The 63,502-nt window shown below is 35.3% G+C and overlaps 1 protein-coding gene and 2 pseudogenes across 9 annotated transcripts; 2 read left to right on the top strand and 1 right to left on the bottom strand.

The window, feature by feature from the left end:
• Positions 1 to 10,416: 10,416 nt before the first annotated feature.
• Positions 10,417 to 12,298, top strand: LOC148779016 (rust resistance kinase Lr10-like; annotated as a pseudogene).
• Positions 12,299 to 21,285: 8,987 nt separating this feature from the next.
• Positions 21,286 to 23,232, bottom strand: LOC105420406 (rust resistance kinase Lr10 pseudogene; annotated as a pseudogene).
• Positions 23,233 to 29,607: 6,375 nt separating this feature from the next.
• Positions 29,608 to 49,606, top strand: LOC148779015 (rust resistance kinase Lr10-like). 9 transcript variants are annotated; one of them, XM_088855582.1, is made up of 4 exons: positions 37,745 to 37,836; positions 46,589 to 46,791; positions 47,534 to 47,572; positions 48,243 to 49,606. In XM_088855582.1, the coding sequence occupies exon 4, from the start codon at positions 48,263 to 48,265 to the stop codon at positions 49,316 to 49,318; it is 1,056 nt and encodes a 351-aa protein (XP_088711708.1). In that variant the 5' UTR covers positions 37,745 to 37,836; positions 46,589 to 46,791; positions 47,534 to 47,572; positions 48,243 to 48,262; the 3' UTR covers positions 49,319 to 49,606. The 9 variants fall into 9 exon arrangements, with proteins under 9 accessions (XP_088711703.1, XP_088711711.1, XP_088711704.1 ...); XM_088855583.1 differs by lacking the exon at positions 37,745 to 37,836 and adding an exon at positions 39,374 to 39,594 and having other exon boundaries at positions 46,682 to 46,791; XM_088855581.1 differs by lacking the exon at positions 37,745 to 37,836 and adding an exon at positions 39,374 to 39,594.
• The last annotated feature ends 13,896 nt before the right edge of the window (positions 49,607 to 63,502 follow it).

The following is a 63,502-nucleotide window of genomic DNA, read 5'->3' as shown; positions in this document are numbered from 1 at the left end:
TGGCCTGGCTTGACTTGGTCAGCCCGGCTTTAAAAATTAGGGCCTGGCCCACAAAATGTGGTCTAATGGCCAGGCTTGGGTTAGGCCAAGACAGGCCAAGCCCGGTCCAGCCTTATTTTTTCATCTTTTTGTTTTGTTTTCTTTTAATTTTACCCAGCCTGGCCCAACCCTGCCCTGAAGCCTGGCCCAGGCCCGAGCCATTGCCATGCTCTGATGCAGCATGCTTTCCAGCTGGGCTTCGGCAGGAGAATGGCTTCTTGACCATGTATTGGCATACTTGGGGCTCAGATTAACCCCGATCCAGCTCTGACATGGCCCATTATCACCTGATCTTCGACTTAGATGAACATTTCGGCCCTCGCAAAAATTAATTTCAAATCTGAACAGCAAATGATTGCAAGAAGAAATTTGATTTTGACAACAAACATCAAACAAATGGCCATAGAATAGAACATAGGATCCTTTCGGAGTTTAAATGGACATAAACAATGCAACGTTAATGAAGACGGGTTACTAAGTTTCTTGCATTTTGGTGGCCAAAGAATTGCAAAAACAGACCATATAATCAAAAGTTTCTCTCCCTCTTTCTCACATTGATCCACAGTGATGTCAATGTATGTATCAATGGCCGGTTTTCTTGCCGGAATTTTCCTCCTTATCTCTGGCCTCAAATCATACACTTCAAGACCAGTCTTTTGAATCCTGTCCTCCATTCCACTGTGGAAACTTTTCCAGCATAAACTTTCCATTTTATAGAAATGATGGTTGGAAAGACTGTGGCCTCCCAGCGTTGGGCCTCACCTGTGACACAGACCAAGCTTCACTATATTCTGGAGGCATTGTCTATGAAATTGACAATATCTCAACCGTTAACCGTGAAATCCGGCTTAAAAACATTAAATTTGTGAATAATCTTGTTTCCGGCAACTATCTTCCAACACAAAATACGATACTAGTTTTCATCCTCTTTCGCCCAATATCGATCTATACATCTTTGAACGCTGGTGAGTTTCACGGTTGTACCGGTTCCTATCTTTACTTTGACCATTATGTCCTATCCTCAGAAAGATGGTGAGAATAATTTCCAGTCCGTGGTGCTTTTTGTTCAAAAATCCAGTTATGAAAGGCACAGGGATGACCTCCCTTCAGTTTTTTGTATTTTGTATTTTAGAAAAAAATTTTGCATATATATATATATATATATATAGAAAAAAAGGAAAAAAGAATCCTTTGATATTTGGACAATATAATGGAGATTGGGGCCTTTTTGTTAGGCAAATAAATAATTATTTCTTGGAATACTTAGCTTGCATCATGGAAATTCCTAATGAAACAAAGGCATTTTTGTAGAAATTCTATTTTTTTTATGAGTAATGATCCTATGAGACCATCCCACACCTATGTGTATAGGACCCCAAAGGATCAATATTAAATTTGACATAGATCTCTAAAAAAAGTTAAGTTCCATATCCATATGATAACTTTTTTAGAGATTTGTGTCAAATTTAATAGTGATCCTTTAAGATCCTATACACATGGATATGGGAGGGTCTCATAGTATCATTATTCATTATTTATTTGTCCCAAAAACTTATAGTTCAGAGTCTCTAGACCTGCCAAACATAGAGCAAAACATGAAAAGAAATTGTTATATGAATCATCTGCATTGATCAAATCTTACGAAGCATCTGCATTGATCAATCTTTGGATTTTCAACCTCATGTTTATATTTAGAATAATGACTTAAAACACCCGTCTTATTTGTAGGTGTCCGAAAAGACTAAACGCTTCAACATAAACGCAATTTTGTTTTGATATTATCCCTAATTTTTTATTCCATTAATGGTTCGTTTTGCTCCCTAATTAAACAACCCAAGTTTTGAATCGTAACTTTATTATGCCAACCTTCGTTATGTTGAAACTTGAAACATGATTGTTTGGATAGCTATGAATTGTACCTGGATTATGCCAATCGCATCTTTGGATCGTCTGATTGCATAACCTCGATTACAATTTATTGAATAAATTATTATATATTACTTTTAATAATAATAATAATAATAATAATAATAATTATTTTTATTATTATTACTATTATTATTATTATTATTATTATTATTATTATTATTATTATTATTATTATTATTATTATTATTATTATTATTATTATTATTATTATTATTATTATTATCACAAAAATAGCAATAACACAATAATACAACAGCAATATTATTATTGTGATGTTATTGTTATGATGTTGTCAATAATATTACTATATAATATTGTGATATTGTTAAATGAAAAACAATAATAAATTTATTATAATAACAAGCATTGTAATAATATGATAATATTATTAAGTCACTTCATGGAGACTATGTTGACTATCACAATAATAATAAATGATGATGATGATGATAATGATAATGATAATAATAATCATGATGATAATGAGTATGATTTTTATTGTTGTTGTTATTTTTATTATTATTATTGTTATTATTATTATTATTATTATTATTATTATTATTATTATTATTATTATTATTATTATTATTATTATTATTATTATTATTATTATTATTATTGTTGTTGTTGTTGTTATTATTATTATTATTATTATTATTATTATTATTATTATTGTTGTTGTTGTTGTTATTATTATTATTGTTATTATTATTATTATTATATATTAATATTATGCATGTTATTATATTATTATTGTCAATAATGTAATTATTGCTTTTATAATAACTTACATTATTACTAATAACATTATATTGCTAATATTAATTATTAGAAAAAGTATGCAAAAAGACTATTTATTTTTAGTAGAAAGAGATCATAACCATTCATGTCCATCAAATGGTTTTAAGTGTACTTGTAACTAAACTCAAAGCCCAACGTATCCCAAGCCATCTAATTGGACATCTAATGGCTAGGATTAATTGTGACTTCTTTGTACTAATGATAAATAGTCTCATAGAATACAATCTCTAATTATTAATATAAAAGATTGTACACAAAGATCATTTATTTTTATTACAAGGAAGTTATAATCATTTCAACTCAGTAGTTGTCAAATTGGATGACTTGGGCAAGTCATAAAGCCCTAGAAATTTTTTTATTTTTAACTTTTAGTCTTTTCAATGACACTCTTAAAACCATTCAATTTGAAAATCCAAGGGACAAGAAGGATTGTGACCTCCTTGTACAAAAAGTAAATGCTTCTTTTGTATATTTTTCCTTAATATAATATGATAATACTAATATTTCGTAATAATAAATTAGTAGTACTACTATTCATATTATTATGATTCTCACTATTAATATATGCTACTATTATTTTTATAATAGTATTATAATACAATTATAAATACTATAATAATATAATAGTATTTATTTCAATGTTAATATTATTGATTTTTGATTGTTATGTATTACATTAATTTATCATTGGTAACTTAAAATGTTGTCTTTCATCATTTGTTGGATTGATTGGTTGTGTGTGTGTGATTGAAGGTATTCTCATCATTGTTATTCTGTATTATATGAAGTAATATACATTGCACATGTTGATTTGTCTTGTATTCCAAGATAAGTCTCGGTTAGGTTTTTTTATTTTGTTGGGATGTGAATCCTAAATTTTAGGAAACAAATATTTTTTGGATATCTCTAAATCTCTTTATATTTCTTTTTTATTTGAGTAGAGCCGATTGTTTATTATCTAAGTCTATAGATAAGTCTTACTTAGATTAAGATGAGGTTTTGAGTCCACATAATAGAAATAAAATTTATTTTTGATAAAACTAGTGAAGTTGAGATTTGATACTTGTCTTTGGGGCTTTATTCTTTCTATATAAAGATGCTTTTCTAGACAGAGAAAGTATGTGTAGAAAAAGTAGGTCATACGTGGGTGCACTTTTGGGTTTGTCTTCTCTTATTGAGATATATTGTAGAGAAAAAATGCATAGAGAGAAAAATAGAGGGAAACTTTGGGGGGTTTTACAAAGAGAGAAAATTATAGAGTAGAAGATTTTGTGGGAGATTAAGTCTCTCTTTCTCTCAAGTAAGTTGCCTTGTAATTTTGTTTCTTTGATTTAGTGAAAAACTTCGATCGTCTTCGCCCGTAGATGTAGGCACATCTGTGAAGAATCACGTAAATCTTAGTGTTTATTTTATGTTATTTATTTCCTGCTTTATTTTTGTTGTTTGTTGCTTGTTTTGTCAATTATTTTTCTCGTACTTTATTTTCCAAAAATCAACTCATCGGGTTTAGAGCTTTTGCATACAACAAGTGGTATCAGAGCCCGGTTTGGAGTTGTCAATATGGCGATAAAAGTTTCGAATGCAAAATTTGATGTCAAAAATAATTTTAGAGTTTAGCAAATTAATATTTGGGATTTGCTAGTGTAACAAGGTTTACATAAAGCTCTGAAAAGAAAGTCGAAGAACCATAATCTATGTTTGATAAAGAATGTGAAGACTTAGATCTGAGAGCTATGAGCACTATTCGATTGTGCTTATCGAGTAAAGTGCGATTTAATATCGTCAATGAGGATTGAGCATCAAGTCTTTGGTCGAAGTTTGAGAGTTTGTATATGACGAAGTCCCTTACAAATTGATTATTTTTTAAGCAAAAATTGTACACCCTGCGGATAAATGAAGGTACAAATATCCATGAACACTTGAATTACTTTAATAAAATTATCTGTGAATTATTGAATATTGGTGTTAAAATGGATAATGAGGATAATGCTATAATTTTGTTATCCTCACTCCCTCATTCGTATGAGCATCTAGTCACAACATTACTTTATAGTAAAGCTACCATAGAGATGGAGGATATGACTTCAACTCTAATCTTTAATGATTTGAGGAAGAGACAGGATAATGCTCAGCTACATGCATATGGTTTAATAGCTAGAGGGAGATATGTTGAGAGAAGTGAAAAGAGACATGAAAAACATGGCTGGTCTAGATGAAAATCCAAATCAAAGAAAAATAATATTTATTGCAGTTACTGCAAGAAAAAATGACATGTTAAGAGTGATTATTGGAAACTCAAAGAGAAAGAAAGACGAGCTTCTGAAGTAGTCAATTTAGTTGAAGGAAGCTAGGTAAGTGGAACAGATAATGTGTTGTCGGTCTCGATAAATTGTGAAAACTCTAAAGACTCGTGGATTCTTGATTCTGGATGGTCCTATCATATGTGCCCTCATCGGGATTGGTTCACCACATATAAGAGCATTGATGGTAGATCAATTCTGATGGGCTACGATGCAGCTTGCAAGACCATTGGTGTTGGGACAATTGCTATCAAGATGTATGATGGAGTTGTCAGAACCTTGACTGGTGTTAAGCACGTTCCAGATTTGAAGAAAAGTATTATTTCTCTGGGTACCTTAAACTCCAATGGCTATAAATTTGTTGGAGAATGTGGAGTTCTGAAGATTCTTATGGGTGCTCTGGTTGTGATGAAAGGCAAGAATATCAAACTGAATTTATACATGCGGCTTGGGAATACTATCACCGATAGAGCAGCAATTTCCATATCTGATGATGGTGATTCTGACTTGACTCAGTTGTGGCATATGTGATTCGGACACATAGGTGAGAGAGATTTGGCGGAAGTTAACAAATGCAAAATGATCAATGGCCCGAAAAAGTGCAAGTTGGACTTCTGTGAGCATTATGTTTATGGTAAGCAGTGTAGGGTGCAGTTTTGCATGTCAGAAGATACCACAAAAGATATTCTTGACTATATTCATTCAGATGTTTGGGGCCCTGTATCGGTTATCTCAAAAGGCAGATCTCTATACTTTGTTTCCTTTATAGATGATTTCTGAAAGAATGTATGAATTTGCATATTGAAGAAAAAGGCAGATGTATTTAACACATTCAAACGGTGGAAAGCAATAGTCGAAAGATAGACTGGAAATAAGGTCAAGTGCTTGAAGACTGATAATGGTGGAGAGTACACTTCAGTAGAGTTTGTGAATTTTTGCAAGGGAGAAGGAATTGTTCGTCACTTCACCACTCCAAAAACGCCGCAACAGATTGGAGTTGCTAAGCATATGAACATGACACTTCTAGATAAGACCCACGACATGTCGAGTAATACTGATTTGCCAAAGGATTTTGGGCTGAGGTGCACAATACGGCATGTTACCTCGTCAACAAGTAATCGTCTACAATAATAGATTGCAAAACACCAGAAGAAGTATGGTTCGGTAGCCTGCTACCTATTCTCATTTAAGAATTTTTGGTCTTCCTACTTATGTTCATGTGAAGGATGATATGTTGAGTCTAAGGTTAAAAAAGTGTATTTTTCTTGGTTACGCGAATGAGGTTAAGGGATATAGAATGTGGTGCCCAGATCCTTAAGTATATAAGTTTATGCCCAGATCCTTAATCATCTAAGTTTATTGTCAATTATGATGTTAAGTTTGATGAATCAGCCATGTTAAAGCACATTCAAAAGGGAGCAGTTTGAAATCAAGACTGCATTTCTTCATGGAGAGTAGATGAACAGATTTATATGACTCAGCCATAAGGGTTTGTTGTTAAAGGAAAGGAGGACCATGTCTGCAAGTTGAAGAAGTCATTGTACGGCCTAAAGCAGTCTCCTAGGCAGTGGTACAAAAGTTTTGATACATTCATGATTGGACACAGGTATGTCAAAAGTAAGTATGGCAATTGTGTCTATTTTAAGAACTTTATTGATGATTCGTTTATCTATTTATTACTTTATGTGGATGATATGCTTATTGCAGCAAAGAATTATTTAAAAATCAGTAAATTGAAGATTCATCTTGCTAGAGGATTTGAAATGAAAGATTTAGGTTCAGCAAAGAAAATTTTGGGCATGGAGATACGTAGAGATCGAAAGTTGGATAAATTGTGGCTATCTTTGAATGAGTACATTGAGAAGGTCTTCGCTAGATTCGGGATAGAAAATTCAAAGCCTGTAGGTACTCCTCTTGCTACACATTTCAGATTATCGACAATATTATCTCCAGTTCAGATGCTGAAAAAGAATACATGTCACGTGTTCCCTATGTAAGTGCAGCTGGAAGCGTCATGTATGCAATGGTTTGCACTTGACCAGATATTTCTCATGTCGTTAATATTGTTAGCAAGTATATGGCTAATCCAGGAAATGAGCATTGACATGCGGTAAAATATATTCTACCTTACCTGAGGGGTACATAAGATAAGGGTCTGATGTTTGATAGAGCTAACAAGTTTGGTGACAAGTTTATTAGTTATGTTGATGATGACTTTGCAAGTGATTTGGACTATAAGAGATCTACTACAGGTTATGTGTTTACACTTGCTGGAGCACCAATTAGTTGGAGGTCGATGCTACAAACCACTATTACCTTATCTACGACTGAAGCAGAATCCATGACTGTTACTTAGGTAGTGAAAGAAACCATTTGGCTGAGAGGGGTTGTAAACGATTTGGGCTTAGAATATGATGTGACTGTTTTTTATTGTGACAGTTAGAGTGCAATACATTTGGCGAAGAACCAAGTATATCATGCATGAACAAAGCATGTTGATGTCAAATACCATTTTATTCATGAGATCATAGCTGAAGGTGATATCTTGTTACTGAAGATTGACACCAAGAAGAATGTTGCAAATATGTTGATAAAGCCGGTTCCATTACAGAAGTTCAAGCTCTGCTTGGACTTGACTAATGTGTTCCCAAGATAAGCGCCTATGAGGGCGCGTGTAGAAAAGACGGTCGATGAAATTTTTTTGGAATTCAAGGAAAAATTGTATAACTTTTTTGGAATTCAAGCTAAGGTGGAGATTTGTCGATTTGCGTTGTATTCCAAGATAAGTCTCGGTTAAGTTTCTATATTTTGTTGGGATATGAATACTAAATGTTAGGAAACGAATATTTTTTGGATATCTCCAAATTGGTAAGAGATAGGGGCATAAAGTTTTTTTACCTTACCTGATCTCTCTAGGTTTCCTATTTATTTGCGTAGAGTCTATTGTTTATTATCTAACTAGGTTTCCTATTTATTTGGGTAGAGTCTATTGTTTATTATCTAAGATTATAGATAAGTCTTAATTAGATTAGGGTGAGGCTTTGAGTCCACATGGAAAGGGATAAAGTTAGGAAAGTTGCGATTGGTTTGACAGTCTTTGAGGCTTAATTCTCTCTATATAAAGATCCTTTTCTAGAGAGAGAACGCATGTGTGGAAAAAGTAGGCCATACATGGGTGCACTTTAGGTTTTGTCACCTCTTATTGAGATATATTGTAGAGAGAGAAAGTACATAGAGAAAAAAATTAGAGGGAAACTTTGAGCGGTTTTGCAGAGAGAAATTTGTAGAGAAGAAGGCTTTGTGGGAGATTGAGTCTTTTGTTCTCTCAAGTAAGTTATCTTGTAATTTTTTTTGTTTGATTTAATAAAAAACATCGATCGTCTTTACCCGTGGATGTAGTCAGATGTGACAAACCACTTAAATCCTGATGTTCTTTTTCTATTATTTATTTCCTGCTTTATTTTTGTTGCTTATTGCTTGTTTTTATCGATTCTTTTTCTTGTACTGTATTTGCAAAAAATCAATTCATCGGATCTAGTCAAAACTAGTCCAATCACTAAGGGAACCGGTTAAATTGAATTTTAGAAAGAAAAAAAACGTATATATAATAGTTCAACATTGTAAATTTTATTAAAAATATTTACCTAATTTCATCTAGATGGTTGAATCAGTTAAAACTAACTGATCCGACCGGCTAAAAAAATGTCAAATATTGGTTTTGACTGGTTTTCGACCTCAATTTTTAATTTAGACCAGACCAATCAAGGTAAAAAATAAACATATGAAATCTTTCAGCATTAATAGAGCATACTATATACGAGATTATCTAATGGTCTAATATTAACTCAAAAATGATAATAAATCGGAGTGTGGTGAAGCTTATGTCAAGGAGAAAAGTTTGGAACATATGTTAACTTATTAAGATTAAGGCTTTTAAAAAACTTTCTAGCAAGATTATTGGAAGATTTATGCCCAAGAATAAGTATTTCATCGACAAAGAGAAGTTGGAGGTGATTATTAAAGAGATGGTGGACCGGTATCAGCCATAGACGTATGATCACTCCTTTAACTAGGTTAGGAGATGAGGGCAGAGGATGAGATGAGCTTAGTTTCAAGCACAGGTACTGGGAACATAAAGGTATTGGGAGAGGGATGGAGTTGGTTGTTGTGAATTTGTGATACAAGAAAACAACCTCATGAAATATTATATCCTAATAAACAAAAATAATTTTTCAAATTAACTCAAGCACTTGATATCCTTTTGGCCAAAAGAAGATCCAATAAAAATGCCTGGATGAGCCCGGGTGTCAAATTTGTGTTTAACGATGGGAGGGGAGGGGATGAGATGAAATTAGTTAGTGGGAACACAAAGGTATTGGGAGAGGAATGGAGTTGACTGTTGTGATATGAAAAAATAATCAAGCACTTGACTTCCCTTTTGACCAAAATGAGATCCAATAAAAATGCCTGGATTAGCCCGGGTGTCAAATTTGTATTTAATGGTGGGATTGTGGGCATAGAAGTTACAAGAGATAGAAATTACAATAAATGTTAAAGGACAATATGAAATTTAACAAAGTCAAACTTGCTAAAAATTCAAGAAATTCACAAGAAAAAAAAAAATGTACTGCCAAAAAGAAAAACAACATGAAAGATGAAACATGTTTGGCTGTGATATTTGTTAAAGCAAATATAAAAGTTTAGGTTGAGCACCGAGCCCAGGTATGAGAAAGCTAGTAAATATAAAAGTTTAGGATGAGCACCAAGCTCAGGTATGAGAAAGGATGTATCATGATGTTGGTGATCATAGATCTCGGATCTTCTTTAAGGAACCTTTTAGGGAGAGAAAAGCATCTTTCTGAAAGCACAGGTGGCTATAAATTTTTCACGATGTTTAAGCACATATTCTAGATATCAAGGATGAGCTTATCCGCATCTCATGTGACGGTTTGAAAACCCTTCAAAAAATAATTATTTGTTTACATCTTATATTAGGTAAAACTTTTAATAAATGATAAACAAACTATATAATTCCATGAGATTCTTCCCACGAAAATAGGATGGCCATGTGAGGCCCCATAACCACACATACCAACATTACGTAATTTGAGGATGTTAAAATTTGAGGATGTTAAAGCTATATTATTCTCATTATATATGCTAATAATTTCAACATGAAGTTCACCCTCTTTAACTCTCTTTTCAAATATTCACAACTTACTTGCAACTGTAATTGTTGGAATGATGGCGGCGACATTTACAGTATTGATCTTCATTCTCAAAACTTCCTGATGCAAAACCTGTATCTTCTTTTGCATGAACGAATTTCAGAATGACAAATATGTGGAAGAGTTCCTAAAGAATTATGGGATCCAAACGCCTCAAAGGTATTCATATGTTGAACTAAAAAGAATGTCTAATTTGTTTAAAGAAAAGCTTGGACACGGTGGATATGGCAGTGTTTATAAAGGAAAACTCTCAAATGCAAGCCTTGTAGCAATCAAAATCTTAGGGGATTCATCAAGTAGCAGAGAAGAATTCATCAATGAAGTAGCGACTATAGGAAGAACAAGCCATGTGAATGTTGTTCGACTCCTTGGGTTTTGCTCCAACAGAAACAAGAGGGGTCTAGTCTATGAATTCATGCCCAATGGTTCTCTTGAGAAGTTCATATTGTCTGATAAACCGAAAGGAGAAAGATTCAGTTCTCAGATGCTTTATGATATTGCGATTGGTATTGAGTATTTGCACAATGGATGCAACCCACACATTTTACATTTTGATATAAAGCCAGACAACATCCTCTCAGATTACAACTTTCATCCAAAGATATCGGATTTCGGGTTAGCAAGGCCATAATTCTCATGAAACCAGCAAAATGATTACACTAGGAGTGAGGGGAACCTTCGGATACATGGCCCCAGAAGTTCGTTCGAGAAATTACTCTCACATAAGTGTGATATTTCCAGTTATGGAATGTTATTGTTAGAGATGGCAGGGCAAAGGAAGAACAGTGATTCAAGAATGGGGAATCCAAGCCGAATATACTTTCCAGCTTGGGTTTAGAATGGGGAATCCAAGCCGAATATACTTTCCAGCTTGGGTTTATAAACAACTTGTTGGAAGTGGAGATTTGAAGCTTGGGAACATGAATGAAGAAGAGGAAATGTTGATTAAGAAGATGGTAATTGTGGGCCTTTACAAGTGACTTGGATAAAACATTTAAAGGATCATATGGATTATTGGATGGTTTTTTGAAGCATTTAGCAATAAATGGAAACACCGGGATGCCATGGCAGAACAAAGGATCTATGGATTATTGGATGGTCTCATATCATCACTACAATATGGATGTCCAGAAACAAATGTCCATTTGATGAAGGCCGGCCAATGTCTCAACTTCAATGGTCAAAGAAATGGATTATGGAGTACATCTCTTCAATAACTTCTAATTGGAGAGAATTCAAAACAAAGTTTGTGAGTGATTTATCACTCATAAGAAGGCTTCATAAAATCCAGGGAATGATCCGTTCATCTTGGAGGTCGTATGGCTTCCGCCTATGTCTGGATGCTCCAAACTCAATATAGATGGATGCTCTAAGGGGAACCCAGGACGGTCGGGTTTTGGAGGTATATTAAGATATTCTTCATGACTCGTGCTTGGTTCTTTTTCAGGACCTATTCCTATATGAACAAACTATCTCGCGGAGCTTAATGCATTTATTTGTGTCAAATATGTCATTAGAAAATGTTTCACAGATGTTTGGATTGAATGTGATTTTTTTGGTATTATATTGGCCACAAGATCCAGTTTGGTACTTTGGTGTATTCAAATCAGATGGAAAAATGCAATTGCTTCCTTAAACAAAATCTCACGGAAAATTTCACATGTGTATAGGGAAGCAAATGCCACAACAGACAAATTGGCGAACATTGGTTGCCATATGTATGCATATCAAGAGTGGGATACATACCCAAATTCTGTTGGATATCATACCTCATGGGATGCAGCTGGAAGACCGAGATATAGATTTAAGTAATGGATTATGTGATGGAGAATCAGGTTTATAAATATGTCTTGGAGATTGATCATGGGAGTGTGAGTTCGGTGTTTTTGTCATGACTTCAGTCCTCATCGCTACTGGTTATGCCGTAGGCGATAATATCGAGAATTTTGTTCTCCAATACTCAATTGCAATGTAAACCACCCTCTGTATATTTTATATTCTTTTTTAATGAAAATTACTTACTTCTAGAAAATATATATATATATATATATATATATATATATATATATATATATATATATATATATATAATGTAATATATTTTATGTATGTAATAGATATTTATAATACACTAGATATTATATATTGTTTAATCTCTAATATAACGATAATATTAAATATTATGTAATATTTAAATAAACATGACTTTATATTTCAACGTGTTGTCAAACAAAGGTAAAACATATACATTTAGAACTTTTTTAAATAACTTCTTTCTTTTCAGCAAAGAAGAACTTCCAATTTCCAAAGTACATTTGCCTTGCAGTTATCAAACACACCCAAAGGCTAAGAAGTGGATAGAGATTGTCTTCACTATACACTTTGCTAGTAGTTAACCTTTTTAGTGCTCCAGGCCTAGTGAAAATTACAAAAATAATTACGAATAACCATATGGTAAAGAAAAATCAGTGGTCACGAACAATTTCCGAGAAAAATTGAGGTGCCAGGGTTATAGTTTATTCAAAGGATTCTATATTGGAATGTAGGCCTATTAATAAATCTATTTCTAAAAAATTGCGGTGCTCGCATACATTGAAATGCAAGCCTATTAATAAATCTATTTTTGAGATAGATTTTTAGACTTAATAGAAATGTAATCTCTACCATGGAGATCATGAATGTGAAAAAATAAGTAAAATTTAAAACTATAAATAATAATTCTAGTAAGAAAACATTTGGACCGTTAGTTTCCATTGTTTTTAGATGAAACACCTACTTGCATCCATCTTTAAGACGGATGCTTTACACTTTTTGGACCGCATACGTAGTTATGGGGTCCAGCCCACATGAAACAATTTTCTTTCTATATTATGGGACCATTTACATTTATTTTAAGGATATCACAATCGCTATTAAATGTCAAATTAAATGGCTTGGGGTATATCAAGAATTTGAGAAAATTTTTTGTTTTAAAATTTTGAGTCCAGTCAATGAACTCAATTTAATATTGATAGATAAGAATGATTGTGATCTCCTTGTATTAAAATAAGAAAAAAGTTTATATGGAGCCAAGCCTCTAAACAATCAAACTAGAGTCCACCTCGAAAAGTTCACTAGAATATATTGTTTTGATGCCCAAATAAGCTCAAATTGATATCTCAACATCAAGATGTACAGATATGAGAAAACAAATGGATTTCAAATTTTAAAAATAGTGCATCCTGTAACATATTTTTTACCATCAATTTTCAGATTTTTAAGTTTTCATATATCTGCTCGATCTATACTATTTGTAAAGATTTAAATTTATAATTAAAGATGAAAGTATATTTCAAAGCTATCACAAAAATTTCTAGTATTGAAACCATATATCTCGACACTATTTCAAGGTGGGCTTTATTTGTTTAGAGCCTCAGCTCTATACAAACCGCACCCTTAAAATAAATAGTCTTTCTTATAATTTTCCTTATTTGTCACACTTCTACGCTTACGTCCAACTAAAGGAATTGAAATTCGGAAACAAAGGACAAATAATTCAGTCATGGCAGTGCTCAAAACAACTACGTTACCATTCCTGGTCGTGGGACAAATAAGCCTTCTTGACTCCACTAAATCACTTTGTTGTCCTAGGTAGCCTTAAGAACCACTAAACTCTTACTTTGTTTAAAACATACTTGACCACTTACTTAATGATGCAACTAATCCATCTTTCATAACCCAACCAGCACGTCCATTGCATTGTTTGATTATACATGTATTATTCCTTCGAGATGAGTCAGTCAAGTAGTTAATATTTTGAACCAAAAGTCTATTGCAGCCCCCGTGGTCAACCAGAGTTTGGTAAGATGTTACATCATTTGATATATCTACAACAAGAAAGAGAGAAGAAAAACTAGGTTAGGACTAGTGTTGGAAAAATCGAGCGGTTCATATCGAAACCGCGTTAGATCGAAATTGGTTGGTTCCAGTTTGGGCCAATTTTGGTGAATTAACGGGGTATTTTAGAAAAAAGGAAAATTATTTATATATTCGTTATAGTTTCTGTTATTATCAAAATACCAAATAGTTTATGTTATTATTGGAATATCCGTTTTTTCACTTCATAACGAAAATTTAAAAAAAAAATAGAAGTTTTTTACCTTTTTTCGGCTTTTGAACAATCGAAATGGCTGGATTTTCGGTTTTACAAAAATCGAAAATATGCTAATTTCAGTTGTTGAACAACCGAAAATAGCGGGGCTCAATTAAGTTTTTGGAATACACAATCCTATTTTCTGTTGTTCAACAACAAAAAATATAACATTTTCAGTTGTTGAACAATCGAAAGTAAGAATGCAAATTCTAAGCTTCTGTTTTATTTTCGGTTATTCAACAACCGAAAATAGGGCATTTCCAGATGTTGAACCATCGAAAATAGGACATTTTCAGATGTTGAACAATAAAAATGTTCAACAAGACATTTTCGGATGTTCAACAAGACATTTTCAAATGTTGAACAACCGAAAATGTTCAACAATACGCAATCTTGTTTTCGGTTGTTCAACAACAACAAAAAATAGCATTTTTGGATGTTGAATAAATGAAAATAGTACTGCATATTCCAAAAAGCTTCTGCCGATTTTTTGTTGTTCAAAAACCAAAAAAAAGGTAGAAAAGTAGTTTTTTTTTAATTTTCGTTATGAAATGAAAAAAACAGACATTCCAGTAATAACATAAACTATTTGGTATTTTGATAATAATGAAAACTATAACAGATATATACGTAATTTCCCTTTTAAAAAAATATAAAATTTTTTTATAAAATCCCAAAAAAATAAAAGATTTTGTTTTTAACGTATTTTTTAATGTTTTTCATCATTTTGACAAAGATTGGAAATTGTTTTGACCATTAATACTTATTTTTACATTTTTCTATATTTGTTTTGAAAAATTTCAAAAATACTCCTGGCTACAAATCCATTCCTTAAAATCTATTTTTTTCATTAATTTTCAACTTCATTTAGATGTACTTTGTTTAATCATGGTTTAAACATATTTTTTATATTTTATTTTTTAATTTTCTGAACACTTTTTTTGACCACAGACCTGCCCGGTTAACCATTCGGATTAGATTTTTGCTCCATTGGTTAGGATCCAGAAGAGAGAGATTCTCAACGCTATTTGTATTCCTGTGCGTGAAAGGTAGATACTCTGTCGTGGTGAAAAGATTTCGTGCTTCTGGGACTATATTGTTCATTTGCACGCATGGGCAAAACTCACGCTGATATTTTTTGGTATCCCATGAACAATTGTTAACTTTTTCCCTTTTAAAAGGTAGTTATTTCTACTTCACATTCAGGATTTTGCAGCTCTAAAATTATTGCATATATGTTAGTACATGAATAAAAAAAATAAAGTCCATAAACAAAGTCTAAAACAGTCTATTTAAGTTTCAAAATGCTTTTTTGGATTCATGATTGTGGCGGTAAAGATTATCGACATGTAAAGTATTAGTTTTTTAGTTTAGCTCTATACTGGATTTTTGAAATGAGATTCTAATCACAATGATCAATAGACCGGGAACTGAACCGGTGAGGAGTCTGATGCAGTAAAAATCGGCCCGATAGACGGTCAGACAAATTTGACCAGTCTTTATAAATATTAATAAAAATATGAATAATAACTTAGAAATATATAATATTTTATAAAAAAGAAGTTGCCCATTTTGTTTAGCTGGTCGAACGATCGAAATTGACTTATTGGACACGTTAAAACCGGTCAAACTGGTTTTGAAAAGTTTTTGACAAAATCCAAAGTTTAGTTTGAACCAAACATACTAAGATAACACTGATCGGCGGTCTGACCAATTGGACTACCAGTTCAATTTGGTCATGAAATCTATGCTTATAGCTTCATTTTTAATAAATTAAATCAGTCTTTTCCCACCTGGTGTCCATGGAAAATATGACTATTACATAACGGTGATGGGCCTATCTAATACGATCCGATATAAATGTATTCTCGAATTGAATTTATCATTCAAATTGGGGAAAATGCCTAGAAAATGCAGGATCACCTTGAAAACAATTAAGACAGACGAATTCGTCTCTAGTTTGGTTTTTGAAGCAGTGTCAAAGGTTGTCAAAGTTATTTTGAGGGAAATTTATCAAAAGTATTCGAAAATGTATTTTGCACATTTGCAACTATTCGAACTCAATACTCCGCATTTTCATATAGTTATTTTGAAATAAAATCAAAAAATATGAATGAAGTGTTAAATTATCCATCTCTTATGAGTAGGCTGATAAATTTCTCTTATTTTAATTGAGATGATGAATCCATTTCAAGACCTATAAACATTGAATTTAGTAAAAATTTCCTAAGATTTCAAAAAAAAATTCTGATCTATTTTCCTAAGACATGGACCACATTATTTTAGAGAGAAAGAAGCTCATAGGGGTATGGGTGAGGAACCTGTGTTTCATCTTGGTCTTTGAGTCAAAAACATGTGGTCTGGATTGGGGTTTAATTTATCCCCAATTGTCTTTCAAACTGACTCAACAAATTTCACATCTATTGGTCATCTTGGCATTTAAGGGGTTTTTAGTCCTCGGTCAAGGTTGAGCCCAACTGTTTCTATGGGGCATCACCTTCATGCATGCTCCAAATCAAAACTTGGGTGTTTGTCTCGAATTTTTATGTCTATCAAGCAGGTTCATGGATTTGCGAGAATTCTTTTATTTATGATAGATAACCATGCAAAAAATTGCATTAAGAAAAATAAATAAACAAATTTGACGAATTCGAAAAAAGGTTTTTTGATGTTGGACAAACTACTAATTGATCATCTCAATATCGAGAAGTATAAAGAGGAGAAAACAATAGAGTTAAGTCCTAAAATTAGTACACCTTGTAATACATTATCTAAATTATCTATTTTCAAGATTTTCATGCATTTATATATCTGCTTGATTTGAAGTATTTTTGGAATTCAAAATTTTATGATGAGAAACAAAAATAGATTTTCACATCATCCTAAGAGTTTTCGACACCAAAATTATGTCTCATGACAAAGTGTAGGGAGCATCTTTACTTGGTTGTTTAAGGTTGCAATGTTATGCAAACCACACACTTTTAAGTTAAGGGCAAGCTTTATATGTTTCTTCTACAATATAAAACTTATATACTTCCCTTTATCCAACCGTCCAGTCAGAATGGAGGGCTAAGATTGCCCCAATCACAATGTCACATCTTTACACTATTTTATTTTTAATGTTTTTTTTATAAACTATTTTGATACCAAATTTTTGATGTCCAATCCTCTATTAAACTTGCAATAGTAAAAAATATAAAAAAAATATTTTCAATAAAATAAAATGATCAAAATACCCTTAAAATTTTCAAGGGGTATTTTGTTCATTATACTTTATCAAAAAATTATTTTTAATATTTTTTTATAAGTGCAACCAAATGAGAAGATGATATGTACCAAATTTCATATTCATACAATTTGTAAAAAAAAATTAAAAATAAAATATTTTAATACGTCGGATCTAAGATCAAACGATGAGTGGTTCTCTTGATCAAAATTGGATGGCTGGATGCTAAGGGAAGCTTAGATCTTCTATGCTGTAGAGGAAGTATAGAAACATTTCCCTTAAGTTAATAGGTACTATTATTAATATCCATTATAGAAGTTGGAAATAGTGAGAAAGTATATAGGGATTATGACATCATTGAAGGTATGGCCCTTATTAAAGCAGAATAATGGGCCATGAGTTATGTAGCTTACCTTAATTATTTAGGAGAAAAGCTTTAACACTGATACCGATGATCATTCAAGACTCAAATTCTTTTCAAAAATAAAAGAGATCGTCGCCCTAACGACTTGATATTTTATTTTACCAATATTTTCCTAATAAATTTATTCGTATCTTGTTTTTTAGATACCATTGGATGGGTACTTCATATCTCATTTTTTATGTTTCGCGTTGATATAATTTAGGGGTCCTCTGGGTACATCCCCAAAACGTGAAACTTACCTTATGTGGTGTCGTTTCATCAAGCCTAAATTTTTGCTATCACGAAAAGGGAGATTTTGTTTTTATATAAATGAATTCACAATTGCCATTCAAATCATAAATAAATTGGTATGCAGTTTCTATAAGGCTTAGTAACAAAAAATAAAAAATCCTAAAGCCTCACCTCTAAATTTCATTCGAAAAGACTTTGGACATGGGAAATTTTTATGATGCTCGAAAATCCATTTCTACCATCGATTATGACATATGTAGCTCAAAAAATAATACAAATCTTGTGGATTTGTGAATACCTTGAAATGGGATCTAGATAATGTGTGATAATATATGTTATTTTTAAGATTTGAAATTCTAAAATGTTTACAACCATAGTAGTGAAAGTCAAAATTTGAAAGTTTTTCTCAACAAAAATAGCAATTTTCGATGAGTTTTGAAGGGAGGCTTTTTTATTTTGATACAGTTCCAGCCCTAAAAATTATATTTCATAAATTATTTCATAACTTCACAATATTGGCACAAATGCCAATGTTCATCGGTTTTTGCCCCAAAAACTTAACCAAGAGTTACCACAAAGTGGAGGGCACATGGTGAAATGCATATGCCTATAAAAACTAAAAATGGCAACACTGACTATTCATGGCTACTTTTCAAAATTAATCCATTTACTTGGAGAAAAAGATTTTTAATGATGATGACTATTCAAAACTATAAAATCCATCAAAATCTAACTTCTCCTCTCTTCTTCGGCTTCCGTACCCCTCTTTCTTCCTTATTCCTCTTCATTAATTAGGTAAGGTTTGCCTTTATATTTTCATTTCTTTTTATTCCATTTTTTGTCTTTGTTAGATTTCTCGTCTTTGCATTCTCATTCTACCCTTTCTAATCCTCATTGACTTGGCCACATATGTTTTTTAATTAACCCTCTATTTCTTTTTACGAGAAATTTAAATACTGATTATGTTGGGTCGAGTACAACATGAAAACACGTTTATGTCAAATTATAGGCCGTACCTCTTTTTTTGTTCTTTTTTTTATTTTTTTTGCATTTTATTTTTTTTATTTTTATTTTTTATTTTTTATAGCTAAGCCTGTCCAGTAAACCGAATACTAGGGGGTTTTTAATTTGAATGAAAAACAACTACCTTCTAAATACCGGGCAGCCATCTCTCTATTCTTTTTACCTTGCTAATACGTATTCTTGGTCCCTAAAATCTATCTCTAAAACCATTCCAAATCTATTGTCTGCCCCCGCTTTCTCTCTCTAGCTCTCTTCCTCTTTTGTCTCCTCTGCTCTCTCTCTCTATCTGTACCTCTGCATAAACAAAGGAAGATCATCACCCACTCTGACACCATTATCCTGACATAAAATCTTTCGTTCATTAACAATCCAAAGGAATGAGAATTTTCCATTTTAAAAAGGAGAACCACAAGAATCACATGATATAAAAATACTTCCCCAAGAACCCTCATACATATTCCAACAATGGCCACTGTTGATTGTGATGTCCAAGGCCACTCCATTCGAGAATTACGTAATTCGGCATTTTTGGCTGTCAATTTTAGAAGGGATTTCAAAGATTACAAGTATTGCGAAAATTGCAGTTGCCCATTATTTAGCAGAGGAGTCATTTGCTGTAAATCAAGCGATCTTGGAATATAAAACCAACTGCGCCCTTTGTTACAAAAAAACCTTTACTGCAACAAACCCCATCATTCTCTTTCTCTCAAACAATCAACAAATCTTCAATGTTTTCAGAGACATAAACCCGGTTTCATCATTCTCAAAGAAAATCCACAACCCGGGAGCCATGGGAACCAAAACATGAAGCAACAAAAAAACCCATGGACCTTACACTCATTGCTTCTTTGTCGCCTCCATTCTCTCAAGGAAAGTTGCATTCTCCGCTTCCAGCCTCATCTTCAGATTCTGGTAATCACAACATAAAAACAACCGCCTTTGCCAACAGCTGAGGACCAAATTTCTTTTAATGAACCGAGCAGCCATTTTGGTTGCTCTGGTTGTAGAGAGAGAAGAAGGAGAGAGTGTCGTATAGAAGAGAAATGAGGGAAACAAATGGTGAAGTTGGTTTTAGGATTCAGAGAGCTGGTAGGTAATTGCATTATCGAACGCTTGTTTTCGTTCAAACTAAAAAAACTCATTTCAATGTTCGGTTTACAGGAGGGGATAACTTAAAAAAAAAAAAGAAACTTCTCGGAAGAGAGACAGCCGCCCGTAACTTTGGATAAAAGTGTTCCCATATTTTAATTAACGCTGCCAATATGACCTTTACATAAATTTTTCTTTTTTTTATTATTACTATTATAGAGTAAGTAAGTGGGGAGAAGGACGCTACCTATTTTTCATTAATAAAAATTAAGATGGGACAACTTCATTATTTTACACATAGCCTTCACTTTCATGTCAAAAACTTAATAACATTAAAAATACTTGCAAAAATCCATTTTGTCATATTCTACCTTGGCAAATTCCCAATTTCCTCAACATCTCAAGGTAATTTGATCTCTATATAAGTGCAAACTAACCACCAAGGTTGCAAGAAACAAGAGGGACCATAATGGCTTCTTCCCAGTGGCGTCTACATTCGATGGCCTTCATTATTTCCCTGGCTTTGCTTTCTTAAACTTGCAAGAACATGCCATGGTCAATATCGTAAAATCTCAAATTCAAGAACAATTTTTAGCTTTTGTTTAAATTTTTAACTCGATTTTGTTTGGTTTTGATCAACAGTTTGAATGAAAGGATTGATGATGAAACTGGAGCCACACAAGACGTGGGGATTATTAAAATGAGGCATATTTTAGAGGCACTAAGAGAACCGGTGGCGAGTCCACCGCCTCCCAGATTAAATCCGCAGAGTCCGTGGTCCAAAGCTCAGGATGGTAAAAACTAATCGCAATGTCAGTTATATATATTATCATCATATATGAGACTACATATGGATTGTGTTATTCCTAGAATTATATATAAAAAATGATATTATTTGGAGAAATCTCTAATTGGATGGAACAATTATCGCTCTTGATTTCCTCTTTCTACTGAATTTACGTGTGCTCCTGCATTATTCTTAAACGTAGAATATTTATTGAAAAATATTGTATTTTAATGCTTTTTAATGGTACATTTGTTTCGCTCTTGGGTTGTTGCACAAAGTTTGAGATATTTTTGTTTTTTTTGTCTTTAACTTTGAGTTTATTTAATGAAACACTCTCAACCATCGGATTTGAAATATGACAGACAAGAATGATTGTGATCTACATGTATTAAAAGTAATTGGTCTCTTTATATACTTTTCCCGAAAATAAATATTGCCAATGGAAAGCAAATGATGTATTGATCATTTCCTAATTAAAGGATAAACAATATTAGTTGCTTTGAAGTCCAAAGAAGCTCACCACCATGCTCAATTGTAAACAAACGATCAGGAAAACTCCAGGAACTAATATTTAACCAACAGGTCGCTTTAATTAGGGAAAGCATCGTTAAAGGTTGGGGTAGAAGGGGAGGGAGAGGGGCTGTTGGCCCATAATATTATTGCTCACCAGTGAAATCCGTGGTCAATTACAAGTTTCATCTTAAAATCATGACAAGATTTTATGTACTTCAAAATTTCAAATCTCTCTCTCCTAGAAAAAAGGTTTATACCTCCGAGGGTTATTATGCCCTTATGACAATGTGGGCAATTCTATATGGCGAGAATCTTCGAATAGAGACTCAAGGGAAGATCTCCTCTTTGGAGAGGAGAATGATGGCTTAGGAGGTAAAACTAAAGTTTGCGAGTTACCATCCAGCATTTCAACCACCTTCATCATACTTAGACGGTCAGCAGGGTTGGTCTATATGCACCAGAAACCAACCACAATCATCCTTTTTTCCATTTTCTTTTCCTTTCTTTTGATATCTACCAATTCAAGATCTCCTCCACATTCAAGGTGAGAATATACCCAATCTGGAAAGTATGCCTCGCTAGAATTAGTCGCTTGTTGATCAAAATTTTTTCTCCCACCAACCAATTCCAAAAGCAACATTCCAAAGCTATATACATCTGATTTATGTGAAACAACCCCAAATAATCTTGAATATACTTCAGGAGCCATGTAACCAATCATTCTTGGCACGCCAGTTAGTATTACACTTAAATTGTTGGAGTATAGCTTTGCGAGACCAAAATAAAAAATCTTGGGGCAAAAATCTTCATCCAACAAAATGTTATGAGGCTTGATGTCGAGATGGAGTGTGCGATTTTCGCAACCATGGTGCAAATACTCAGCCCACGACTTGTACCAAGTGCTACTTTGTACAGTGTTTCCCAATGGAGGCTGTGGCTTCACGGTTTGTCAACGAAAATGAATCTTTCAAGCGATCCATTGGGCATGAAGTCATATATAAGTGCTCTTTTCCAACACTGCGCAAAAACCAAGAAGGCGAACCACATTTATGTGGTGTATACAGCCAATGGTTGCCATTTCATTAGTAAATTCTGCATCACTACCCTTTGGTTTTACTAGCACCTTTACAGCAATGAGGCACCCGTCAATGAGTTTACCTTTGTAAACACTTTCAAAGCCTCCCTGACCTAACTTTTCTCTTAGGTTGTTGGTCATTTTCTTGATGTCCTTATATGAGTATCTTGTGGGCATTTAATTCCATAATTCTTAAGGAACTCCTCAACATTCTGACCCTTAACTCCTTTGGACATTCTTAATGTTCCTTTGGACGTCTTGACAGCTGCTATTGTTACAATTAGTATTGCTCCCATTGCAATTGAAACACATGTAAGAAGAGATAAAACATTTATGAGCAACAATGGCATAGTGGCAAGATGTCTAGCAAGAGTGAGATCCGTGAGATATGGGTAGGAATCAAAAGTTTGTAAGGATAATATCGGAGGATGATAAATAAATTTTTCAAACTCCAACATGGAAGGTCATGCTAGTCCCAAGCCCAAATAAAAGAGGAGGATATTGTTAGTAGGCAGTCAGCATAATCTACATATTTTCTTGAATCCTAAACTGGTGGAACAAGATTCGTGTAACCAACCTCAAATAGTTGAGGTAAGGATCGGATGACGATGATTATTATTATTATTAAACTTGGTTATTGATTTGGATTATTCATTCTAAATAAGTGCAATTTGCACTAAACATCAAAAATATATCCATCCAATTAGATAGTCATTGGAGAAGTCAGAATAGCTGGAATAATACGGATGATAGACAGAGAGAGAGAGAGAAAGAAGGTCATTGATTTGGATTATTCATTCAAAATAAGAGAAATTTGCCCCTAACATCAAAGATTCGTCCATCAATTAGACAGTCGAAGGTAAAGTCCGAATAATAGGCATACTTTGGAGAGAGAGAGAGAGAGAGAGAGAGAGAGAGAGAGAGAGAGAGAGAGAGAGAGAGAGATTTTTGCTGCCTCTGTCATTACCTGCAAATTAGCAATCCAGATAAACAACATTAGAGAGAGGAGAATAAAATGAGTAACTGATAAAAAAATTTTAAAAAAAATAATTACTACATATTTCTATGTCAAACCATGATGACATATGCCGTTTCGTCAAAATTCTCTTACCTCCAAATGCATATGCCACAACTGAGTCAAGTCAGAATCACCATCATCAAATACGAAAACTATTGCTTTATCTGTGATAACATTCCCAAGCAACACATAAATTTGGTCTGATGTTCTTGCCTTTCATTACAACCGGAGCACCCTTAAGAATCTTCAAAACTCCACCTTCTTCAAAAAATTTACAGCCATTGGAGTTTAAGGTGCCCAAAGAAATAATATTTTTCTTCAAATCTGAAACGTGTCTAGCATCAATAAATGTTCTGACAACTCCATCATACATTTTGATAGTAATTGTCATAGCACCAATGGTCTTGCAAGCTGCATCATTCTCCATCAAAATCGATCCACCATTAATGCTCTTGTATGTGGTAAACCAAACCCGATGATGGCACATATGATAGGAACATCCTGAATCAAGAACCCACGAGTTTTTAGAGTTGTCAAGACCGACAACATATTATCTGTTCCACTTACTCAAGCTTCTATCAACTATATTGGCTGTATCAAAAGCTCGTCTTTCTTTCTCTTTGAGTTCCAATAATCTTTTTTAATATGTCCTTTTTTTTTGCGGTAATTGCAATAAATATTATATTTTCTTGATTTGGATTTGGATCTGGACCAACCATGTTTTCCATGTCTCTTTCTAGTTCTCTCAACATGTCTCCCTCAAGCCATTAAACCATCTGCATGTGGCAAAACATTATCCTGTCTCGTCCTCAATCATTAAAGAAAAAAGTCGTAGTCATATCTTCCATTTCTATGGTATCTTTTTCATAGAGCAATATTGTGACTAGATGCTCATATGAATGAAGGAGTGATGATAACAAAATTATAGCCTTATCCTCGTCATCCATTTTAATACCAATATACAAATAATTTTATTAAGATAATTCTGGTATTCATGGATATATAGATACCTTCATTCATCCGCAGGGTATACACTTTTTGCTTAAAAAATAATTTATTTGTTAGAGACTTCGTCATATATAAACTCTCAAGCTTCAATTAAAAACTTGATGTTGAATCCTCATTGACGATAGTAAATACCACTACACTCGAAAAGAACAATCGAATAGTGCTTATAGCCCTCAAATCTAAGTCTTCCCAATCCTCATCAGATATAGATTTCGTTTTCTGGACTTTCCTTTAAGAGCTTTATGTAAATCTTGTTGCACTAACAAATCCCAAACATTCATTTGCCAAATTCCAAAATTATTTTTGCCATCAAATTTCTCCACCTCAAACTTTGCATTTGAAACATTTATTGCTATTCCAAAAAACCAAAACCAGGCTCTGATACCATTTGTTGTGCGTGAAAGCTCCAAACCTCATAGGGTGATTTTTGACAAATAAAATATGAAAAAAATAGAACCGACGAAAACAAAAACAAGCAACAAAAAAATAAAGTAAGAAAGAAATAACATAAAAAAAAAGAATACCAGATTTTACGTGGTTCGTTACGTACACGATTACATTCAGATGAAGACGGTCGATGTTTTTCACTAAATCAAATAAATAAAGTTACAAGGCAACTTACTTGAGAGAACTAGAGATTCAATCTCCCATAAATCATTCTTCTATACAATTTTCTCTCTCTACAAAAACCTTCAAAAGTTTCGCTCTATTTTTCTGGATATTTTGTTCTTTCTAATTAAACCAATATATAGAAAAAGTAAACCACCCAAAAGAGGCATACATGATGGCCTCCCTTTTTTTCCTAACTTTATCTACTTGTAGACCCAAGGCCCCATCCTAATCCAAGTAGGACTTATCCATAAACTTAGATCCCAAATAATATGCTCTATTTAAAAAATAGTAGACCAAAATTAAAAAGAATCCAATCCCATAAAAGAGGGATCAAGAATTTAAGACAATTATCAACAATATCATAGATGTTGTTGAGACGATTGATCAAATGAGTGTGCCGAGCTTGTCAAAAATCAGAAAGATGACTTTGGAGATTTTTAGAAAGGCAATTGTATGAGAGAACATGTGGGAAAGAAATAAAAGAACTTCTATTGATGGAATTTCCTTGGATGACGATAGCATTAAAATAAATCTTGCAAATGCTATGGTGTTGGTTTGGTATAAATAAGGTGGGAGAAGGTGTTTCAATAGCGGATCTCGAAGAATTTTATTAATCAATTCCCTACAAAGCGAGTCCTAAAGGGAGATAGATACCACCATTGTTGAGGTGCATTAAGCTTAATTTTGATGGGACTTCTTTAGGGAACCCGTTGGTATTGGTTCTAGTGGCGATATCATTTTTACTATGCGAAAGGGCGGAACTTTGTGCTCTCTTACAAGGTTTGAGGTTAATTAAGGAAGGTAAATTAATAATTACTATTTAATAGACTATCTTAATGTTTATAGATATTGGAGTCAGTACTCGGTGCATATTCTAACTTCTGGATCTTATCATTTAGTTTACTAAAATGAACTTGCAATTTAATTGAAAGGCTGCAAAGAAATTTTCTATGGCCAAGTGTGGCAGAAAAAAGGGTGTTCATCTTGTTAAATGGAGCGCAATATAGTCGATTTTAATAGTGCATGAATGATGAAGTTGGTATAGAGAATCTTGGTAAGCCCCTTATCTCTATTAGCTCGATTTTTCAAGAATATTTCTATATGGGAGGTCAAGGCGAAACCGTATTATTCCCATGCTTGGAAGGGCATTCTATTGGGTTTATCTCATCTGAAAGATAATGTTCAATGGATTATTGGAGATGGTCTGCTCGTGAATTTTTGGGCTGATCCCTGGTTATCAAGACAGTTCATATGAGATTCCTATGGTGGCAGTGTACGTGTGTATCTAGGGGATTTCGTTGGTCGGAAAGTTTCTGATTACATCGACGGATCTCCTCAGTCGTGGGTTCTTCCTTGACCCACATCAGATTCCCTGGTCAGATTATGGGGCGAGGTTGAGAACTACACTATATCTGTACAACTTAAAAATGATTTCTTAGTATGGATAAACTCTGCGAGTGATATGTTTCGATTAAAGAAGCTTGGTATTTTATTCGAAATAAAGGACCATCGCAACCTATTTTTTTGTGCTCTTTGTTCATCCAAATGTTATCCTAGGGCCAAACGGTTTTTTTGGCTGGCCCTACACCACTGCTTACCCATTGCATTTTTTTTAAAACAACATGGTATGGATCTAGATTCTGTATGCCCTTTCAGTAGGAACCATGATTATAGCCTTTGTCATCTCCTGTTTCACTATGCATTCTCACAGGGTGTATGGAGATTAGTTGCATGAGGGTATAGTAGGGGATTCACCCTTGGCATTTCTACTCCTGGTATGTTGGGAAGTTGGTTAGTATTCAAATTTCAATATGATGGTCTGCTTAAATTCACTTTTATTTTCTTCACAACAATTTGGTTTTTTTGGGATGAGTGAAATAGGAGAATTTTTCAGTCAACATCTACAAGAAGGGAACATTTTGTTAAGTGAATTTCGACGCATATTAAGGAGTTGGCAAATGCAAAAAAGTGGGTTTTTCCATTTGTCAGAGAGAACAGTCATTGATCATTTTCGTATCACATGGTGCCACCAGAAGCCTAGATCCTTTATTCCAGTGGCCTCCTTACTTGTGAATGTCATCCATGACTGTTGTTGTGCCCCATGGAAGTTACAAACGGTTACAATTAATTGTCAGAGCACACTTTTACCACATTTATGCTCAATATCTCATATTTTTCATGAGGCTAATATGGTAGTCGGTGCTCTTGTTAAGAAGATTTCTTTTAATTCTGGAGCTACTATTTGACGCTTTCAACCGTCAGACTTTATTTCTCTGTTTTTACTTTATGATTTGGTATAACTGCTCTATTATAGGGTTGTAAAATAATGAACTATTTTTTTTTTTTTATTATTATTGAAAAATGGATAAGGGTCTACTCCCCCACTCACTTACATAAAAAAAAAGCAAAATAAAATAAAATAATACAAAACACTATCTTAATGTCATCAATTGGTGCAAGAAGCCCTCAAATCACCGTAGATGATGAGGAGGATTTAGCTTGAAGGATGGACATATGTGGTAATTAGAGGTTTTCTAAATTATACAACGGATTGTCTTTGAAAAGAGAGGATTACGTCTTGATGTGGCACGAGTTCGGGGTGTATGAGCTATATTAGGCCCTTTTTGTTTTATATTAATAAATACCGGATAGGGCCTTTTACCTTGCTGAGTTTATATATATATATATATATATATATATATATATATATATATATATATATATATATATATATATATTTAAAAAGAAAAATCTGTTTCAGATGACCTCTCTTATTATAATGGGAGGTCTAGGTCTTATTTCAACCTTTTCCTTTGTCTACGATAAATTTCTCAAAATTTTGAATATGCTTTCCGTTGTTCCCCCAAGGAGAGAGAAAGATCGAGAGGAGAGAGAGCTTGGTGTTCATCCTCTCTCGCTCTCTCCAACACGGCAGGTGAGAGAGCATGAGGGTTTCACACGATTATAATTATATTGTGGAACTCTGTTTATTTGGAAAAGCGAATATCATTTTCAACGCGGAGCTGCACAAGTCTTGCAATCCGGAAGTTTTTTTTTTTCTTTTTTAATATATGTGTGTGAGACTTTATAAATACAAATTTTCATTGAAGAGTGAGTTTTGTAAACAAAAATTTTATTCCCCGTCTGCCATGGTTTTGACCTTTGAAGTTTGAGGCCAGAGCTACTGTACCACTGTTGACCCTTGTTTGGAAGTCGTATAATCAATCACAGTTATATTAGAATTTTCCTAACATGTTGCTTGTGATCAGATGGAGATAATCTCACATTACATTTTGCTGCTCTGGTTTATCTTCATATCTATTTAAATTCAACCCAATGCTTTCACGCTGCTTCATGCTGCTCCTCTTACTCCTTGTCACTTTTAATGGCGAATTTGCTTCTGCATTTCTCAACACTATTTGAAAGCAGGCTCTAATTTGATTGTTTAGAGCCTAGGCCCTATACAAACCGCACCCATAGATAAATAGGCTAAAGAGGGACTCCTCTTCTAACAAGGTCAAGCCCTTATATTGGAAAATGTACTAAACATGGACTCTTCTTTTACCAAGATCTAGGTGAACCCGCTCCGAATACCTTGTTATTTTAAAATATTATATAATATTTTTATGTATAAATTTATAAAAGTTAATATAATAATATATACATACTCTTTGATCTTCCTTTGGCACTCTTTATTTTTATATATATATATATATATATATATATATATATATATATATATATATATATATATATATATATATATCAACCATTTTTATGTTATATATAAAATATAAAGGTTATATATATTAATATAGATTATTTTATACATGCTTTTCATTTTTTTTACAAATCTTCTTATTAAAAAGTTGATAAATTATTGCCCAAGTGTTTTTGGTAATTTTTAGTAATTTTTGGTACACATTATTAAGTAATTTTTAAATTTTTAGCTATTTTTCTGCTATTATGTATAATCCGAGAGGTCTTCTAAATAATTTCTGGGTCTGGGGCCCGAGATCTAGACCCGACCGGGTCTAGTATCTCATGTATGAATTTCGGGTCGGGTCGGGTCTTGATCCAGCTCCAGGCATACCCAGACCCAACTCCCACCCCTATTAGGTGGGCTGTTGTTGCTTATATTTTTAAAAGAACCCAAATATTCTCACTTTATAGGCAATAAACCCAACCTGGTCAAACTATGGCGGCTCGACGTACTTTTCCTGTCCATTAATGCAATTCAAACCTGCTCCATCACTCGCCAATCTCCTCCAATAACCGAGCACCTTCCTCTCACTCCTGTTTGAAACGCAACAAACACATCTTCATACGAATGCGCGTTTCAAAGTAAAAACCCATTAATTAATGAATGAGGAAGAGATCGTCAGGTTGCATCCATCGAGCTTTCTCTCTCTTCTCTCTGCTTCTTCAGGTTGCATCCATCGAGCATTCTCTCTGCTTCTTCCTGCTCTTGCCACCATGCTTGGGTTTCTCTCTCTAAACACCCACTTGATGCTTGGGTTTCTCTCTCTAAACACCCACTTGCTTCGTTCAAGACCACCTGTTGCTCTACTTGTTTTCCTTCCTCTCTTTTGGGTTCCTGTTTTCTCTGCGGATTCCCAGTATGAGGCCTGTGGCGCTTACGATTGTGGTCCCATTAGTATCCGCTACCCTTTCGCGGTCGATGACCAACGGCCGGAATTCTGCACTTCTAGTGGCTTCAATCTCAATTGCACCAACAACACCCCCCTCCTAAACTTGAACAATCAATTATACCAAGTGAAACATATCGATTACCCGACTAGCACCATTGCCGTAGTAGCTGAAAGCATAATTAACACTATGGAATGCCCCAATCCTAGACATAATGTCACCCTCGACAATTCTCCATTCGAGTACTCCGCTGGAGTCATAACGCTTCTGGTTTACACGGACTGTCCTGCATCACTTCGTAGCTTGCCACCGGCGACTTGCCTCGGAGAAAATTCTTTTGCCATGCCTTCTGGCGCGGCTTATCCAGATGATTATCGACGTTGTCGGTTTTTGGTGGAGGTTCCAGTTTTAGAGAGCTCGGATTTGAGACTTTCTTCCGACTCTTATGCAGCAGTTGTGGAGGCGGGTTTCAATTTGTCATGGACTGCAGATGGGTGCGCACCGTGCACGGAGTCGGGTGGCCGGTGCGGATATAATCAGAGCCCGCCAGGATTCATGTGTTTCTGTGAGGACCGGCCTTATCCTGACGCATGTCCTCCACTTGATACCAGTAAGCCCATCCCTAACCCATTCTCTTCATTGCTTGCGCTGAGAAATAGGAAGCATTAGATAGAGCTCTTCCCCATAATGCTTTTACAATAACCAAAAGTAAAACCTTTCAGTAATTTAGAATCTCATCTCTGTTTTGGAAAATTAAGCTATAAGAGGATTCAGTAACATTCCCAACATACCCAAACTTTTGTTTGAAATTGCCCTGTTTTTTTGTAGTTTGTGCTTGTTATAAGTCCTATGTGACTACTGCTTTGTATTTGTTGTAAGGCTCTAGATGCCCAGGTTTTAGTTATTTCTTTTCACTCTTATTGATGAAGTGATTGACTTCCAGATAAAGTTTTTCATATTGTGATGATCTACAAAATGCAGTACAGTTGTTGCTTTCATTCCTTTGGATTGTCTCCTTTCCATCCTGGCAATCCAAATTTAAGTTCAGGTTGCTTGAATATGTGAGAGAGCAGAATGAAAAGGATGTGTTGTTCATTGTCAAGGATGAGAGAGAGAGAGAGAGAGAGAGAGAGAAGAGAGAGAACCTATTTCGTATTCATGTATACATACATATAAATCATTTACAGGTAGTGTATGTATGGTGCCTTGTCCATATGTAGGTATTTAGTCATAGACTCTCTCTTCTTTAGCTTTGGGCTATAGTCTTCATACCCAGGGATGAGGAGCATGAGTTTTAGTGATGACCCAAATCTATTCATTAAGAATTACCCAACCACTGGAAACCCCTTTTGTTAAGGTATATGAGCGTTAGCTTTACAAATAAAATGCTAAAATGCCTTACTTTTCATTAACGTTTGCACTGATTATTTCAATCCTTGGTATCACTGGTCAATTTCCTCATAGGGTCCTCACAATTGGACGTGTGGCTTTATACTCCTAAAGAGAAAGCCCAAATTCAACTGTTGTATGGTTAAAAGTAAAATGCAATTAATGAGTAAGAAAGCGATCTTTCAGTTGGGCTACCCTTTGAGCATTCTCTTTCTACGCCTGGTTTCTCTCTCTTGCCACCATGAAAGCTACCAGGCTTAGATTTATCTCGCTAAACACTCAAGTATTTGACTCAGGTCTTGTTGCCCTATGCTTCTTGTTTGCTCTCTTGGGATGTCCTGTCTTTTCAGCAGATTACCAGTATAAAGACAATTGCAGTCAATGATCACCAGCCAGTTATTTTCACTTACAATGGCTTCAATCGCACCTGCAAGGACTACATCCCCTTTCTAAACCTTGCCAAACAAATATACCAAGTAAAAGATATCAATCACCAGCCTAGCACCATTCCCATAACTGCTTAACTGCTAAAGAGAAGGTAAGGAATGCCCCAATCCTGGTCATAATGTCACCCTTGACAATTCCCCGTTCATTAAACGTCAGAAATGCCTTCTGTCCTTGGCGTCAGCAGTTTCAGTTTCTTGACTTGGAGACTCTTAAGCAACGCCTTGTGGTCTGGCTTATCCAAATGAATGTGGAGTTTGTAAGCCACTGGTGGATGTTCCAGTCTTGGAGAGGTTGGCTTCGAGACTTTTGTCTTCTGGGGGTTACACAAGGATTGTGGAGGCCGGGTTCAATCTGTCATGAACTGCAGATATGCGCAAACGGTGCATACGGTCGGTTGGCTGGTGCGGATCATATAATTGACCTGATTCCAGTGAGCCCATCCCTACCCAATTCTCTTCATTGTTTGAGCTAAGGAATAGGAAGCATCAGATGTAGCTCTTTTCCATTATGACTTTCCAACAACTAAAAGTAAATAAGATAATCTTGCTGAAACTAAATATTCCCTATATACCCCAAAGTTGTCTGCTTGTCTTGATGTTTCCCTAATTTTGTAGTGCGAGTATAACCTCTGAATGATCGTGTGGCAGTTATCTGATTCCTTTGATTTTTTTTAGTGAAATGAATCCCAACAATTTTAGATCTAATGATCCGGTTATCAAATTTGTTTCTAGTTTATTATATATTTGCTGGCTTTGGTGAAGCTCATAGTTAGTGTGAGAAACTTCCACCCAACCATCGAAATAGAGATTTGAAATCCATTTATTTTGCCAAAGTTTACACTGGAACTCCAGGGTTGCATTGATAGGACATTATTGGAGAGAAAATTTTGATTTATTCAACTTTCCGAATGAGTGGTCCATATTTCCTTTGTTCTTCTAACATGCCTCAAGAGTTAAGGCCTCTCTCCTTTTATTATATGTTTTTTAATTTTTTATTCTGCTATATAGATAAAGGGTCAAGTCTTCCTTGACTCCCAAGGGGCAGAGCTCCCATATTTTAAGTCTCTAGCCTTAAGTGGTGTGGGTGCGGAGGTTCTCATCTTGAACATCACTCAGTGCCTCACTCTTGCTCAATAATCGTCATCCCACACAGTGGTGAACTCCTCCCTCTCTCTCTCTCTTTCACACAAACTCACATGTTCACACATGGTGAATCCCCAACAGTTTAGAGCCACCGGTGCTGCTCTGATTACATGCTTTCTGTCTCTTCTTCTTTCTTGCATTCTCTGTCAGGGTGATGATCTTAATATTTACAAACCCTTTGCTCCTTTCAATTGATCGGGCATACAGTATAGAATATCCTCTCTGCTGCTCCCAGTCCAGGATTCTGTGGGTTCTCAGAACTTATTGCCCGGGGTTAAGCCAACCACCAGCTATCAAATTCATGGACAAAAACATTGATTTTAACTACGTATTGTATTATAAGCACATGATCCACATCACTATTCCTGTATTCGATTGAGTACTTTGACAATGGGAATCGTTTCGTCCCCTGACAATTCCCTTCCGTACCACATTGAGGGTTTCTACCTTCCTTGCTCCTATGTTGACATCAGCATCTCAAGTGTTCGAATTACACTGAAAACATTAACCTCACTGAAAACTTGAGGGTTGGAAAGCACCACAAGTTTTACTGCAGTTATAATCTTAAAATGTAGGAAGTTTATGTCTTCCACCTGATTCTTCTTGGACTCCACATCGTCTGTGACGATCCAGTCTTGAGGCTATGAAAGATGGCATTCAATTCTGGAGATCTGAGATGATTTGAGAGACGGGAATTTCCCTTCAATGGGAGCCATTTCCTTCAGAGTGCTTGAACCGCACGAGTTCTGGTGGTTGCTAATGCCACTGAAAGAACCACAACTGCTTGTCTCCCAAAGATGGATAACCTAGTAGGGAAGCCTGGTGAGGTATCCTTCCACAGATGACTTTCGTCATCTCATTATTCTACTGTGTTGAAGCATTTATGATTCTTTGGTAGCGAACCTCATAAATAGCTTTCAGTTTTAAGTGAATTTTATAAGACAGACTTGATTTTGCATCAGCATGATGCTTCTTTGGCATTTTTGTTATTTTTATGATCAATGCCTGTCTATTTTCAAACACGTCACGTCAATTTTCTTGTCCCTTTAGCAACTGTGGATAGATACATTGAATAGGAAACATGTAGATTGAACCCTGGATTGGTCTTCTTTCCTCATCTTACTCTGTTTCTGTGTTTGATATATTAAGCACCTCATGTTGCTGTAGAATTTCATGATAACATGCTGATAGATACATAGTCTCATGAGTTCGAAATTCGAAAATGGGTGGACCAAAAGGCTTTTACAGTAACTTGATGGTCTTGTTGAAAGAACATGCCCCATGCTCACCGTTTTTGTGGATCATGAGCCAGCCTCTGAGTTGTCCATGCTCACCTTGCTGAAAAAGTGGGTCCCTGGTTATCACCAAAATAAGTTTTATCATCAATCTAGTTGTAATGGTTTCAATCTAGACGTTGACCATGTTTTTATCATCAATCTGGCGAAGATTTGTTAAAATTTGTTTGTTCTATTTATTGGAAATTGCATTTTCCAATCCTTATGCACCACATTCACTTTTCATATACAAGGAGCCGATTGCTCTTTGCGATTTGAATAGAAACAAATGCCTTTCTGGTACAATCACTATTAGAAAATAAAAATGCTTTTGTTGTTGAAAAATGTAATAGTAATGGTTTTCAAATTGTGTGTAACACATCACAATGTTATGTAATTGCTTGTAACTTAGTATTCATGTATTTTGAACCACGTATAACCCTAGTGAGAGAGAGTTTGAAGGGTATCCTGTTGCAAAGCAAATAACTTGATAAAAAATTGCATCGTAAAATTTGCTTGATAAACTGCTGCATTATGGCACTAGTACTTGGGTTTCTTCTTTTATGTGGATATCTTCTTCCTTTACATAATGGGTTGTGTATAAATCAAGGTTGCTGCATTTCTTTGAATAACGTAGATTAATGGGCTCCTCTCTTTCTTAGGTGTTTGAAAACTTGTGAAGTTTAGTTGCTATTGCTTACTAGCTTGTTTGTTTCTATTCTTGAATTTGTTCTTCACTCAATGGTTTCATTTGTTCTCATTATTTATTGAAATTGCTTTACTTTTTTTTTTTTTTTTAGAAATTGCTTTACATGTGGTGTCCCTTTTTCCTTTTTTGTTGATAAAATGCTACAGGACTTTGTCAATGTATCTGGTGTGGGAATTTTTTTTCCATGAGTAGATAACTATGGGAATATTAGTTTTGTTTTTTTCCATGAGTAGATAATTATGGTTATCAAACATAGAAACCAAGAACTTCTTTAACTTCCTAAGTGGTTATCAAACACAGAAACCGGGAACTTCTCTAACTTCCCAGTGGTTATCAAACACAGAAACCAAGAAGTTCTTTAACTTCTTAGGAGGTTATCAAACACAGAAACCATGAACTTCTTAAAGTAACTTTTATCTTCCCAGCAAAGAGGAATTTCTAATTTGCAGTTCATGAACTTGCTTCCAGTTATCAAACAGGCCCTATATAAACCTTACCCTTAAATAAAAGAAAATTGTTTCATGCGGGCTGGATCACATTTCTACAATATGCCGTCCATAGGTAAAAAGCATCCATCTTAGAGATGGATGCAAATAGGTGGTTCATCTAAAAACAAATGTAATTAACAGTCTAAATGTTTTTTTAATATAATTATTATTTCTATTTTTCAAATTTTTTTTTAATATTCATGATCTCCATGTTAAAGATTTTATATTCACTAAAAACTAAGATAAAATTATATTTAAAAATATATTTATTGCCAAGCCGCATTTCTACAATATGCGGGCTGGCCACATAAAAACCATGTCCTTCAATAAAGGAAAATTGTTTCATGCGGGCTGGACCGCATTTCTATATATGCAGTCTAGAAATTGTGAAGCATCCATCTTTAAGATGGATGCAAGTAGGTGTTACCTCTAAAAACAATGAAAAGTAACGGTCCAAATGTTTTTTTACTAGAATTATTATTTATAGTTTTTAAAATTTATTTATTTTTTCATATTCATGATCTCTATGTTAGAGATTACATGTCCTTAAAAATTAAGTCTTAAAATCCATCTCAAAAATAGATTTACTAAGAGGCTCGCATTCCTACATATTCGGGCTTGGCCGCATAGAAACCGGGTCCTTAATAAATAAAGGAAAAAGTGTATATAAGGATGCTACCTTATAATGTAGAACTACGGATGCCCCTCAAAAATCTAGCGGAAAGGTAGTTTTAATGTTGAAAAACCCTTTGATTGATCATCTCGACATCGAGATGTATGACTATGAAAAATAAAAATATTTCAAGTCTTAGAAATAGTGCATTTTACACCATGTTATCTATACCGTCCATTTTCAAGATTTTCATTTGCAACTTGAAACAATCCAATCCGGCGCAACTTCAAATTTTGTCCTAATATGTAGTTTTTTTAAAAAACACTTCTTAGAATTATCTAAAAATCTATTTTCATGTCTAATTATAAAATTTTAAACTTCAAAAATGGTTAAAATCAGATATATAAACATATGAAAATCTTGAAAATGGACGGTGTGGATAATGTGTTGCAAGAGACACTATTTTTAGGACTCAAACTCTTCTTTTTTTCATACGCATGTTGAGATGATCAATTAGAGCGTTTTCAACATTAAAACTACTTTTTTCAATGGATTCTTTAGGTGCATCTTTATTTCTACATTTGAAGGTTGCAACCTTACGTAAACTTTTTTTTGACTCCGGGGCCAAGAGCCAACCTCTTGTTTTTTTTTTTCTTGTTTTTTTTTTTTTTTAGTAAATGGCTTAGCAGTCAAGTCTTCTTGACTCCCAAGGAGCACAACTCCAAAGTGTTCAAAATTTTAAGCTCTCTCTCTCCTGTTTACAGATATGCACATGAATTTGGCCAAGCCTATAACTCGCTTGCTCTCTCTCTAGAAGTGACTTGCGGTTGACGATCTCTCTAGGATTCTAGAGGTTATTACCAGTTGGTTTGTGTTGAATTCTGTTGAGGGCACCTCTTACACACTGATTCCTTCATCTTCTCTCGGTGTCAGCCATGGCTGCTACTCTACCTGCTTGGTTTCTCTCTCTTCTCTTTTGTTGTATTCTCTCTCGAGGTTACGATGTTAATCCTTATAAAGAATGCGCTCCTGTCAATTGCTCGGGCATCAATATTCAATTCCCATTCTCTGCTGCTTCCAGTCCAGAGCTATGTGGACTCTTCAAAATTGATTGTGGAGGGTTAAGCTCCCCAACCACTATCAAATTCCTGGACAAATCGTATGATGTTAAGAACATATCCTACCCTGAGCGCACTATCAATATCACTGCTCCCTTATCTGATTTCTTTGACAATGGGAATTGTATTTTTTTCCTTCACAAAATTTCCCTTCCAGACCACATCGAGGGTTTCCATCTTCCTTCCTCCTATGTTAATATCAGCATCTTCTACAATTGTGATAATCACTCTCTCCTCAGTAACCAAGAAACCATTTGGGCCCTTAAAGGGTGCGAGAAGAACCAGGAGATTTATTGCACTGATAAACAAGAAATAGTAAATAATTTAACTCCTCCATCTGCTTGTTCTTGGATTCAGTATCCTGTGCTAGAATCCAGTCTTAAGGCTATGAAACATGGCAATGGATCCTGGACCCTTCAGGAGCTTTCAAAGGAGGGTATTGCCCTTCAATGGGAGCAATTTCCTTCAGAGTGCTCAAATTGCACTAGTTCTGGTGGCCGCTGTGCGTTGAATGCCACTGATAGAAGGACGACTGCTTGTTACTGCAAGGATGAGGAAGCTTGTGACAGCGGTATTCTTCTATGGTTGATTTCATTCTTATCCATGTTCGGTTTCTTCCACAGTTCTTTTAAAATTTTTTTCAAGAAATTTGTCGTGACATATATAGTTCTTTGGTTACTTAGCTCTTATATTGCTCTTGGTTTTTGTGAAATTGATCATATACTGGACTTTTTATCAGCATCATTATTGGTGAACTTTATCAAACCAAACCTAAAAATCCTAATTTCAATAATTCATTCTTATAAATAAAATTAACAAAAATAAAATTAAAATTATTAGCCACTAGATTTTGATCTGCATTAATTTTTGTTGATATTTTTTATCAATTACTTGTGGCATTCATGATTCGTGAGTAGCTTACCTCATTGCTTTTGTGAAATTTATAGAGACCATATAATTGTTTTTGGATTGGCAGGATGTTTCTTTGGTTGACCGTTAACCACATAAAAAATGCTGGTTTTACGTGTCCTGATTAGTTTGAATGGGAAAGGGGATCAAGTTATTTTGCATTCTCGAAAGAGGTTTTGTGCAGGTCACCAGGTCCAAGTAAATTCTGGGTTCAGGTCCGGATCCAGGTATTTTGGACTCGACTGGGTCCAGTTCCAGGATCAAGGTATTCTAGGCTCGACCGGGTCTGGGTCCCATGTATGAATTTCAGTCTGGGTTCAGCCGTACTATGACCCTACCGGACCCGTTCCCACCCCAATAATAGTGGTGGGTATTATTGCCTATATTTTTGAAAGAAAAATATTCACACTTTATAAGACAATTAAAACCGTGGAGAAGAAACCCAACCTGGTCAAATTATTCCGGCTCCGATTCTACATAAACAACTTACTTTTTTCTCTCTATCAATTCAAACTTGCTTCATCACTCGCCAATTTGAGACGAATTGTGCCTATAAAAGTAAACGCCCATTAATTAAATAATGAGGAAGAGATCTTCAAGTTTCACCCATCGAGCTTTCTCTCTGCTTTTTTCTCCTCTTGCAACCATGCTTGGCTTTCTCTCCCTATACACCCACTTGATGCTTGGGTTTCTCTCTCTAAACACCCACTTGTTTCATTCAAGACCGCCTGTTGCTCTACTTGTTTTCCTTCCTCTCTTTTGGGTTCCTGTTTTCTCTGCGGATTCCCAGTATGAGGCCTGTGGCGCTTACGATTGTGGTGCCATTCGTGTCAGCTACCCTTTCACAGTTGATTACCGGCGGTCAGAATTCTGCACTAACAGGGGCCTCAATCTCACCTGCATCGACAACACCCCCCTCCTAAACTTGACCAATCAATTATACCAAGTGAGACATATCGATTACCAGACTAGCACCATTTCCGTAGTTGCTCAAAGCATAATTGACAGTATGGAATGCCCCTATCCTAAACATAATGTCACCCTCGACAATTATCCATTCAATTACTCCACTGGAGTCATGACGCTTCTGGCTTATATGGATTGTCCTGCATCACTTCGTAGCTGGCCAACTGCGATTCGGGTGCCTTGCCTCGGAAATTCTTTTGCCATGTTTTATGGCTTATCCATTGATTACCGACGTTGTCGGTTTTTGGTGGAGGTTCCAGTTTTAGAGAGGTTTGCTTTGAGACATTCTTTCGACTCTTTGTGGAGGCGGGTTTCAGTGTGTCATGGACTGCAGATGGGTGCGCACCGTGCATGGAGTCGGGTGGCCGGTGCGGATATAATCAGAGCCCGCTAGGATTCATGTGTTTCTGTGAGGACCGGCCTTATCCTGACGCATGTCCTCCACTTGATACCAGTAAGCCCATCCCTAACCCATTCTCTTCATTGCTTGAGCTGAGAAATAGGAAGCATTAGATAGAGCTCTTCCCCATAATGCTTTTATAATAACCGAAAGTAAAACCTTTCAGTAATTTAGATTTTCATCTCTGTTTTGGAAAATAAACAATAAGAGGATTCAGTAACATTCCCAACATACCCAAACTTGTCTGAAATTGCCCTGTTTTTTTGTAGTTTGTGCCCTGAAAATATTTTATTAAAAGCTCCGAGTGATTGTAGACAAAAAGACCCGTTATGGGCTTTTCTTGAGTTTTCAATTTCAATTACTTTAAAATTGTTAAAATAATATGGTCAATTTGGTTATTATTATGTTAAAAATATACATGAAGTGGGTTTAGGTCCTTCGCTTCGATGACAGATGAGGGAGGGGGTTAACAAAGACCCGGATGATAAATTTTGGAGTGGGAAAATTAAGGCAGTTAACAAAAATTATTTTAAGAAAAAAGTTTTTATCAAGCTCGTAATTTTACTTGTAAACGTAAAGTTGCAGTAACCTAAACCGTCGATTTTATTTAAAAGCAAAGTTGAGGCCTGTTTCCAAGGCCACCATCGAGGAGGTATAGAGTCTCAAAAAATGAGTTATGTGACGAACTGCGGCAATAAATTTCACACAGGATCCAAGTATAATACTGAAACAAAGCACATATGCATTAAGCATGATTGAGCATAATCATAACACATATTCCCACTAGCTGAATGGCAGATACTTTGACTATGCCGAGAGATTGAGAGATTTGTAATATAATCATATCAAGGTATGGGTTTTAGGAGTCCTTGATTCTATTCACGGTCATACTTATTGTTCATAGAATGAGTGTAGCAGATATGAGGATGTTTAAATGGATGAGTAGTAAGAAAAGAAGAAAAGAATTCGAAATGAATGTTGTGTTTATACGTCCTTTAAAAGCCTTATGAGAGTTTGTATGAGCATTTTATATAGTGAAACATAAGCTCAGTGGGAATGTGGTACTCTTGTGGATCATATTGGGCAAATGTGATTTGTCAATACTTTTGACTAGGCTCGACGTGCTAGGCCAGCCGAGTTTGGAAAAACCCAAGATACCTGGGCATAGGGATCTATTGAGAAAGTTTTTGTAGGTTAGCTTTTGATGATGTCGGAGTATGCCCAGATGAGAGCTGAGGGACTGTATGGCCCTTCCGTGTGATAAACAACTTTTAGAGGCATAACTAAAAACTTCATCCTTATATCATCTCACGACATGTACATAGATAACCATATTGAGACTCACCAATGAGGGTGAAACGTGTACATGTGCGAAAGATTACCCCTATTCACCATAGAGTCATGGTTGCATCATGGTTTGAAGGACCATAATTTTTTGGTCTCTAGGGGAGAACCTGAAATCCATATAATGGGATTGCGTCCCTTAGTCTATCGGCTGATTTTGGTAGTCCAATCATGAGCCCCTGCAGTGGACTGTGAGCAATGGAAATTGTTAGGTTAGTTTGAGAAAACTAGGTGAATCGTGATCCGCAGTTGAAGGTGGAGTGCTCCTGTATATTGATAAATTCCTAGATCTAACGGATCCCATTCCCATCAAAATTAATTAGCTTTAATTAATTTTATGATATATGATTTTTAGAATGTTTATTTGAATTTTTGTGAATCTTCTGATATTTTATTTTTGTCATTTGGATTTATAAGTTAAGGAAAATTAATTTTTCAATATTTTAAATAAAATATAAGATTTAAAAATTTTAAATGCAAAATAAAATATTTTCTAAAAATATATGAGACCTCCATAAATATGGGGGCTCAATTTTGAACATGTGGGATTGGGTGGGCCAACGTATGGTCACCAAAGAGTGGCACGCCCCACCCATTGTGACTAACGTCTTCACTAAGATTGGGTGACAGTTGTCCCCTTGTTTGTTGGCTTTTTCTTTTGGGTATAGCCAACTTATATGATAAGATTAAATATTTGAAATATTTAGTAAATCTTTGAGTCAAGATTGCTTGATCTAATAAATAAGAATTAGATATATTAAAATAGAAACTTTCTTTATTTGAAAGACTTGATGGGAATGGTACTAGGAAAGGGAGGAAGAGGCTCTAGCACACACCCCTTTGAATCTTGATGGTGGATCAAAGGGATGACTCACTCACATCTCTCACCTCACAAGTCTCCCTAGATCGACGGTCAAGATTTGACCATACAAATTGATGCAAACCCTAAGACATAAGAAATCTATAAAAGGATGCTCTCCTACCTCATAAAATCACTACACTTATTATCTCTTCTCTCTTTATCTCTCTCTCAAAAATTTTAATTTATATACACCATGTTTGATTGCATAATCCAACTTTCAATGAATAGATTTGGGAAAATTTAGGTGTGGTACCAATAAGATTAGATGAGAGAAAGTAAACTTACATGTGCTAGCCATGGGCGGCACAAATCCAATACAACACGTGTTAGGAGGTGCGAGCTAGTTCAAGTGGAATGCTTAAGAAAGATAAAAGATAGGCCCAAAAGGACATAGTTGCAAATAGTGAGAAAAGATATGAAGACTTTTGGCCTCATTGAGACTATGACCCATATTAAAGAATAATGACGAGCCAAAATTTGTGTAGCAGAAGCTAATTACTTAGAAAAATGCTTTGATGACGACTCATTCATTCCGTGGATGTTATATGGATCTTTTTCCATTTATACGATTGTTTTATCGTGTTATGTATTGCTCATGCACAAAGGGTTTGGACATACATTTCACATGCACAAGGACACATGATATTTTTTGTTTAAATCATCAGAAAGTGAGGTCCAACACTCACATAGCATTAATCACCTCAATTCGAGACATAGGCAGATGAAACATACGTGTGATTTGTAATTATGACATCAATGAAAGGTTGAGGCTCTATGTCAGGAACCAACATGTTTCATGTAACATACGTCTTAATAAAAAATTGTATACGAAAGCCAAATTTGAGCTATGTGGTTCATATTTCTTCAAAGTGGCAACCGGGTGGTACAGGGCCCCTAAGCTCTGTGGTTCATATTTGTCTAGAGTAAGTTGATCCAAATATTTTGAACCACATGTTGGCTGCTTTATTTTATTTTATTTTATTTCTCTTCAAGGGCCCCATATATTCATTCGATCTTAGTTTGTTTAAGAAACCTTTTTTCCTTATTACTATGTGATGAGATCTTTTTTGTTTTTTAAGAAACCTTTTTTCTTTATTACTATGTAATGAGATCTTTTTCTTTTTCTATTGTATGATTTTTCATCTCCTCATATTTTTTTGCATTATCTAGGTTTCGTTCGTCGGGTTTTGTGACATTATTCTCAACTAAGAAATGATCTTTCTTTCTTTCTTTTGCGTGTAAACCCCAATTTGGTTTTTTTTTTTTTTCAATTTCAGACCATTTTGTTGCTTGCATTTTTTTTTTTGCTGAGGTTGTTGGTGTTTTCACTTTTTTTTTTTTTGTTCTTCTGATTGTTTATTTATATTCTTGATTGCATAGTGAACCTGATGCCTCCTCTTTTTATCATTGTTTGCTCCTACTGTTTTGACAAAAGTTATAGTTCTTGCTTCTATGAAATTGTTTTTGCTACCATATCTGTAACTATATCTTTTTATTCCTGGTTTTGTTTGAACTGCTTATACTATCATTTAAAACCTGGGTTCTCATCTTCCTTATGTTTGTTTGCCCTTTTCAACTGGCTTGCTTTACCTATTCAGTATTTCCTTTTGCAAAATCTCAACTCTTTTATTTTTTCGCTTTTATTATGTCACCGCTCAACTTCTAAAATTTGAATTCCTTCTTATCGTCAGATTTCTTTTTCTACAATGATCCCTTGCTGAGTGAGATGCAGTCTGTAATCCCTATTTATCAGCCAAAGTTAAAGTCTGCATTTTTCTTCCTTTTACATTGCAAGGTGCAATTATTATGCACATTTTGATTCTTGTTTATAGCATTTTATTTGTTGTTTATCAAATCTCACATTGGTTTTTGTACCCATTTGCACATTGACAGTGGTTTTGTTACCCTATTTCTTTCGTAATATATGTTAATAATTTTTATTATTGGGTCACCTCCTCAATATTAATGTGTGTTAATGATTTCTTTTGCTGAGTTGCCTCCTTGACAGCCCTGATGGCATCATATTTCGTGCATCTTTTGACATTTTCTTGCTCACAAGGATAAGAGCTAAATTAATTTTTTTTTTCTTTTTGTCTCTTGTGATTAGTTACATTTTGGTCTAATAAGGGTGGAGACTTTAAACTTTCCCTTAACCCATCCCAAGTCCGGATAAAGGAGTTGGGTTAGTTAGGCAGCTAGTGTAAAATTTTGCCACATCTTATCATAGAAGAATATGATTCATATAGTCGACCTCGGATAATTGGGATAAGGTTTGGATGATGATGATGATACAAAAGCAAAGTTTGAAATGGGAATGTTTATGCTGGGCCGACCTTGGAGCAATTAGTTAAAATGAGGCAAAAATGGGATGCGATTGGATTAAGACCTGCATGTAGTGCATCCGACGTGCATCCTAGTTCTTTCTATCAATTGCACCACGATGTGTGATTCAGTTGCACTGGCTTAGCGAGACCACTAATAGTGATATTATAAATATTTGTATATACATAAAAGGTGAATAGAATGATCTTAACTCTTATTGCACTGTGCGCGAAATGTTGATCATCAAGTGACCTTGTGTACTCTCACTAGCCTAAGATTATATTAAAGAGTGGAGACTTGATGTTGCTAATTAACTTGCTACCATATCGTGATAATTCATTTAGCAGGAATAGAGGTAAGATAGTTGTCAGGTGAAAAAAGAATAATAACATGGTTGGAGTAAGACTATTGGCATCACATTACATTTGGTATACAGTGACATTCATATATAACATGATACTTATATGTTGTAATTATATAAGTTTTTACTGAGTTTATTCTATTAAAGACAATTTTGGGAAAAGTATTACATGTGATATATGTCCTTTTTGTAAATGATTTCTTAGACTCCATGAGCATGTTTGATTAATTGATGAGTATTAGCTTGCGTAATGAGCCCAAAACTTTTAGGATTGCTAAGATTTGAAACCCATGAGATATATAAAGTTTCATAAGACTAGCGGAAATGCTAATGTAATCATAATTTTCTGGTGAGCTTGATTTTGACATAATCCTATCAAAACTAAATAAATGATTAATTTGGATGAGTGTAATCTAGATCAAATACCATTCAAATTAGGAGGAGAAGAGAAGTTGTCTTATTGTTAGCAAGTCCATGATATAACTTATTATTAAGATATAATGGGAAAAGAATCGAGTGGTTAACACGACATCTGTTCCTCCTTCTTTTCCCTACACACTTCTTCCTTTTTCTCCTTGTACAAAAATAATAGGCTCTATCTGTCATTTTCTCTCGCTTCTGAAGAAATATTGACTGTTGGATGTGTTTTTTGAGCTAAAATGCAAGGGAAACACACTTTGAAATTCCACAATTATAGGAAAGAGATAATCTTAAAATGATAAGAGCCCAGCAGTTGTCAAACCCATATATGTTTAACATACTACAGGTCATGATGAAAAGCTAATGTACATGATTATATAATATATTTGCACAATACACTTCAAATATCTAGCCAGGTGTAGCAAAATGAGGACTTGCCATCTATGGCCCTGATACATCGTGAAACTCGGTCATATATCTTGGTGAATGGTTTGTTATAAAAGACTATCAAATAATTTGATATGAGATCAAAATCTGGGACTTATATTCCAAGAGTCCCTAAATGCCTCTCCGCATGATATTAGAGGAGATTGGTGTTATTTGTTATGTATTTAGATTTGTCGTTCATCAAAGAGGGTTTGACATCTGGACCCTGTGAAACCTCAGCAAATCATATCAAAATGAGGTGTTATTTTGCAGATATTGACGATAAGACCTTATATACCTCTGGTCCAAGAATTATACAAATTAGACATCATTTGATACATCAACGAAATTCATTGGTCGCCATAAGATTCCCTAACTACCATTTCCCTAATGTTATTAGGAGATTGATCCAAAACTTTTGGAAAGTCATATGTAGGTATAATAATCCTCTCCTAAAGTTTAGGATTATTTGGAGATTATCGGACCCTTATCTGTACCTATCGGCAACCAAGGCTCATATCAGTCATCTACGAGGTTTGTACTCATGAGCTAGGTTGACCTCCCGGCACTATTATTGAGATATCTCCCAATCTGCAAGTAGTTTTCTCATGGGGCCTAGACCTTTGGGTTCTTGCCCCAATGCCCTATCAATTATGGGAGGGTGGCAATCTATGGATCTGGCGTGTGGATGCAATTGAAGCTACAATAGAAGTCATAAAACTATGCAAAAGCATGATCGCCAAACCTAATTATCTACCAAGATATGGAGCGTTTTGGCTCCAAATTTTGTGAAGATATGCATCATGAGCCCTTCTACTTGATTATCAAGTTCCCAGGGTCCATAAGTCCGTGTGATGATACGATTGTGCCCCCAATGGTCAGTTCTACTGTTGAAATATACGATAGAAAATGCATCAACTTTGAATGGAAATATCTGCCTCGTTGCTATTTTATTTCAGGTGAGACTTGGATTGTTGGATTCGTCTTTAAGTCCTCTATCATCATGTAAATTTGAAGTCAATAGAATTAGTCATTAGAAAGTAGCATCAATTAGACTTAGCCATGGTAGTATTGCACACTGGTTTGATTGATGATAGATGTAGATATGCTTCAAAACCTAAATCAATGGTGTTCTGACCGCTATAGAGGTCTAATGTAGCCCCAATTTTCGATAAAAAATCAATTTTTTTTCATTATATGAAAGTTAAAGGGAATTTGTCCCTCTATAGGTTAGTTCTCTTGTTCCTTAAATATTCTTTTTCTTTAAATATTTTGGGGTCATAATAATATATTTCATATACACATTTTGGCAGACACGGACAAACTCTCTTCTTGGTTTTTGCGCAATAATCTCTTGAGTCTACTCCTCTGAGACTCATGGATTTGCATTATTTATATGTCTTCAGCTCAAGATTATGGCCTAACGATGAGAAAGACACCCTCTAATTTTTTAAAAGTAAGTGTATTTGAGCGAAAAAGAAGCGAAGTCATGGAGAAATGTGAATCATTTTGTGAGGTAAGGAATTTCTATCTGCTCCATATTTATTGGCTATTGAGTTGTTATTTTTGTTGTGACTTGTCCAGCAAGCCAAAAATGTATATAACGAGATCTTCATTTTACTAGTCTAATTTTATCGTAAATTGAAGAACATTCTTACCGATGGCATCACGGTTGGACATATAAGTATGTACTAACTAATTAACATTTTTTTATTCATTATTCATTTTATTCTCCTCTCTCTAATGTTGTTTATCTGAATTGCTATTTTGCCGGTAATTGATAGTAGGTCTCTGTCTCTCATCCCAATTATGCGTGCATTCAGACTTCACCAATGATTATTTGATTAGATGGATAGATTTTTTATGTTTAGTGTAAATTGTACTTCTTTAGGATGAATAATCCAAATCAATGACCTTGAGTTTCATACTAATAGTCCTTAAAAAAAATCATAAAAGAATAAAAATTAAGGAGAAATGTGGATCATTTCTTGGGGCAAGAAATTTCTATCTGCTCCATACTTATTGGTTGTCAAGTTTTGATTTTTTCCGTTGCGACTCACCCAGCAAGTAAATGATGTATATAGCAAGGTCTTCATTTTTCTAGTCTAATTTTGTGGTATATTGAGAAACATTCCAGATGATGTCATCATAGTTAGTTATAGCAATATGTTTTAAGTAATTTTTTCTAATGTTCTATATTAACGACTCGTTTTATTCTTCTCTTTCTACTATTGTTTATCTGGATTGCTATTTTGCAGGTAATGACCGAGTCAGGACAAAAAAGAAAGTAATAATAGGTCTCTTTCTCTCTGGCTCTTTCTCTCTCTCTTTCTCATCCAAATTATGCCTACTTTTCAGACTTCACCTTTGGCTGTCTAATTGATGGATGGAACTTTAATGTTTAGGGTAAATTGTACTTATTTTAGAAAGAATAATCCAAATCAATGACCTTCTCTCTATCTCTCTCTCATCCATATTATGCCTGCTAATCAGACTTCTCCAATGACTATCTAATTGGATGGATATATTTTTATGTTTAGTGCAAATTATGCTTAATTAGAATGAATAATCCAAATCATTGATGTTTAGTGCAAAATGTAATTCTTTAGAATGAATAATCCAAATAACTGACTCACTTATGATTATATTCAACATCATCATCGTCTTATCCTTATCTCAATTGTTTGGGGTTAGAAACACTAATCCTGTTCCATTAATAAGTTCAAGATTCATGAAAATATGTGGAAAAGTTTTACAATGTGGCTGCCTACAAACAGAACCCTCCTCCTTTATCTAGGCTTGAAATTGGCATGACCTGCCATGGTGGAGTTTGAAAAATTCATTTATCATACTCCAACATTATCCTCACAAACTTTTTATTCCTACCCATATCACACAGATCTTACTCTTGCTATACATCTTGCCACCATGCCATTGCTGCTCATAACTTGTTTTCTCTTCTTACAGGTATTTTAATTACAATTACAATGGGAGCAATACTTATAACAATAGCATTTATTATGATGTCCAAAGGAAAAATTAAAATGTCCAAAGGAGTAGAGGGCCAGAATGTTGAGGAGTTCCTTAAGAATTATGGGAATGAAATGCCCACAAGATACTCATACAAGGACATCAAAAAAATGACCAACAACTTCAGGGAAAAGTTAGGTCAGGGAGGGTTTGGAAGTGTATACAAAGGTAAGCTCATTGACGGGCGCCTCATTGCTGTAAAGGTGCTAACAGAGCCAAAGGGTAGTGGTGAAGAATTTATTAATGAAGTTGCAACCATTGGCCGTATACACCACATAAATGTGGTTCGCCTTCTTGGTTTCTGTGCTGATGGTTGGAAAAAAGCTCTTATATATGACTTCATGCCCAATGGCTCTCTCGAAAGCCATTGCCTCCATTGGGAAACACTGTATAAAGTAGCACTTGGTACGAGTCGTGGGCTCGAATATTTGCACTGTGGTTGTGAAACTCGCATACTCCATCTCGATATCAAGCCTCATAATATTTTGTTGGATGAAGACTTTTGCCCCAAGATTTCTGATTTTGGTCTCGCAAAGCTATACTCCAATAAACAAAGTGTAATATCACTAACTGGTGCTCGAGGAACGATTGGTTACATGGCTCCTGAAGTATATTCAAGATCATTTGGGGTTGTTTCACATAAATCCGATGTGTATAGCTTTGGAATGTTGCTCTTGGAAATGGTTGGTGGGAGAAAAAATTTTGATCAACGAGCTAATTCTAGTGAAGTATACTTTCCAGATTGGGTGTATTCTCGCCTTGAATGTGGAGGAGATCTTGAAGTGGGAGATATCAAAGGAGAGGAAGAAGAAATGTCAAAAAGGATGATGGTAGTTGGTCTTTGGTGCATACAAATCAACCCAACGGACCGTCCAAGTATAACCAAGGTGGTTGAAATGCTTGATAGTAACTCGCAAACTTTAGTTTTGCCTCCTAAGCCTTCATTCTCTTCTCCAAAGAAGAGATCTTCCCTCGAGTCAGATTCTTGCCATACACAAATGTCCATATTGTGATAAAGGCGTAATAATCCTTGGAGGTATAAACCTTTTTTCTAGGAGAGAGAGATTTGAAAATTTGAATTACATAAAATCTTGTCATGATTTCAAATCCAACTTGTAATTGACCACGGTTTTCACAGGTGAACAATAATGTTATGGCTCAACAACCACTCTCCCTCCTCTTCTACCCTAACTTTCACCAATGCTTTCACTGAATAAGGTGACCCGTTGGTTAAATATTAGTTTGTAGAGTTTTCCTAATCTTTTAGTTTAAATAAAGCTCTCTATTTTTGTTTCCTTTTATAGCTTATTTTTCTGTTCATTATGGAGCATGGTGGTGAGCCTCCTTGGATTTCAAAGCAACTAATACTATTATCCTTTTATTAGGAAATGATCAATGCATCATTGCCCTTTTATTAGCAATATTTATTTTAAGGAGAAGTATAAAAAGAGACCATTTACTTTTAATACAAGGAGATTCTTGTCCGTCAGATTTCAAATCCGATGATTGTGAGTGTATCATTGACTAAACTCATAGTTCAAAAAAATAAATTTTTTTCGAACTTTGTGGAATATCCCAATTCATCAAATTTAACATCTAATAGTTGGTAGCAATTATGACCTCCTTGTAACAATGATAAATAGTCTCATTGTGTATAATCCCTTGATTTCTAATTGGTTTCATGATGTTCGTTAAGTTTAGCGAGCCACCAAATGCTGTAGCCGAAACATATGCCCAAAATTTCCTTTGGTTTTCTCATAGGGTAATAAAAAAAACTCAGCCAATCATCTCTACCAATTAATCACATTTGTTCATACCTTAGTCTAATCAAGCCCTCTGTCAAAACCACATTAAAAAGACAACTCGTGAACCTAGGTATAATCCAATACCATCATCTCCCTTAACTTCATTTTGAGAATGATGGATGCAATCTCTTCTTCTGTTTTTATACTTCTTTCCACCTTCAATCTCTTTGCTTGATCCCTACAAGCATATGATGTGGCATTGGTCATATGAGTTCAGGTGGATTGTTGCTTGGGTGACCTCATGGAAAAAGTAATGGCTCATTGGCTTTCATGATGATGTAATTGCAAAGGATGCTGTAATAAAAATGAAACTATAGGATTTCAATTTTGAGAACTAATTTTCTCTTTCAGTAATTTCAAAATCAGGTGAGTTACTCAGCCTCTACCTCTGACCTAGGCGAGTACGTTGCTTGGTCTCACTCCAAAATGGAAAATGGGATTTAAGGGAGAGAGAGGAGATGAGGAAAGTAAAACTGGGATTCAAAGAAGGGCCTGAAGAATATGCAGAGAAAACCAAGACTCTACGTCCATCAGATTCCAATAACCTCCCGGTACAAGCAAGCCTTGTTCTGTTAACTCTAGCTGACAATTGACCGTGGGAAATGGAATTGAAGGAAGGCTATTCAAGAAAAATCAAAATATGTGGCGATGAGAAGTTACACCAAAGGGTTTTTCATGGCAAGTAGAGAGCAAATGTTCGGCTTTTTAATGTTGCAGAGCCAGATATACAAAGATGGTTTTTAGGAAGAAATATTTGAGAGAAAGGGTCTTCGGTTGAAAGATAGCTACATAATAGATAAATGGAAAAGTATACAATAACATCAATTATCTTTAGTGTAAGGTGGTCACGTTTAATCTTTGACCATTGGAAATGAAATTCGGTGGTCGTATTTATTTTATTGACCAAGGTCAAATGAGATATTGTGACACACCCAAGCTATCAGATTTTACATTGGATAGTTGTAAGGAACTGTGACTTCCTTGTATCAAAGGTAAATGGTCTAATTTCTTTTTTCTCAGCAATGGTACTTTGGGAATACTGTAGCAACTTGCCTGAGTGTTGTAAAGATCATGCCGAGTTTATGGTACTCATGTGAGTTGCTACTGTAATCAGGCGAACACCGCATAGGTAATTCAAGGACAATTTTGTATCGAGATATTCTTTTTAGTTTATCTTGTCCAAGCCGAGTAACTCAACCGAGTCCAACTCGAATTCACCAAGTCTTGAACACCTACCTTCCCTCCCTCCCTTTCTCCTAGCCCCATGCAATCTTTCTATTTGCCATGTGCTGTCTTTCTCCCTCCCTACCCCAGGCACGTGACCCAAGCTCTTCCTTTCTTTTCCACGAACAACCCCTCTAAAAAACAAAAAATAAGAAAAAATGAAAAAAAATCTCTTTCCAAATTTTTTGTTCCCCCAAGGATTTTTCTAGCTTGGGTAAAGCCCTGGCAAGTCCATTCGGGCTCACAAAGTGACACGGATATGGCTAGGGCTCAGCCAAGAGTTTAAAGTCTGATTTGAACTAAGGGGCTCCTTTTACAATTGCTATGTTAAATATGAGCTGTGGGTGCGGTTTGTATAGAGCTAAGTCTCTAAACAATCAAAGTAAAGTCCACCTTCAAATAGTGTTGCGAAATTCGGTTTCAATACTAAAATTCTTTGTGATAGATTTAAAATATATTTTCATCTTTAAATATAAAATTTAAAGCTTCAAAAATAGTGTAGATTGAGCTGATCTATAAAAATTTGACAATATTTAAAATTGACGGTCCAAAAATGTGTTACAAGATTGCATTATTTCCAAAACTTGAAATCTTTTTTTTTCACATGTCTATGTATCTTGATGTCGAGATGACTAATTTGAGGATATTTGGGCATTAAAATAACCTCCACTAATGAAATTTTTGAGGTGGGCTTTAATTTGATAGTTTAGAGTCTCAACTCTATATAAACTTTTTTTTGATAAGACATCTCTTATTTTTTTTGGGAATGGCTGTTGTTATCTGTTATTGGTTCACAAAATGGACCTTTGTATTTCTTAGGGTTAAATTCATGGTCCAACGATCTGCTGTTACGGTGGTTATGCTGAACAGCATCTTGTTATTATAATGGTAATAACAGCTTGATATATCATATAACCACAGTGGGTTTTACTTGCAAGATGCATACTTAATCACGTGAGAGAATTTTTTTATATAAAAATGTCTAAAACCAATTTCATGTGAACAAAGCTGCCATAAAGTTTCAACTTCTTTCCTAATATGCTATACATTTAGCAGTATATTTTTTTAATAGCTTCGTTTGGCATTTCTCTAATAAAATGCCAAACGCAATATCAATCTCCAAAGCAAACATAAAAAGGCCAAATCCACACATACGGGACGGCCAAACAAACGAAAGACCATCATTAATGTGTTTAAGAAATGATTAATGAATCTTAAATTAGGGTTTGTTGGCCGAGGGCCCTCCACCCCTGAATTTGGCAGGGCTTAGTTTGCACGAGGCTTGCCTAACCTCGGACCCAGTTGTTGATCGGGTCAAGCTCCAGCTCGTCCCCTATGCACGATGGGCACTTATGAGCACTCATTTTAGAGATGGCAATGGGCCTGGCCAGACCTGACCCTAGCCAAGCCATGATCTTTATAGCACAATCTGGTATCTGCCCTAGCCCAGACTAGATTGAAATGAACTTAGCCAAACCCCGGCCTTGGTCCAGTCTTGGCTGAAGGCTAGGCTGGGTCTAACAGATGCAATTCAAAAAAAAGAAAAAATATAGGGGAAATATGGTAGGACTGGGCTGGCCATATCATGGCTTAGGCTTGGCCTGACCCTCTAACTGTGTTGGCCCTTCCCTCGGGCCACATTTTAGGATGGACGCCCAAGTTTTTGAAGGGCAGGGCTACCCAGGTATCGGGCCATTGTAGAAATTTTAGAAACCTACTTATCAGTCTCTTATCAAGACCGTCCCTTTCAGATTTTAGGGCTTATAATTAAATTCTTTGGTGTATTTCTACTCAAATGTGGGTTCCTTCCAACAATAAATGTGAAAGATGAATTTCAGATAAAAATTTTCGCAGGTTGATAATCTCAATCACTACAGTAAATATGAAAAGACAAATAATCGTGAACCTTAAAAATAAACTATTTAAATTTTTGGAGGTCATCCAATTCCCACTAAACCCAATCATAATCGGATAGATGGGTATGGGCTTGGACCTCACGGGCCATTCCAATAATATGGCCAGGCTAGGGGTGGCAATGGGCTGGGTGGCCTGGCTTGACTTGGTCAGCCCGGCCCTAAAAATTAGGGCCTGGCCCACAAAATGTGGTCTAATGGCCAGGCTTGGGTTAGGCCAAGACAGGCCAAGCCCGGTCCAGCCTTATTTTTTCATCTTTTTGTTTTGTTTTCTTTTAATTTTACCCAGCCTGGCCCAACCCTGCCCTGAAGCCTGGCCCAGGCCCGAGCCATTGCCATGCTCTGATGCAGCATGCTTTCCAGCTGGGCTTCGGCAGGAGAATGGCTTCTTGACCATGTATTGGCATACTTGGGGCTCAGATTAACCCCGATCCAGCTCCGACATGGCCCGTTATCACCTGATCTTCGACTCAAATGAACATTTCGGCCCTCGCAAAAATTAATTTCAAATCTGAACAGCAAATGATTGCAAGAAGAAATTTGATTTTGACAACAAACATCAAACAAATGGCCATAGAATAGAACATAGGATCCTTTCGGAGTTTAAATGGACATAAACAATGCAACGTTAATGAGGACGGGTTACTAAGTTTCTTGCATTTTGGTGGCCAAAGAATTGCAAAAACAGACCATATAATCAAAAGTTTCTCTCCCTCTTTCTCACATTGATCCACAGTGATGTCAATGTATGTATCAATGGCCGGTTTTCTTGCCGGAATTTTCCTCCTTATCTCTGGCCTCAAATCATACACTTCAAGACCAGTCTTTTGAATCCTGTCCTCCATTCCACTGTGGAAACTTTTCCAGCATAAACTTTCCATTTTATAGAAATGATGGTTGGAAAGACTGTGGCCTCCCAGCGTTGGGCCTCACCTGTGACACAGACCAAGCTTCACTATATTCTGGAGGCATTGTCTATGAAATTGACAATATCTCAACCGTTAGCCGTGAAATCCGGCTTAAAAACATTAAATTTGTGAATAATCTTGTTTCCGGCAACTATCTCCTTCCTGTACTCTCTTCCAACACAAAATACGATACTAGTTTTCATCCTCTTTCGCCCAATATCGATCTATACATCTTTGAACGCCGGTGAGTTTCACGGTTGTACCGGTTCCTTTCTTTATTATAGTAATACTTTGACCAATATGTCCCACCCTCAGAAAGATGGTGAGAATAATTGCCAGTCCGTGGTGCTTTTTGTTCAAAAATCCAGTTATGAAAGGCACAGGGATGACCTCCCTTCAGTTTTGGTGAGGGATTGGAGTTTCAGTTGCCATTTTGCAGAGTTTGCAGCATATGTGAGGAATCAGGGGGTACATGATAGCGCACTTGGAGATTTCGTTTGTTACTGTAGTGATGGGCCGCGACCTAGCCGTTGTGGTATAAGTTCAACTGTTGGATCTGGAATTTGCTGAATTTTGGAATTTTTTCACCTTCAATTAGTTTTCACATATTCCACACAAACATCAATTAAAAAAAAAAAACAGAGTGATTTATGTACTGAACCAATTTTTTTCTAAAATACGAAATGTTCCATTTGTAAGTGGAAATTAAAAAGAAGGTCCGTTAACCCTCATTTTATTTTATTTTTGTTCTAAAATTGTCCCTCGATCATCAGTTATCCTCACTCTGAATTTATTTATTTTAATTTTTTTCCGTTAGCAGGGTAGTGCCCAAGCTTTAGGGTAATGCCCTACTAACGATTTTTTTTTTTTCTTTTTTAAAAAAAAAGGTAAAATTCTCAAACTGAGTGGAAATTTTGAAAAAAAAGAAAAGAAAAGTGAGTTAACATACCTTTGATTTCCACCTATAAATGGAGTATTTTGTATTTTAGAAAAAAATTAACATATATATATATATATATATATATATATATCTAAAGAAAAAAGGAAAAAAGAAACCTTTGATATTTGGACAATATAATGGAGATTGGGGCCTTTTTGTTAGGCAAATAAATGATTATTTCTTGGAATACTTAGCTTACATCATGGAAATTCCCAAGGAAACAAGGACATGTTTGTAGAAATTCTATTTTTTTATGAGTAATGATCCTATGAGACCCTCCCACACCATGTGTGTAGCACTTTAAAGGATCACCATTAAATTTGACACAGATCTCTAAAAAAAGTCAAGTCCCACATCCATATGATAACTTTTCTAGAGATCTGTGTTAAATTTAATGGTGATCCTTTAGGACCCTACACACATGGATGTGGGAGGGTCTCATAGGATCATTACTCATTATTTATTTGTCACAAAAACTTATAGCTCAGAGTCTCTAGGCCTGCCAAACATAGAGCAAAACAAGAAAAGAAATTGTTATATGAAGCATCTGCATTGATCAAATCTTACGAAGCATCTGCATTGATCAATCTTTGGATTTTCAACCTCATGTTTATATTTAGAATAATGACTTAAAACACTCGTGTTATTTGTAGGTCTCCGAAAAGACTAAACGCTTCAACATAAACGCACTTTTGTTGTGATATTATCCCTAATTTTTTATTCCATTAATGGTTCGTTTTGGTCCCTAATTAAACAAACCCAAGTTTTGAATCGGAACTTTATTATGCCAACCTTCGTTATGTTGAAACTTGAAACATGATTGTTTGGATAGCTATGAATTGTACCTGGATTATGCCAATCGCATCTTTGGATCATCTAATTGCATAACCTCGATTACTATTTATTGAATAAATTATTATATATTATTTTGATTAATAATAATAATAATAATAATCAATTCATCGGGTTTAGAGCTTCTGCATACAATAAGTGGTATTAGAGCCCGGTTTGGGGTTGTCGATATGGCAATAAAAGTTTCGAATGCAAAATTTGAAGTAGAGAAATTTAATATAAAAAATAATTTTGGAATTTAGCAAATTAATATTCGGGATTTGCTAGTGTAACAAGGTTTACATAAAGCTCTAAAAAGAAAGTCGAAGAAACCATAATCCATTTCTGATAAAGAATGTGAAGACATAGATCTGAGAGCTATGACCACTATTCGATTGTGCTTATCGAGTAAAGTGCTATTTAATATCGTCAATGAGGATTCAGCATCAAGTCTTTGGTCGAAGTTTGAGAGTTTGTATATGACGAAGTCCCTTACAAATTGATTATTTTTTAAGCAAAAATTGTACACCCTTCGGATGAATGAAGGTACAAATATCCATGAACACCTGAAGTACTTTAATAAAATTATCTATGAATTATTGAATATTGGTGTTAAAATGGATAATGAGGATAATGCTACAATTTTGTTATCCTCACTCCCTCATTCGTATGAGCATCTAGTCACAACATTATTTTATAGAAAAGCTACCATAGAGATGGAAGATATGATTTCGACTCTTCTCTTTAATGATTTGAGGAAGAAACAAGGTAATGCTCAGCTACATGCATATGGTTTAATGCCTAGAGAGAGATCTGTTGAGAGAAGTGAAAAGAGACATGAAAAACAGGGATGGTCTAGATGAAAATCCAAATCAAAGAAAAAAAATATTTATTGCAGTTACTGCAAGAAAAAATGACATGTTAAGAATGATTGTTGGAAACTCAAAGACAAAGAAAGACGAGCTTCTGAAGTAGTCAATAGTTGATGGAAGCTCGGTCAGTGGAACAGGTAATATGTTGTCGGTCTAGACAAATTGTGACAACTTTAAATACTCGTGGATTCTTGATTCTGGATGGTCATATCATATGTGCCCTCATCGGGATTGGTTCACCACATATAAGAGCATTGATGGTAGATCAGTTCTGATGGGCCATGATGCCGCTTGCAAGACCATTGGTGTTGGGACAATTGCTATCATTATGTATGATGGAGTTGTCAGAACCTTGACTGGTGTTAGGCACGTTCCAGATTTAAAAAAAAATATTGTTTCTCTGGGTACCTTAGACTTTAATGGCTACAAATTTGTTGGAGAATGTGGAGTTCTGAAGATTCTTAAGGGTGCTCTGGTTGTGATGAAAGGCAAGAATATCAACCGAATTTATACATGCTTCTTGGGAATACTATCACAGATAGAGCAGTAATTTATATATCTGATGATGGTGATTCTGACTTGACTCAGTTGTGGCATATGCGATTGGGCCACATGAGTGAGAGAGATTTGACGGAACTTAACAAATGCAAAATGATCAATGGCGTGAAAAAGTGCAAGTTGGACTTCTGTGAGCACTATGTTTATGGTAAGCAGTGTAGGGTGCAGTTTTGCACATCATAATATACCACAAAAGGTGTTCTTGACAATATTCATTCAGATGTTTGGGGCCCTACATCGGTTTTCTCAAAAGGCGGATCTCTATACTTTGTTTCCTTCATAGATGATTTATCAAAGAATCTATGAATTTGCATATTGAAGAAAAGGCAAATGTATTTAACATATTCAAACAGTAGAAAGCAATAGTCGAAAGACAGACTGGAAAGAAGGTCAAGTGCTTGAAGACTGGTAATGGTGGATAGTAAACTTCAGCGGAGTTTGTGAATTTTTTTAATAGAGAAGGAATTGTTCGTCACTTCACCACTCCGAAAACGCCACAACAGAATGGAGTTGTTGAGCGCATGAACATGACACTTCTAGATAAGACCCACAGCATGTCGAGTAATACTGATTTGCCAAAGGATTTTTGGGCTGAGGTGCTCAATAAGGCATGTTACCTCGTCAGCAAGTCACCGTCTACAACAATAGATTGCAAAACACCAAAAGAAGTATGGTCCGAAAAACCTGCTACTTATTCTCATCTAAGAATTTTTGGTCGTCTTAATTATGTTCATGTGAAGGATGATACATTGAGTCCAAGGTTAAAGGAGTGTATTTTCCTTGGTTATGCGACTGGGGTTAAGGGCTATAGAATATGGTGCCCAGATCCTTAAGCATCTAAGTTTATGCCCAGATCCTTAATCATCTAAGTTTATTGTCAATTGTGATGTTAAGTTTGATGAATCAACCATGAGAGAGTGGAGGAAGAGGTTGACCATAAGGAGGTCGTTGAATCTACTCCACTTGAGGAAGAGCCTCAGTTTTGAAAGAGAAAGAGAATAAAAAAGCCAATCGTGCGATACGGTTTTTAGGACATGGTGATGTATACATTGGTTGCTACAAGCCAAGAGACATCCACTTTTAAGGAAGCTACACAGGATAGTGACAGTAGCAAGTGGAGTGAAGCCATAAATGAAGAAATGAAATCTCTTCAGAAGAATCATACTTGGGATCGTGAAGTTGCTTAAAGGCATGAAAGTCATTGGTTGTAAATGGGATTATAAGAAGAAAGATGGGTCACTTGAGACTGGTGATGATCAATTTAAGGCACGTTTGGTTGCAAAAGGCTATGCGGAGAAAAAAAAGTGTTGACTATAATGAGATTTTCTCTCCACTTGTGAAACAAAATTCTATTCGTGTTTTACTAAACATTATTGCATTGTTTGATTTGGAGTTAGAGAAGCTTGATGTTAAGACTGTATTTTTTCATGGAGAGTTAGACGAACAAATTTATATGACTCAGCCAGAAGGTTGTTGTTAAAAGAAAGGAGGACCATGACTGTGAGTTGAAGAACTTGTTGTACGGCCTAAAGCAGTCTCCTAGGCAGTGGCACAAATGTTTTGATACATTCATGATTGGACACAGGTATATCAGAAGTAAATATGACAATTGTGTCTATTTTAATAAATTTATTGATGGTTCATTCATCTATTTATTACTTTATGTGGATGATATGCTTATTGTAGCAAAGAATTATTTAGAAATCAGTAAATGGAATATTCAGCTTGCTAGAGAATTTGAAATGAAAGATTTAGGTGGAGCAAAGAAAATTTTGGGCATGGAGATACGTAGAGATCGAAAGTTGGATAAATTGTGGCTATCTTAGAATGAGTATATTGAGAAGGTCCTCGCTAGATTCAAGATAGAAAATTCAAAGCCTGTAGATACTCCTCTTGCTACACATTTCAGATTATCGATAACATTATCTCCAAGTTCAGATGCTGAAAAAGAATACATGTGACGTGTTCCCTATGTGAGTGCAAGTGGAAGCCTCATGTTTGCAATGGTTTACACTTGACCAGATATTTCTCATGTCGTTAATGTTGTTAGTAAGTATATGGCTAATCCAGGAAATGAGCATTGACATGCGGGAAAATATATTCTACCTTACCTGAGGGGTACATAAGATATGGGTTTGAAGTTTGATAGAGCAAACAAGTTTGGTGACAAGTTTATTGGTTATATTGATGCTGACTTTGCAAGTGATTTGGACTTTAAGGGATCTACTACAAATTATGTGTTTACACTTTCAAGAGCTCCAATCAGTTGGAGATCGATGCTAAAAACCATTGTTACCTTATCTACGACTGAAGTAGAATCTATGACTGTTACTGAGGCAGTGAAAGAAACCATTTGGCTGAGAGGGCTTGTACAGTACAACAAGATGTGACTGTTAGTTATTGTGACAGTCAGAGTGTAATACATTTGGCGAAGAACTAGGTATATCATGCAAGAACGAAGCATGTTGATGTCAAATACCATTTTATTCGTGAGATCATAGCTGAAGGTGATATCTTGTTACTGAAGATTGACACCAAGAAGAATGCTGCAGATATGTTGACAAAGCTGGTTCCATTACAGAAGTTCATGCTATGCTTGGACTTGACTAATGTGTTGCCAAGATAAGCGCCTATGAGGGCGCGTGTAGAGAAGACGATCGATGAAATTTTTTTGGAATTCAAGCCAAGGTGGAGATTTGTCGATTTGCCTTGTTTTCCAAGATAAGTCTCGGTTAAGTTTCTATATTTTGTTGGGATATGAATACTAAATTTTAAGAAACAAATATTTTTTGGATATCTCCAAATTGGCAAGAGATATAGGGGCATAAAGATTTCCCTTATGTGATCTCTCTAGGTTTCCTATTTATTTGGGTAGAGCCTATTGTTTATTATCTAACTAGGTTTTCTATTTATTTGGGTAGAGTCTATTGTTTATTATCTAAAATAATAGATAAGTCTTAATTAGATTAGGATGAGGGTTTGAGTCCACATGGGTAGGGATAAAGTTGTTTTTTTATAAAGTTAGGAAAGTTGAGATTGGTTTGAGGTAGTTGTCTTTGAGGCTTTATTCTCCCTATATAAAGATACTTTTCTAGAGAGAAAAAACATGTGTGGAAAAACTAGGCCATACGTGGGTGCACTTTAGGTTTTGTCATCTCTTATTGAGATATATTGTAGAGAGAGAAAGTACATAGAGAAAAAAATTATAGGGAAACTTTGGGGGGTTTTGCAGAGTGAGAAAATTGTAGAAAAAAAGGCTTTGTGGGAGATTGAGTCTCTTGTTCTCTCAAGTAAGTTACCTAGTAATTTTTTTTTTTTATTTAGTAAATAACGTCGATCGTCTTTGCATGTGGATGTAGTCAGATGTGACAAACCACTTAATTTTATTTCCTGTTTTATTTTTGTTGCTTATTGCTTGTTTTTGTAGATTCTTTTTCTTGTACTTTATTTGCAAAAAATCAACTCATCAAGTCTCGTCAAAACTAGTCCAATCACTAAGGGAACTAGTGAAATTGGATTTTAGAAAGAAAAAAAAATGTATATATAATAGTTCAACATTGTAAATTTTATTAAAAAGATTTACCTAATTTCATCTAGATGGTTGAACTGGTTAAAACTAATTGATCCGACCGGCTAAAAAAAGGTCAAATATTGGTTTTGACTGGTTTTGCGACCTCAATTTTTACTCTAGACCAGACCAATCAAGGTAAAAAATAAAAATATGAAATCTTTCAGCATTAATAGACCATACTATATACGAGATTATCCACTGGTCTAATATTAACTAAAAAATAATAATAAATAGGAGTGTTGGCGATGCTTATGTCAAGGAGAGAAGTTTGGAACATATGTTAACTTATTAAGATTAATGCTTTTAAAAAACTTTCTAGCAAGATTATTGGAAGATTTATGCCCAAGAATAAGTATATCATCAACATATATGAACCATGAATGTATTTGCCACCATTTTGTTTGCTAAATAAAAGAGTAGTCAACTTTGAACTGACGAAAACCCACATCTTGAAGTGCTTTAGAGAGCTTGGAGAACCAATTTCTTGATGCTTGTTTAAGTCCATATAAGGACTTTTGCAACTTGCATACTCTGTTTTCCCCCCTGTTTGACAAATCTAGGGGGAATTTCCATATAAACTTCTTCCTACAAATTTCAATGAAGGAAGACATTGTTCACGTCCAACTGGTGTAAAGACCAGTGTTGTATGACAGCTATAGCTAAGAGCCATCGCATGGTGACTAACTTAGTTGCTGGTGTGAATGTTTCATGATAATTCAGACCTGCAGTATGGGTATAGCCTTAAAGATAAGCCTTGCCTTGTAGTATTGAATAGAGCCATATGGGCGGCGCTTAATCTTGTAAACTCATTTACAACCAATGAGTTTCTTGCCAGGAGGCAGCTTGGTTATATTCTAAGTAATAACTTTTTGAAGGGCCCATATTTCAGCAACCATTGCATCTCTCCATTCTAGTGAGTTCACAATCATTTTAAAGGATGTGGGTTCAGTGGTTGCGGATAAAGCTATAACATAGACACGGTATGGTGACAATTGTTCATCGGATAAAACATAAATGAGTGGATGAACAATATCTGGTGAAGTGGAAAGATGTTGTGTGGTAGCTAGAGCAGCAGCTATGGAACAATGATATTGTTGTAGAAATGATGGTGGACGGGTAGGTCTGAGGGATCGACAAAGAGAAGGTGGAGGTGATTATTAAAGAGATGGTGGACCGGTATCAGCCATAGATGTATGATCACTCCTTTAACTAGGTTAGGAGATGAGGGGAGGGGATGAGATGAGCTTAGTTTCAAGCACAGGTAGTGGGAACATAAAGGTATTGGGAGAGGGATGGAGTTGGTTGTTGTGAATTTGTGATACAAAAAAATAACCTCATGAAATATTATATCCTAATAAACAAAAATAATTTTTCAAATTAACTCAAGCACTTGATATCCTTTTGGCCAAAAGAAGATCCAATAAAAATGCCTGGATGAGCCCGGGTGTCAAATTTGTGTTTAACGATGGGAGGGGAGGGGATGAGATGAAATTAGTTAGTGGGAACACAAAGGTATTGGGAGAGGAATGGAGTTGACTGTCGTGATATGAAAAAATAATCAAGCACTTGACTTCCCTTTTGACCAAATGAGATCTAATAAAAATGCCTGGATTAGCCCGGGTGTCAAATTTGTATTTAACGGTGGGATTGTGGGCATAGAAGTTACAAGAGATAGAAATTACAATAAATGTTAAAGGACAATATGAAATTTAACAAAGTCGAACTTGCTAAAAATTCAAGAAATTCACAAGAAAAAAAAAAATGTAATGCCAAAATGAAAAACAACATGAAAGATGAAACATGTTTTGGGTTTTGCTCCAGCAGAAACAAGAGGGGTCTAGTCTATGAATTCATGCCCAATGGTTCTCTTGAGAAGTTCGTATTGTCTGATAAACCGGAAGGAGAAAGATTCAGTTCTCAGATGTATTGAGTATTGCACAATGGATGCGACCCACACATTTTACATTTTGATATAAAGCCAGACAACATCCTCTCAGATTACAACTTTCATCCAAAGATATCGGATTTCGGGTTAGCAAGGCCATAATTCTCATGAAACCAGCAAAATGATTACACTAGGAGTGAGGGGAACCTTCGGATACATGGCCCCAGAAGTTCGTTCGAGAAATTACTCTCACATAAGTGTGATATTTCCAGTTATGGAATGTTATTGTTAGAGATGGCAGGGCAAAGGAAGAACAGTGATTCAAGAATGGGGAATCCAAGCCAAATATACTTTCCAGCTTGGGTTTATAAACAACTTGTTGGAAGTGGAGATTTGAAGGTTGGGAACATGAATGAAGAAGAGGAAATGTTGATTAAGAAGATGGTAATTGTGGGCCTTGGGTGCATACAGTTGAATCCTTGCCATCGCCCTTCTATGAAAACAGTGATAGAGATGTTAATGGGCGATGTCAGGGACTTGGAAGTGCCACCAAAGCCTTTTGTTTCACCTGCTAGGGGCAGGTTGGGCCGCTCACTTTCTTAATAATCACCCACCACTTGGGTGCCATATCATAGAAAACCATTAGAGCACTACATCTTTGTTTTTTCCTTTCCCCCCTCTTCTTCTTCT

This window comes from Amborella trichopoda, chromosome 13 (assembly GCF_054954075.1).
Source record: "Amborella trichopoda isolate Santa Cruz 75 chromosome 13, AtrichopodaSantaCruz75HAP2 v2.0, whole genome shotgun sequence".
Taxonomy (NCBI): Eukaryota; Viridiplantae; Streptophyta; class Magnoliopsida; order Amborellales; family Amborellaceae; genus Amborella; species Amborella trichopoda.
This window is presented reverse-complemented; position numbering and strand designations above follow the sequence as displayed.

Excerpts from the sequence above, each read along its gene's own strand:
- LOC148779015 (XM_088855577.1), top strand. The coding sequence starts at position 29,798 with ATGAATGAGGAAGAGATCGTCAGGTTGCATCCATCGAGCTTTCTCTCT. Across the intron at positions 30,696-47,533 it reads ATGTCCTCCACTTGATACCA|GTAATGACCGAGTCAGGACA; the intron begins GTAAGCCCATCC and ends GCTATTTTGCAG. Across the intron at positions 47,573-48,242 it reads AAAAAAGAAAGTAATAATAG|GTATTTTAATTACAATTACA; the intron begins GTCTCTTTCTCT and ends CTCTTCTTACAG.